This window comes from Silene latifolia, chromosome Y, assembly GCF_048544455.1.
Source record: "Silene latifolia isolate original U9 population chromosome Y, ASM4854445v1, whole genome shotgun sequence".
Classification (NCBI taxonomy): Eukaryota; Viridiplantae; Streptophyta; class Magnoliopsida; order Caryophyllales; family Caryophyllaceae; genus Silene; species Silene latifolia.
The window spans coordinates 444,336,387-444,408,475 of record NC_133538.1 but is presented as its reverse complement, the minus strand read 5'-3'; the positions used below and the strand labels follow the sequence as shown (position 1 = coordinate 444,408,475).

The following is a 72,089-nucleotide window of genomic DNA, read 5'->3' as shown; positions in this document are numbered from 1 at the left end:
TAGCATTGGGTTGAAAACATGTCCCATCGTTATCATTGATTTTGACAGGACAACTAGCTGAGGAGCCACAGGATCACAATCATAGGTGCATCCGAAATTTCGAGGCACAACAGACAACAATGTAGCTCCTCATGTGCAGAGTGCAGCAAATAACTTGTACAGATAGTAGGAGCATTCAACCCAGCAACGCCATTGTCCTCTGGGACAGCCTCACCAACAACAGTACCAGCCTCCGACACAACCTCGGAATCCTGTTTATCAGATTTATCTATCTCGACGCCACGACCTCAAGCAACAAGTCTCGCATGACAAGACATCACCACATCCGCTACCTCCTCTTCTCGATCACGAATGTTTCACTTTGCCAATTTGAGTGGAATGCTGAGTGTCATTACGCAATGGAATGTCAGCACCGGTATCCGTCACCTCCGTCTCAGGCAAACAAGCATCAGGCTTTGGAATTTGAGTTGCTTGAACCTCTACCGGTGTTTACTCAACAGTATTAGGCACGTCCTCTGGCGGATTATCAACAAGATAGTCTTCAACTTGAATGTTAACGTCCTCCACATCATTGTTAACATCCTCCACGTCAATGGTAATATCCCTAACATCAACTACTTTCTCACCGACATCAGCTGGCTCTCCGTAACGAAACTGAATGTCAGCACAGATATCCGTCGTAATAGAATCTAAACCGAGTGGTGACAATTGTGGAGTCCCCACCTTTGCACTTTGTTGAATGACATTACTATGTTCAACACCCTTCTTTTCAGCTACACCCTTCTTTTCAGATATAGTCGGATGCACATCCGACAGCCCGACACACTCCTCATAGAATTGAGAAAACAGGTTAAATGATGGGGGTTCAATGATGACATCTTCATGTCTAGCTTTTTTGGAAGCTGGTTCTTCAGGAACAGTTGATCGCGATTTATTTCTTTGCTTGCATAGCCAATACATGCTTTACCCGTTCGTCACTCACGGATAACTTGATCCGTGAAGAAAGATGGGGTGGCAACCAAATTCTCGGACCCTTCACAACCAACTTTTTCTGATTGTTTGTTTGTGCTTTCTTTATGACTCGTCGGGTTACTTGGTGGCAACTTAGCAAAGCAGTGCTTGACGATAGCCTGCTGGGTCTTCTTCATCATCTTCGACTTTATAAGTTCCACCCGTTCCAAGTATCGGCGGCATAAAATCTGAGAGTCCCTCTCATTAAGCAGTATAAGTTGATGAACATCCTGGCAAATTAAAATCCCAAAATTTTACTTAAAACAGTACAATAATAGTAGAATAACAGAGGAATAATAGTACACTAACAAACAAAATAGATAATGAGTGGATTAATAGTAGAATGACAAAGTGAAGTAATAAAATAACAAAGGAATAATAAAGACACTAACAATGTGAGAATAAATAACGGTGGAGTAATAGTAGAATAATGAGTAGAATAACGGTGGAGTAACACTTGGAATGAAAATTATAATAACGATTGAATGACAAGTAGGAAAACCGAGGAATAACGAGTGGAATAATAGTAAAATAATAGCGAGTATGACAAGTAATGCTTGAAGACAATAACGAGAATAACATTTTAGAATGATTCGTTTTAAAACAATCAAACAGTGCTTACGTCGATCCGCTGCGGATGTACTTGCTCATCCGTAAGAATATCATCGGTAGATCCAAAGACAAGACATCGACGTTGAGTACGTTGGCGAGCCAACGATGTTTGACGAGACAATGGGAAAGGAACGTCGAACGCTCCCGGTGCCGAGCACCACGGTACGCCTCACGCCGCAACCTCTCATTGAAAGACTTTAAAATCCCAATGTTTAATGAGCGGCAGCTCATTATTCACCTGATCACTGCTAAAGAAATAACGGTGGAAATAGGTGATAGCCAACAGCACTACACTACAACGAATATTTTTCTTTCCGAGAAGGGCTTCACGCACAGAAGTCAAAAAGTCTGAGAAGACAAACTGACACCAATTAAATTCCTTGATCCTAGAAACATCTTCCACAACGCTTAGAAGTCTAAGATCAAGCACATAACCCGACACAGGAGCAAGGAAACACGACATGGCAAGCAGAACAAAAGTCTTCTTAAACTCATCATTCGCAACCAGAGACTCTAGCAGGATCTCCTGAACTTTGTTAAGTGGTATCCCACTTTTGTTATTGGCGATACCATACTTCTCACGCCAAGCACGCTTCAAAGCTTCTCCATCAGCATCTGCAGAACCAGGAAACCCAGTAATAACCAAATCCACTTTCGGACCAGAATTTGGTAAACCAAACACATCGTGCACATCATCTGCAGTCAACTCGAACTTCTCCGTTTCAGATATTTCAAAATACTTCCCACTCCTAAAAGCATATACAAACTCCCAGAACATGGTATGGGAGAGGGAAGAAAGCTTCAACTCAAGTAAACCCCCGAATCCCATTTCCCTAACGGCCTCCTTCTGCTCCTCGGTGAGGGCTTCAATAACTTTGAAAAGAAAAGCAGGCCGACAGCAGCTAGTAAATGGATCGGCACTGTGCACACAAAGGGGAAAAAAATATACAATGCATTAAAACATTTAAGATAACATAAGCAAAAGCAGCAGAATAATAGCAAAATAACAGGAGAGCATCAAAAAATAACACGAAAAGTAACATATTAATAGCTAAATAACAGCAAAATAAAAGTAGAATAACAGTAGTACATACAGTGGGATATTTCCTGCAACAACTCCAGCCTGAGGTTGGTTGCTACTTACCACAATTCCCTTCTCATGCTTAACTTTGCCAGCCAACTTACTACTAGTCTTGGGTGGACTAGACGACAACTTCGCAAGTTGGGTCTCGGCCTTTCGTTTGGTTTTTTTTGTGGGTGGTTCGGTTGTACATATTTCTTGACTACGAGTACTCCTTCTTTGAGAAGCAGTGCTCTTTGATAGAGATGTGACACGGGATTTGGATGGAGACGGACCCGGAGAATTTGATGATGACGGTTGAGTAGACTTTGATGAAGCGGTGGATTTGATTCTTAACTTCATTTTCTGCTTTACTATCCAGAAAATAAAGATAAGGATCACTTTCAATGATAAATAGGTATTCAGCTAGACTTTTTTAATATTGACGCCAGAATGAGAGTACCGTAACAGCAGAATAACAGAACACTAACAATTAGTATAACAAATAACAGCAGCGAAAACACAAAAAGAACATGATGGATGTGTAAACAAAAACACGAAAGAGAATCAAAAGAAAAGCCTCTTTGAATAAAGAGTCAAAGACAGTTTTAAAATTATATACGGCCTACATAAGCCTTCATAAAAACAAAATAACGTACTAAATTACAGCCAGGGAAGGTTTCGAATTACATAAAACCCAAAATACATTCTAACCGAGGAAGAACCAAAATGTACTTCCAAAAATACAGGACATAACGTAAAAAGTCAGTCAACGTCAACAACATCGACTGACTTGTAATACAATTCGTGAGCAAGATCATAAGCAGAAGGATAATTCCTGTGTGAGTCAAAGTACTCGTGAATTAGCTTTCGATCCGTTCAGATCTGAGTCCATTAAGGATCTTGTCATAATCGTATATATCTTGGCAAGCATGCAACACCGCCTTTTCTGGCTCACTTGCAAGCATATAGCACTTGCATCGTTTAGAAACTACTGTCGAGCCCCTTGACAAAATCTTAAAACCTTAACTGTGACTTGTTGTTAGAACTTTCATATATTCGGCGTGAACACCGGGCGCACTTTTATGAAATAGGAACATTTGTGACCATTTCTTACAAACAAGAGACATATTGCTCTTGTCCAAATTAATCTCTACAAAATCGAAAACTTTTTCCATTAGGTCCTGGCTATTTAAAACTGCCGACATTGATTGATTACGACGACGAACTCGTACATTAACTTCAAAGCACTTCTCACTCTCATCTTCCAATAACCATCCCAATTTTTTTTCTTTTCAGTAGCGAACTCTCTAGCAAATAACAATGTATCTTCATTCACTATATTTATTGCCCATCCCTCACAAACTAAGTGCATTAGTGATGCTGAAACCTACAAACAAACAAAGACAAACAAACAAAACCACTAGAATAATAGCAGAATAACAGGAAAAGAATAACAGAAAATTAAACACAGGAAAAACACTACAATGACAGCAAGAGTAACGTTGCAATGACACCATAGGACCAAGATAAAAAGCGGAATAAAATAATCTTGAAAAGTGAAGACAACACGAACAAACACAAAAACCCTAGAAAAACACATTAAACAATTAAAACATGACAAATAACTTGACAACAAACTAAGCGATAGAATAACAGCGGAATAACATAAAAACTAAAGTCTGTAGAGAACAATAGTAACGTTCTCAGCACAACGCGTCACATACAACATGCGAATCACTTCAAAACTATAGAAAACTGCAGAAACGACTAAGAACATGCAAATCAGTTCAGAAAAAAATCGAAACTCAAAAATGCAGATAATATTACAATGAAAAAGCGCATAAACGCAATAACGACATTAAAGTACTCGATTAAGTAAACCTAGCGATAATTACACTGAAAAACGAATAAAAAAGCATATAAAAGCATGAAATAAAACAAAATAACAAAATAAAAGAGGAAAATGACATGAAATTACCTTCAATAGGAAGGAAGATGATGAACGGCGAAGAGAAAACGGGAGAAAAAGCGAAGGAGACGAACAGTTGAAGAAGAATAACACAATAATAATAGAAGAGAGAGGAACGCTTGCAGTTGTGATGATTATATAAACGGTTTGCAGTAATGTGGAATATTAATTAGAGAGAGAAACAGTTAGAGAGTAAATGAGGGAAAGAAGAGAGAGAGAAAAAGAAAAAAAAAAAGAGAAAATAAACTAAATAAGAATGCTTTTATATGACAACTAAGATTAATCTTGGCCACTCATCTCTAATTTAAACTAATGGCTGAGATTCACCCAACTCACAACTCACCATAAGAACCAAAAACACCAAATCCAATCTCTCTCTCTCTCTCTCTCTCTCTATATATATATATATATATATATATATATATATATATATATATATATATATATATATATATATATATATATAAATAGAAATAAGATCATATGAGTTTGGTCATTATTGGTGAGTTACCTCTCTGAATCTGGACCATTGATCTCATCTAAGATGGATGGCTAAGATTAAATCTTACCCAACCTATAAAAACCCCCTTTTCTCTCAATCTCCCCATTATTAGAAAAAAATCACTCTCTCTCCACCTTCCACATCTAAAAATTCAGAACAAAAAAAAAAAGAATACGTATAAATTATTAAATTCAATCTTCATGAAATTCTCTCAAGTTGCAGGCTACAAATCGTTCAAATTCATCATCAATTAACGAAATTTTGTCGTCTCTTTCACTTCATCCTTGTATTTCTCTTCAATTTCACTATAGGTAAGTACTAATTTTGTGTTTCTAAATCTGATTTGTGTGTTTTCATTATCGCTCTTATCTAATATCCGTTTCAGTTTCGTTAATTCGTGTATATCCGTTTGTACTTATGTCTTTGTTGTTAAATTACTTGTTCTCTCATTTTTTTTCCAATAATTTATAGAGTTTTGAGTTTGATATGAGAATTCTAAATGATTTTGTACATATTCAGGTTGGTTGTAAGGTGTTAGAGTAGTTTTTTTTAGTTCAATTGTGTTTTTGTATCTTTGATAATTTCTAGGGTTTTGTGGTTAATCTGTTAATAACAATTATTGTATTACTTTAACCGAGTTATTGTATTATTCAAACTCAGTTACTGTATTTTGTAGTTACTTCTTGTTTGCTATGTTAGAATATATTCTGTTAATAATAGTTATTGTATTGCTTTAACCGAGTTATTGTATTATTCAAACTTAGTTATTGTATTATTTTACTTAGTTGTTTCAAATAAGAGTTGTTGTAAGATGGTGTCTTCTTATATAATCTGTTTAAGTTGATTATAATAATATTACATCTCAATTATTATATTGTTTAACTTAGTTATTTCAATTTAGAGTTATTATTGTGGTCTTATATAATATGCTTGTAGTCGGTTATAATAATATGCTTTATTATTTCTGTCTTTTACTGCGTTTGTTCGTGCGTGCTCCTTCTTCGGGCTCCTTCTTCATGCTCAGTAATTCTACTTCATCTTCAATTTCGTTTAATCCTTCATCTTCTTGTTCTTTTTTTTTTCCAGTTTTTTCGTGCTCATTAATCCTCTTTCATCATCATCCTTTTTTCCATTTTTTTCGTTGAATGTCTTTAATTTCGCTGACATCTTCTTGTTCTTTGTTTGAATTTAATGATTTGTGTGTGCGTAATCTTCAATTTAGTCCGTTATGTTCATTATGTTGTTCAATTTTCTCGTGTTTGTGTTGTTAAATGACATTTTCTATCATTTTCTCATAATTTTAGGATTTTGTAATTGTTTTTTGCGCTTTTGCACCTGATTTTTGATTTTGATATTGTTCTTTTTTGGTTTCTTGGGTGATGTCGTTGTGGTTCACTAGTGAAGATGATGTGTTTTTTGTGTTTGTGGTATCTATGTTGCTAACAATGTTGTGTCTTAATGTAGTAGCGTTTTTTTGGTACATTATTATTTCTCTGAAATAACCAGTTATTGTATTGTGTTGTTTCAGTTATTTCAATGAATTAGTTGGATTATTGTATTTTATTTTTCTTAGTTGCTTCATTCTGACAAAAAATGCTTTTATTTCTCTAAACTATCCAATTATTTTATAGTGCTTTTATGGTTATTTTAATACTTATAAGTGGTTATTGTATTAAGTCGAATAGTTATTTTCAACTTATGCCTTTCTTTGTTTTCATTTCTTTCAGGGAGCTTTCAGTTTTTGCTGGTTCAACCCTCATCAATAGGTTAGACATGGTTCTCATTGGGAAGAATAGTGAAAACACCAGCAAGACAAACTTCTTGTTAATGTTTAACCTCAAAAATAAAGTATTAGACAAAGTACACAATAGTTCAATCCTGGTTATTGTAAAGTTCAATCACGGTTATTGTAAAGTTCAATCACGATTATTGTAATAATTATTATAGCTATACAATAGTTCACTCTGTTTATTGTTCAATCACGATTATTGTAATAATTTATGGCAATTATTATACGACTCTGATGTAATTACTCTATTTTTATGTTGTAAATAAGTGTTGCTTCTGTCAAATTCAGATTCCAATTCATCTTCATCCTCTCTTTTATCATCCCTCATCAATAGGCAAGACATGGTTCTCACGGAAGAAATCTTGGTGGAAGAAACGAAAAACAACAACAAGAGTTTCTACATTACAATAACTACAAATATCAAAATTTTACATTACAATAACTGAGTTTCTACATTACAATAACTGAGTTTCTACATTGTAATAACTACACATACCAGAGTTTCTACATTAAAATAACTGAGTTTTCTACATTACAATAAATGAGTTATTCAATTAAACAGGATAAAAACTAACAACAAATGACCAAGTATATACATCAATTTTTCCATTAAACGTCAATTATCCGCGTCTATCGCGATTCAACCTACAAATCACCAAAAACTAGAACATGACTTAGCAGAACACCCAAGAAGCTAAGTAAATGGATTGCAAAATTAATGGACTGTAAAATAATTAAACTGACTTTAAACAACTAACGAGTGAATAACTGAATAACATATAGAATAACTGACTTTATTCATTACAATAACCGAGTTTTTACATTACAATAACAACAAATACCATAGTTTCTACATTACAATAACTGAATTTATACATTACCATAATTGAGTTCCTACATTACAATAACTGGGTTTCCAAATTACAATAACTTAGTTTTTGCATTTGAATAACTATTAAATAACCACGTTTTTTCATTACAATAACTGAGTTTCTACAATACATCAACTACAAATACCAGAGTTTTTACATTACAATAACTGAGTTCCTACATTACAATAACCGAGTTTTTACATTAAAATAACTATACATACCAGAGAACATTATTCCCAATAAAAAAGTTATTTTATTATAGTACCGTAATTATTCTATCATACAACATCAATTATTCTATTACACGACGTCAATTATTCCATGGAGCATCAATTATCCCTGTTCAACGTCATCATTCAACCTGCAAATTACCAAAAATAATGAAAACTTATCAGAATTTGTTGTAATCAACAAATTTTCTGTTGAATTTGTTCTTTACTAATATTATTAATCATGAAATCGCAAAAAGATAGAAATCTGATGAGTGTTTGTTATTCTCATCTTGCTTTTACTGCAATTCACGAAAAATTAAACACAAAAATCAGATTTGATTTTATATATTAAGGTTTTTTCGAAATTTCATTATTAATTGGAGGAAAAATTGATCGTATCAATTTAAATAATTAGATTTGTGAATGAATTTGGTGTAGACGATTGAAATTACAAAAAAATTTGGGAAGAATTGATGAATCTGGAAGATTTTGATTGAATTTTTTGATGTTTTTTGTTTGTAAAGAGAGAGAAAGGAGAAAAAAGTAGAGATGAAGTGCGACAGATTGTTTTGTGTGAGCATGTATATTTGTTACATCAATTGTTTATATATGCGGGGGTAACTCACGAAAAGTGGCAAACTCACCGGATCTTGCCTATAGGTGGGATTCGGTGAGTCCACCTAAATATTTGAATCCATGAGTCCATAAAACAATATCACGCACTATAAAAAACAATATCACGAATTTTTTTTTTTTCGAAATAAAAAAAATTTTTTGAATTTTTTTTTTCGAATTTTGTTTTTTCAAAATTTTTTTTTCAAATTTTTTTTTTTCGAATTTTTTTTTTAACAAATTTTTTTTTCGTGTAAGTTGTGATATTGTTTAGTATAACGTGTGATATTATTTAGCATAACTTGTGATATTGTATTGCAAAACAATATCACAAATTTTTTTTTTCAAAATCTCGAATTTTTTTTAAAGATATCTTGCGTTGTTATATTTGTTAGATTTGGTCAACCATGATCAGCATTATGTTTTTTTTTTTAAGATATCTTGCGTTGTTATATTTGTTTCTTGATTTCTCTATTCAATGATAGAAAGTGCATGCCTCTGCCACACTGCTAGTCCCTTAAGCCACATGAACTCTTAAGTTCAGACTCTGAATATGAATCTGTGTTGTGCAACAAGTGAATTTTCTCTTTCTGAATATGAACCTGTGTTGATTATTTTCTCGTTCTGAATATGAATCTGTGTTGTGCAACAAGTGAATTTTTGCTGTGGATGAATGGCGCTTTATAAAATCCTGTTTTCAAAACAGTTTGTTCTTTGGCCTGAGTTAAATTCCCATGAACTCTTAAGGGGCCGTTTGGTTCAAAAGGTTGGAATGGAATGAGATACCATGAGGGGATGGAGTTAGAACCCAATACCTATTATTTATTGTTTGGTTCACTCTAAAATTGTATGGAGGGGGAATGGAGTTAGAAACCTGAGTAGGAAGGTGGCTATGGGATTCCAAGGGGTTGGGGTGGAATTAGAATCCATCAGGATTCTAACTCCATTCCAAAATGCCCCAACAAAACACTAGAATCACTCAAATTCATTCCATTCCATTCCAACACCCCCAACCAAACACCCCCTAAAGTTCAGACTGCAACTCATAGCTCCCATCAACTACTTTTATTTATTTATTCTTAAATAAAATTTATCTCTACTCTTTTTTTTTTATCCTTTCTACTTGATATAAAAGTATTTTGATTTTGGGTCTCGGATAAGCAATACACACATTTTTCCCTGATGCATGTTAGTGGACATATATAATTATTTATTCTTTTTATTTTTCAAGGGAGAAATGGCTATGACTCTTTGGTTTTGGTGTATTTATTCCCTTCGTCAGACTGAGATACAAAGCTTTGTTAAATGAGCAACGTTGTCTTCATGACACATAAATTGATCTCATTTCTTATACTTGGATAAATATTAAGGCGAGTATGCTGATTAATCTGCTTTCCATGCTGCAGGTTGACCCGGCCGTACTGCTGTAGGCACAGAAAATTTATTAATGTGCTAAATAAATAAAATAAATTAATTATTTTGAGTTAATACCAAATTTTAACTTAATTTAATTATTTTGTCCCGATTAAATGAAATATGGGTCGATGCGGATTACAGAGGAGTTATTCGGATCATTAAACTCAGAAAGAATCAAATTTGGGCCAAGGTTGCTAATAAACCCACACATGGGCCTCTGACCACCAAAGTCCAACAAGGAGATTTGAAACTCAATAAATAGAGCTCTTCTCATTCATTCAAAGGTTGGAAATTCATAATTGCAAAGGAGCTGGAGAGAACAAGGTACAAATTCCTACAAATCTTCTCTGTCAAAATCATTACAAGCAGTCAACAAGCACATCAAATCGTGCCGCCTGCGTTGAAGATTCAATCACAAGTTCAAACCTTCAAGAGAGATTCAAGTCATCGCGACCCTCTCAAGAAATCAAATTTACATCGCGCGTAGAGCAATTAAATTTGTCTACACGCGCACCCCTCACGTGTACCCCGTACACGTACCCCTTATAGCATATTAGAATCATAGGATACATTAGAGATTGTACACATACATTTGATATTTATTAATAAAATATAATTGTTTCCTTGTTTTGTATTTCAGTTATCGCAATACAAAATTTGCTGTTACAAATTTTGGTGAACCCGACGTGAAAATCTCTACCTCTCATCTCTACTGCTGTTTTATTCAAGTCTACCAAAATAAGAAGATGTCTACTAAGCAAAGCATCTCTTCCAGTCCATCCAAGAAGACCTACGCAGATATCCTGCAGGGTACCCCCATTGCTGCTACCTCCCCTGCTACGCAGTCAGTTGGCATTTCACAAGAGCAATGGCGAAGAAGGTCTTGTCAATCGCTTTTGCGATCACGCCCGCACACGTCCCAACTAGGCCGCGCAAGTTCTCTGTCGCCTCCATAGCTGCTGCTGCTACAGCGCTCCTGGCCGCCTATTCTCCTTCACGCGAAGAGACTAGAAGTGTTAAGGTTGACAAGAAGGCTTCTCCTTGCAAAACCAAAGCATCGCCAAAGAAGAAAGAAACCTCAACTCCTAACGTTGCTTCAGTCATGGTGATAAGTGGCGATACTCTTGAGGATCGAATGCAAAAAATGAATGATCTCCTTGAAAAGATGATGAAGGAGAGTGAAGAAAAGAACAAGAAAATTGATGAGCTCCAAAAAGAGGTGGTGGCACTCCGTGACAGGAAGGCCGAGAGCGAGCATGGTGACACCGATAGGGATGTTGATAGCGATAGAGAAGTTGGCGAGGATAGGGAAAAGCCAAATAATGAGATCAGCAACTTCACTGAAGAGAAGCTGCAGGAGTTAATAGCCAAGACGATCAAGTGTTAGTTGGATGATAGCTCGACAAGTAGTGGACGCTACATCAAGCCTTACACTAAGAGGATTGACGATCAAGATGCCATCGGCTATCGGCCTCCAAAATTTCAACAGTTCGACGGGAAGGGGAACCCAAAGCAACACATCGCCCATTTCTGCGAGACATGCAACAATGCTGGAACAGAAGGTGATCGTTTGGTGAAGCAGTTCGTTCGTTCGCTCAAAGGGATCGCGTTCGAATGGTACACAGATCTGGACTCGGAGTCAATTGACAGCTGGGGTCACATGGAAGATGAATTCCTCAACAGATTATACAGCACCAGACGTGTCGTCAGCATGAGCGAATTGACAAAGATAACTCAATGGCAAGATGAGCCTGTTGTCGATTACATCAACAGGTGGCGTGCGCTGAGTCTGGAATGCAAGGATCGCTTAAGTGAAGCGTCAGCAGTTGAAATGTGAGTCAACGGGATGAAATGGGACATTCTTTACATCCTGAAAGGGATCATGCCAAAGAGCTTCCAAGACCTGGCTACCCGCGCCCATGACATGGAGATCACAATCAAAGAACATGGTAGTGCTCGACCAAGTTTTTCTAAGGTGCCAAGTGAAAAGAAGGAGTTCAAGAAAACTGATAAGAACTCCAAATCGTCGACAAAGGAAACAATGGTCGTCGAAACCAGCAGTGCACCTGTGAAAATATCGTCAAAGCCTAAGTATGAAAAGAAGAAAGAGTCATTCTCTTACAACTACCAACGAGACAAGCCTACATTGAAAGAGTTGCAGGCTAAGAAATACCCATTCCCAGATTCTGACTTGTCTGGAATGCTTGATGATCTCTTAGAAAAGAAGGTTATACAATTGCCAGAGTCCAAGCGCCCTGAGCAAGCAAACAAGACAAACGATCCCAATTACTGTCGTTATCACAGGCTGGTGAGTCATCCTATTGAAAAGTGTATAACACTCAAGGAGAAGATCATGCAGCTCTCCAAGGAAGGGAAGATCATTCTTGACTTGGATGACACAGTAGCTACAAATCAAACTACTGTAGTCTTGGAGCAACCTGACGAGCCAATTATACGACAAGGACAATGTGTGTATATGTTGCAGTTCAGAAGTTTTGAGCCTGTGGCATTACAGATCCAAGGGTCATTGTCGTCGCTACCTCCAATGTCATTGGAAGAAAAACTACCTCCTCAGAATAAGAATGAGGAAAAGAAGCATGAAGATGACGATGAAGGTTGGACTTTGGTTACGCGCAAGAAGTCAAAGAAACAAACAAGACAGATAGCGCAACCTGTTCACCGTCGAAGAAAACAATCAAAGAAGACTAAACCTCGCAAGACGAAGGGAAAGAAAAAGCCCAAAACAGTGATCAAACCACATGCCTTGCCTATCGATGTACTTGAGCAAGAACCACCGAGTCCCGTCACCTTAAAAGAATTCTTCCCACAAGACTTCTTAAACAAGGTTACCGTGTGCACCGTCTCAGCTACGGAAGGTGGTGATGATAAAAAGAAGATAGAGGAAGGAGGCCCAGATGATGCGGTATTGGCACAACGATTGCATTACGAAAAGGAGAGCGAAATAGTGGTCGCTCTTGACGCCCTTCCTACAAACATGGGATGGAAGCAAATCTTTCATCTACCTAAAGAGAAGCGTCAGCTGATAATTCAAGGATTTGAGAAGCCCGAGTTGTATGCGGGCAAGATGAAAGAAAAAATTGAGCCTCTTGAGCAATCAACTGGATGTGTCTCATGCAATGCAGCCTTGATTTTTTCAGATGAGGATTTACTTCTTGGATCCAAGCCTCACAACAGGCCACTTTATGTGTCTGGGTACATCCGGGGGCAAAAGGTCAAGCGCATTTTAATAGATGGAGGCTCAGGAGTCAATCTCATGCCAAAAGCTACCATGAACTAATTAGGGATCACGATGGATGAACTCTCCGTTAGTCGAACAATGATTCATGGTTTCAACTTGAATGGGGAGCGTGCGGTTGGCATGATCCGTATGAACCTTACCATGGGTGATCTTTCTTCCGACACATTGTTCCATGTCATGGATGGCAAGACATTGTTCAAACTATTGCTGGGACGACCTTGGAAGCACGAGAATGGAGTTGTCGCCTCAACCCTCCATCAATGCTTGAAATATTATCGTGGTGGCGAAAGGAAAATAGACGGAGATGCCAAACCATTCTCTAAGGTCGACTCTTTCTTTCGATGCAAAATTCTTTGAAGAGAATGGTACTTCCAAAGTGAGTTCATGCCAACCACCATCTCTTCAACGGGAAAAGGAGGTAAGCGGGAAAGGAACATCATCAAAGAAGATGAAGCTGCAAGTCCTGCTAAAGAAAATGATGTTAAGAAAGATGTAGACAAGGTCAACAAAAACAGCTACTCTGTTGCGTCACCTAAGAAGCAAGAGACGCCGAGAAAACTACACCACCAAGACTACGCTACATCCCGAAGTCTCGCCGCAAAGATGGGGAGAGTCCTTTTGCAGAGTGTCTAACACCAAAGATAGAGCCTAAGGATAAAAAGTCAAGTATGGTGTTCAAGCAGGAATGGGTAGCCAAAGTCGTTACACCTCTACCAAGTTCATCTCAAACGAAGATTGTGAGACCTCCTCCGAATGGTTTCGTCTGTTCATCCAGTCAATCATCAAATGAAGAAAACAAGGGGATATTTGATTCCAATGCTTACAAGCTACTGGCAAAGGCTGGATATGACTTTACAAATCCGACTCCTCTTGGCAAAGTTATAAAAGTTGAGCCGTACGGTCTTAACAAAGCGCAATATGAAGTATTCAAGCAAGATGGGAGCTTCATGGTGACCAGGGCCGGGCTCGGATATGAGTCTCCTGCGCCTGTGAAGATTGGTGCTCGTAGAAAAGGGGCTCTTTGCATCTTCTCAAAGACATTCTGATAGAGAAGAGGTCAAAGAAAATGAAGAAGGAGAGGAAAAGATGCATCCATTTTCAGTCTTCGATCGAATAAGTCCACCTGCAGAGAAGTGTCGTCCTTCTATATTTACAAGGTTAGGGAGACCAAATGCTTCAACCAAACACATTTCTGTCTTTGCTAGGCTTGGCAATCAAGGAGAAAGTAAGGTCAAAGTGTCAACACCTTCGTTGCGCATAAACAAGGGGGCGCAATACATGAACGCTTGGGTGGTCCATCAAAAACAGTCTTCAGTCGATTAGGGGCTCTCAAGAGGAATAGTGGTGAGGGTCGTCCTCTCTCAACTTTTGCAACACAAAATGAAGAAGAAGTAAGAGTAAGCGATGATTTGAGAAGCGCAATACCATCTCGCATGAAGCGATGCAAGTAGTGGATATCATCCAGCATGAGCCACTCAAAGCAAGGAGGCGCGTACTAGTTCTCATAGGACAGTAAAAAAATGTTGAGCCTATTCCTTCCTCTTCACGTCCCTCTGATGTAAAGAAGCCAAAAGATTTAGAAGTTACAACGTCGTCATATCATATCACAGTAGAAGAGATACCTGACGAGAATGAAGAAGTTGAGGCCGATGAGGCCCCTGAAACACTTGAAGACGGGGGGCAATCGACTGTGGATGAACTCAAGGAACTCAATTTGGGAATTACTGAAGATCCTCGCCCCATTTATGTCAGTGCTTTGCTGACTAAGGAAGAAGAAGAGGAGTACTACAAGTTGTTGGTCGAGTACAAAGATGTCTTCGCTTGGAGCTATAAAGAGATGTCTGGACTAAGCCCAAAAATTGCAGTTCATCGTCTAGCAATCAAGAAAGGCACCAGTCCCAAAAAGTAACCTCAACGTCGTTTCAGGCCGGAGCTTGTACCTGAAATTGAAAGGGAAGTCAATAAACTCATTGAAGCAGGTTTCATTCGAGAAGTCAAATATTCTACCTGGATAGCAAACATAGTCACAGTCAGAAAGAAGAATGGACAACTACGCATATGTGTCGACTTCAGAGACCTTAATGATGCAATGCCGAAGGATGACTTCCCTTTGCCAGTTACAGAGTTGATGATTGACGCAACCACTGGTCATGAAGCCCTCTCATTCATGGATTGTACTGCTGGTTACAATCAAATACATATGGCACCCGAAGACCAAGAAGCAAAGGAGGTTTCGAACCCCAAAAGAGATCTTCTGCTACACAGTCATGCCATTTGGATTGAAGAATGCTGGCGCTACGTACCAACGCGCAATGCAAAAGATCTTTGATGACATGCTGCATAAAACAATAGAGTGTTATGTTGATGACGTGGTTGTCAAATCAAAGAAAAGAGAAGACCATATCAAAGACCTTCGAACCATCTTTGAAAGACTTAAAAAATGTCAACTCAAGATGAATCCACTCAAGTGCGCATTTGGAGTCACATCTGGGAAGTTCTTAGGTTTTGTGGTCAGGCATAGAGGCATTGAAATTGACCAAACAAAAATCAAAGCTATCAACGAGATGCCGGAACCAAAGACATTGAAAGAGGTGCGCGGATTGCAAGGACGTTTGGCATACATCCGAAGGTTCATCTCTAACTTAGCCGGGCGTTGCCAGCCGTTTAGCCATCTCATGAAAAAGGATGCTCCATTTCAATGGGATGAAAAATGCAAAAATGCTTTTGATAGCATCAATAAGTACTTGGCCAGCGCGCCAGTGCTGGGGGCACCAATTCCAGAAAGGCCACTTGTCCTCTACATTGCAGCACAAGAACGCTCACTTGGGGCAATGTGTGCTCAAGAAATTGAAGACCGCAAGGAGAGAGCAATCTACTACTTGAGTCGTACCTTGGTTGGAGCTGAGTTGAATTACGCGCCCATAGAGAAGATATGTCTTGCTTTGGTGTTCGCCATCCAGAAGTTGAGGCACTACATGCAGGCACATACCATACATGTGGTCTCAAAAGCTGATCCAATCAAGTACATACTCTCAAGACCAGTCTTGTGTGGAAGACTTGCGAAATGGGCAATCTTGCTTAAGCAGTATGACTTGGTGTTCGTGCCTCAAAAGGCTGTGAAAGGTCAAGCTATCGCCGACTTCTTTGCTGATCATCCAGTGCCAGCAGAGCGGGAAATTTCAGATGACCTCCCAGGAGAAGAAATTTTCTACGTGGACGTTCTGCCTCCATGGCAGATGTACTTTGATGGTGCTGCAAGGCAAGATGGAGCTGGAGCTGGAGTTGTGTTTGTAACTCCACAAAATCATCTCATGCCATATGCCTTTACACTTACTCAGTTGTGCACGAACAATATGGCAGAATACCAAGCTCTTATACTCGGCCTTCAAATGGCGATTGAAATAGGCGTCAGGGATATGGACATCTACGGAGACTCAGAGTTAGTGGTCAACCAAGTCCTTGGTGAATATGAAGTGAAAAAGGAAGACTTGATTCCCTACCATCAACGGGCATTACAATCTTGAATCAACTTGACGACATCCATGTTGGTCATGTGCCAAGGAGTGCCAATAAGTTGGCTGACGCGCTTGCTAATCTTGCAGCCACTTTGGCACTGGGGGTAGAAGAGTCTATGAAAGTCCCAGTCTGCAATCGTTGGGTAGTATCATCGCTTGAAAGAGAAGAAAATGTAGACACAACCAACATGATATGCGTCTACACAGTTGATGAAGATGACTGGCGTCAACCTATCATGGATTTTTTGGACCACCAAAAACTACCCGATGATCCTAGACACAAGGTAGAAATACGTCGACGTGCTCCAAAGTTCATTCACTATAAAGGGACACTCTACAGACGTTCTTTCTCAGGCCAATGGTTGAGGTGTCTAAGCAAGGACGGCTATCAAGCAATGCATGAAGCTCATTCGGCATTTGTGGTGCTCATCAATCTGGGCCTAAACTTCATGATCGTGTAAAGAGAATGGGGTATTACTGGCCAACCATGGTGCAAGATTGTATGGACTTTGCGAAAAAATGTGAACCCTGTCAGTTCTACGCAAACTTCATACACCAACCGCCGGAGCCGTTGCATCTTACTGTGTCTTCATGGCCCTTTGAAGCTTGGGGACTTGATGTTGTGGGACCTCTTACTCCAAAGGCCTCAAATGGACACGAGTATATCCTCGCTGCCACTGACTACTTCTCAAAATGGGCGGAAGCCATCACGCTACGGGAAGTGAAGAAAGAAAATGTTGTGGACTTCATTAGAACCCAAATCATCTCTGAGATATGGTGTACCTCAACGTATCAACCGACAATGGGAAACAATTTTTCAACCATCCGATGACAAGTCCGGGAGAAAAATTCAAGTTCAAACAATACAAGTCATCCATGTACAATGCCTCTGCAGAAATGGTTTGGTGAAGCCTTTAATAAAACTCTTTGCAACTTGTTGAGAAAAGTAGTAGCAAAGTCAAAGCGAGATTGGCATGAAAGAATTGGTGAGGTGTTGTGGGCATATCGTACCACATACAAAACACCTACTCAGGCAACCCCGTACGCGTTGGTGTATGGAGTGGAGGCCGTGTTGCCTTTGGAGTTGCAGATCCCTTCCTTACGCATTGCTATTCAGGAGGGACTCACAGATGATGAGAATGACAAATTGCGATTAGAAGAGTTGGAAGCTCTCGATGAAAAGAGATTAGAGGCTCAACAAAAGCTCCAGTGCTATCAAGCAAGGTTGTCACGCGCATTCAACAAAAAGGTGCGCCCTCGTTCTTTCCAAGTAGGAGACCTCGTCCTTGCAAAGATCGAAGACCAATCATCACCTCTCACAAGCCAGTTGGCAAGTTCACCTCTAAGTGGGATGGTCCATACGTGGTACAGGAGGTCTATACAAATGGTGCTTACAAAATCGTGGATGAAGACGGCGTTCGAGTAGGCCCAATAAATGGGAAGTTTTTGAAGCGTTACTATTCTTAAATCCCAACAGTGAAGGCTCCTAAGCAAGAGCGTAAACTGCAAGTCCAAGCTCCTAAGCAAGAGGTTAAACTGTTTCAAAAAAAAAATACTATATATATATATATATATATATATATATATATATATATATATATATATATATATATATATATATATATATATATATATATATATATATATATATATATATATATATATATATATATATATATATATATATATATATATATATATATATATATATATATATACTCCTTTCTTCCTTTATGAACTACGTCGGCTTGATCTTGTGAAATACACTTTGTGCTTCACAGGTATGTAGGCAACTTGGGTAAACATGTAGCTCAAGTGCAGCCACACCTCCAAACAAAAAAAATCCGCCTTTTGAACTACGTTGGCTTGATCTTGCAAGTTGTCATCTTGGTAGCTTTGCAAGTACGTAGACAGTTTGAGCAAACACTTTGTTCAAGTGCAGCCACACCAAAAAAAATTACATCAAAATAATTACTCCTGGCCCGCAAGAGTTTAAACTGTGAACGGCTAAATAAACAGTATTGTAAATATTTGTTTGTATAAATAAATATAATGAAATGTAACACGCTGAAAGGGTGTTATTGCGCAGAAAAACGATTAAGACAAACAAACATCTTAGAAGCTTTGGTCCATTAGGCTACAAAAAAAAAATGGATGAAATCTAGATAATCTAAAAAAAAAATCTAAGTGTCTATGGATCAACATCCAGAGAAGCCCGCATCTCTTCCAATTCAACTCTCCGCTCTTGAAGTAAGGCTTCCTCTTCAGGACTCAAAACAGGGATATCGTCAAACTCGGTTAATTCTCTCTCCAACTTCTGAAGATCATCTTGCAATGAGATTAAGGATATATCCTCAGCTTCTAAATTGCTTCGCAATGCCTTTTCCTTCTCTCGTGCTTGCTTGAGTTTAGCTTCAAGATCGTTTATTTGTTCCAGAGTAGCAGAAAGTTCCACATCTTGCTCTTTATGCTTTTCTTGCGCCTTATCATGAAGAGATTTGGTATCCTCAATCTTTTGATGCCACTCCACCCTTTTGTCCTCTAGCAATATAGGATGATGACACTTTGCTGCCTGCTTCTCGAGTGCAAGGTAAGCATGGACCGCACCCACATAAGAATCCACTCGTGCCTGTAGTGAAGAACAGTCACCTTTGAGTTGTCGGATGCTCTCATAACACACGTTAGCCTTCATTGCCACTTCCCCTACATTAGAGAAGCTTGCATTTTTTAATTCTCCCAAGACCTGCAAGCGGATCGCGTCTAGTGCTCTGTCAAAAATCCCCTTAAGTGAAGGAGGTGGACGAAATGAGGCTTTGGAGCACGTAGGGAGCGTGGTAGGTTTAAATGGTATTGTTAGAGGCTTAAACGTCTGCCTTCGATCGTCAGATTTGCAAGGAGGAGACATATGAGTTGAAGCTGGACTATCCACGGCAGTTTGACTACCATTGGCAAACGAACTGTCAGTCTGGCTCCCCTGAGATCTTTGGACGGGAGAAGAGTCTCCTACGGGTATTGATTTATTAAGAATCATAAGCCCTTTCCCTTTTCCAGGCTTCATCTTTGGTGGACGATGCGGAAGACGATATTCCGGAGCAAGGGAGACTGTCTCCAAGGCACATTCACCTTCCTGAAAAAAAAAATGATCAAGTAGGAAAATAAATAAATAAACAACGATAGTCATATAAGAAAAGAAGCTAACCAGTGTTTGCGAAGGCATTCTTGATGCACTCGACACCCCTCAAAAACTGGACATCTAGTCCGACATCATCCGCATCCAAGATAGACACTTTTCTCTTGCCACGACGATCATGTTTAGGGTCAATCTCGGAAGCCGAATCATTTGTGGTGGTTGTCCTCAATATGGCCTTTCGCTTTAGGGACAACAACTTTGGATTTCAGGGGCATTGCTTGCTCTCGAGGCTGATTTCTAGTATCCCCATGATGATCACGCTTCTTAGTCTTGTGGTCACTTCCGGTACTATGCAAAAGAATGTCAACATTCTTTCTTAGATCCTCCGGATAGAGTTCCTTCCACCATTTAGTAAAACCAGGGGTGACATTCTCATCCCATCTAAACGAAGGACTGGGAAGGTAAACGCGAGACATGCTACCTGTAAACAAAAACACTTGCCAATATTTCAGTGCCTCGAAGCATGTGACGTCGGTTTGTCCGAACCACGATTCAATACGGAATGTCTTGACAAAAGCCAAATTGTCTACTAAACCGATGGGGATTATAAGGTTCAAGGTGAAACCCATTACTCAGACGCAAACACAAATAGGAGGAACGAAGGGATGCAAGATAGTCGAGCCCCAGGGCATCAAGGTCACCATTGTCTAACAAGACATCTACTTTGTGTTTATTTAACATAAAACGCTTTACATCAAATTTTCTTCCCTCATGCATGAGTTTTCGAGCTTCTTCGGATTTTCCATTCCTCGCCCCAACGGGACCTGAATACATAGTCATATGGGGACCTGTCGGTGATGGATTTATCGCATGATAAGTGTCAAAGTAATTTGCAATCCACCCGTATAAGTAATGTGCTTGGGAAGAATGACTGGAGTATCCGGGGTTCATAGACGTGGCTAACCCATTCAAACCTTTGTAAATGCTAGCTAATACAGGAATCGCCAGACTAAAAACTCGACCTTCTGCCATCATACTTGCAATCTCGAAGGTAGCTGGTCTAATTAATCTGTCGCTATCTTCCGGCAAAACAAATACGCAAAGCCAGCATGATAAATGCGCGGCTAAATAAATCTTTGCCCGTCAGGAATCATTGCAACCAAGCTTTTCAAATAAGGAGTGTTCTTCCTCTGTCCATTCATCAGATGTTCGGGGCTCAATCTCACCACTTGGACTCTGGGTTGAAGCTGGAGGATTTTTGGTGGTCCTTCGCGCTTTAACAGGAGGCGGATGTACAACCTGTCTTTTGCACCAAAAGTCAATCCATTGCTGAGCAGAAACTTCACCCTTGTCCTTTGATTCCTTCGCACGGTAGTGAAACGCAGTAAACAAGAAAGTGCACGTAGTAGGGACAGTCAAATTATTTTCTTCAGTCGTTGACTTTAGGATGCTAAGTTGAGGCACCATTTCATCATAAATATCTCCCACAACAGGGAGACCTCCAAGTTTCTTTAGATCCCACAGGGAGATAGAAAATTTGCCTTCTACAGTATGAAAAGTATTAGTACCAGGACACCATCCTTCGAAGAAGGCACGCATGATATGTAAGTCCTTATCATAAGAATATAAGGAAGCATAGACCGCTTGACGGATAGAAGCAGTCGAAAGGATGTCACTAAAGCGAGCAAGTACATCTTCAGTCCACTCCCAATATTTTGGCATGTAGATCGATTCCCGTAAATTTTCAGGTTGAAGGATCCCCATCTAACTTTTTCCGAGATGATTCTGCGCCCAAGTAACTCATAAGTATAATTTGTACCAGGCTTCACTTTAAGGTTATTTTTTAAAAGGTAGCGTGAACAAGCGTCTGGTTCTCGAGTGTCAAGCTTCATGGACATTTCATTTAGCAAAGAATCCCTTGTTAGACTGGCTGCTCCACCTTCTAGAATACGAAGCGATTTGCTTGTGAGAAAGTAAGTTCCAGATGCAGCATCTTGATCCTTGCGGTCAACTACAGAAAGATATATGTCGCTCCCCTTGCGAAATTCCTTCAGGTACACCATTGCAACCCTGCAAAAAGGACAAATACAAGTGAATATAAAGAATATGTGGGGATCTTTTACAAGTCAGAGAGGCATCGAGTCAAGAAGTATATTCATCCGGCATATTTCATGGTAATGAAATAATGGTCTTCATAAAGAGGTTCGTTGTACAAGTCTTCGAAACTGTGTCGCGATGACCCGAATGGGTTCACCCTAACACAACTTGTCGCGATGACCCAAATATGGGTTCACCCTGACAAGCAATAAGTCTTCAAAATTGTGTCGCGATGACCCGAATGGGTTCACCCTGACACAACTTGTCGCGATGACCCAAAATGGGTTCACCCTAACAAGCAATAAGTCTTCAAAAGTGTGTCGCGATGACCCAAAATGGGTTCACCCTGATAGCTCGACTGGAGGCTGAAATATTGTCTGAGTAATAAATCTTCCGCGGTGGATAAATAAAATTGCAGTGCATGGAAATACTGATAAATTGAAGCTGCTTGGCCAAAAGAAAGACAGAACGTAATCCCTGCGCGTCATCAAGAAAACATACAAACAAGAGAAGAGGGGCAAAATATGTGCATTCATTCGGTTATGGATACAAACTTCCCAAAAAAAAATAAAAAATAAAAAAAATGAATGTATTACCGTGATATGGAATACAAAGCTTGAAAAAGAAAGTTATATTCGTACTTCGCCCAAACTTGGACCTGCGATATATATTGATAAAACAAGATATCAGTCCAGTATATTGGTACGTAGCAAGAAGACGAAAAACACAAAAAAAAAATGTAATAAAAAAAAACGTAACAACAAAAAAACAGTAACCAGCAAATCAAAGAATGGTAGTCTACTTTGCACGAATACCCGCTCTCATCAACTATCTCTTCTAAATCCCAATTAGCTACAGCTTTCAAGCATCTCTAAGGCCACCATCTTATATTGAGGTTCGTTTTTATTTACACCAGCAACGCAGAGTCGCTAGACTCGATATTCCGCGGTTTCTCGGTAAATTTAAGCCAAACACAGATGAGTTGGAGTATTGGTCTATGCTAAACTCGGGAATGGAATTTGGGTTTGAAACATTCGTGTAAATGTCTATTTAGTTAAAGCTTGACCATCAATTTGATTCAAATAAAGGGTGATTGTTTCAGACGGTCTTTGCTGAGGTCGTTGGGGGATCAAACGATAACGAAAATCCGAGCTATTCGATATTTCGGAATCGTGGGACTGCAAATTTTGTGAATATGGGAAGCTTTAGGATCAAAGATCATTCTCCATGATGTAAAATCGGTCGACAACAGGGGCTGTCCACGCACTCTTTTTTTTCACGAAAACAGGGGACGAAGTGTGAATCGCTCTTGTTCAAACTCGAACTTTACGGGTCAGTTATCTAAAGCAAGGTGTGTGTTTAATTGATCATTATGGCGATCTTCATCCCATCAAAAAGTAACATACAGAAATTCAAGCCTGAAGTTGAATTCTACTGCTAAAACTGCTAAACAAGTTTAGGGTTTCGGCCTTTCGGGTAAACAAGAAAGATGGCTTACTTGGAGTTTGTTATGCCGAAAACAACAAATCAATTTCGAAATTTTCCGACAAAGGTTGGGTAATTTGGCTAGAAATTGATTACGGGTTCCATGCTAAAACTCTTGGTCTCAGTTGATAGCGAGAAGCGAATTATGATTGATGAAATAGAGTATAAACCGAAAGGGAAAAGCAGAGTTTCATGGCAAATAAGTCGGGAAGCGAGTCAAATTTACACAGGAAGCTTGGGCGAAATTGGGGTTTATGTGAGTCGAAACTCAACCAGCAGTACAATTCAAATTTTGAACGAGTAATTTGACAAGGAAGTAGAAAAACAATTAAAACTTACCCGAATTAGTCGGACCCGTCGCACAATGAAGACGAACGCGAGAAATCGAAGTGAAGCGATGTTCGGTAACGATGACTCTCTGTTATTCGTCAATATGAACGTCTGTTGGTACACGTTAAAAAAAAAAAAAGGGTCAATATGTTGTGTGCTTGAAAGACACAGACAAAAAAAAGAGGCAAGCAAGAATTTGCAGGGATAAAAGAATACCGTCAAGAAGAATTGTGATGGTGATGAATGCATGGCTTCATGGACAGATGTGGGTAGTATTTATATATAGATTGTAAGTGTCCTTAAACCCTACGGAAGTATACGGAATTTGTAAAGGCAACACTTTCCTAAAGTTTAACATGTTGTACTTTTGGGAAATTTAGACAATATGGAAACCGTACAAAAAAAATTAATTAAGAATTTTGGTCAAAGGGGCATTATCCATCATCCTTACGATAAGTTGGTGCACTGATGACTTTCAAGTCGACAAGTAAAAAAAAAAAATGCGTTATCCGCCAAGTCTAAAAAAAAATGACAGGATGACGTCAAGAAAGAATCCAGAAGCTACTACCCTTATGACGAGTTTAGGTATGCTACGACTTCCAAGTCAAATACAAATTCACCCGCCAAGTTAGATAATGACAGGGTGACATTACAAAAAAGTCGCTCGTCATCGACTTCCAAGTCAAAGCAAAATGTATCGAGACCTCGCCACGTCAAGACACCAAAAAAGGCGCACGTGACAAGATCCCGAGGGGGCAATTTGTAGGCACAGAAAATTTATTAATGTGCTAAATAAATAAAATAAATTAATTATTTTGAGTTAATACCAAATTTTAACTTAATTTAATTATTTTGTCCCGATTAAATGAAATATGGGTCGATGCGGATTACAGAGGAGTTATTCGGATCATTAAACTCAGAAAGAATCAAATTTGGGCCAAGGTTGCTAATAAACCCACAAATGGGCCTGTGACCACCAAAGTCCAACAAGGAGATTTGAAACTCTATAAATAGAGCTCTTCTCATTCATTCAAAGGGTTGAAAATTCATAATTGCAAAGGAGCTGGAGAGAACAAGGTACAAATTCCTACAAATCTTCTCTGTCAAAATCATTGCAAGCAGTCAACAAGCACATCAAATCGTGCCGCCTGCGTTAAAGATTCAATCACAAGTTCAAACCTTCAAGAGAGATTCAAGTCATCGCGACCCTCTCAAGAAATCAAATTTACATCGCGCGTAGAGCAATTAAATTTGTCTACACGCAAGCACCCTCACGTGTACCCCGTACACGTACCCTTACAAAGATATTAGAATCAAGGGATACATTAGAGATTGTACACATACTTTTGATATTTATTAATAAAATATAATTGTTTCCTTATTTTGTATTTCAGTTATCGCAATACAAAATTTGCTGTTACAACTGCAATTTCAAAAACAGAAGCTTATCTCAGAAGCTAAAAGCCAGAAATTGGAATATGCCCTCGAAAATAAGTTGTCTCTAAGGAAAAAGAAGCAGCATATGACAGATTCCTGACCAAAGCTAGTGAATCCTGTTAAAAGGTTTGATTATACTTTTTTTTATTGACATTTTATTTATATATGTTTTAGAGCATACTTGTGGTTTCATTTATTTATTTTTGTTACAATGTAGAAGCATTAATGATTTCAATTTTTTTTTTCTCTCTTTCATTCCATTTTTTTTTATATATACATATAGCATGTTCATGACTTGGAAGCTCGATATGCCCACGTCAAAGATCTGGTAAAGAGTGTCAAAAAGTTTGATCCAATTTTTTTTGAGTTCATGAGTCCATAAAACAATATCACGCACTATGAAAAATAATATAACGATTTTTTTTTTCAAAAAAATTTGATTTTTTCCAAAAAAAAAATTTTCGAAATTTTTTTAAACATTTTTTTTCTTGTAGGCTGTGATATTGTTTAGTATAACTTGTGATATTGTTTAGCATAACTTGTGATATTGTATTGCAAAACAATATCACGAATTTTTTTTTTTTTCAAAATCTCGAAAATATTTTTAACAGATTTTTTTTTTCGTGAAACCTGTGATATTGTTTTGTATAACGTGTGATATTGTTTAGCATAACATGTGATATTGTATTACAAAACAATATCACGATTTTTTTTTTCAATTTTTTTTTTGAAAAAGTTTTTTTTTTCGAGCTGTGATATTGTTTAGTATAACGTGTGATACTGTAAGCTGTGATATTATTTAATATAACGTGTGTTATTATATCATGGACTCACGGACTCAAAAAGATATGGTGCACTCATGTGATCCTAATTATATACTTCCTCCATTCTCCTTTGATGTTCCCATTTTCCTTTTTGGTCCATTTCATTATGATGTTCCCATTTGCTTTATTTCCTTTTTTGGGCCTAAAAAATTACCAAATGGTCCTTATGCCCATTACATATTTACACTAAATACCCTAGATTAGCCCATCTAATATTTACTTACACACTAACCTATTTATCTTAATGACTCCCTCCATTTTTTTTTTCCCACCAAAATTTCTGACCAATACCCTCATAACTCCTCCACTTCTCTCCATTAACTACTCCATCTCCCCTTTTCTAGATTATTCCACTAAAAACCCTAAGCATTGTTTCTCTCTTCCGCCGTTTGCTTTCTCCTCCTTCTCTCTACACTCTCTAGATCTCACCTTTCATCTCCTTCATTAACTGCCTCTCATCCTATAATCTTCATTTTTCATCATAAAATCCATCATAAAAATCAATATTTCTTCGATCATTGTTGCGATTATGTCAAATAATCCATCAAAACACCAACCACTTTCTCCCTCTTACCATGAATCTCTTGATCATCTTTTATTTATACCCGGTGTTGGGCATGTTGCACCTGATACCTACTCCGGTTATGGTTCACTTCTTGACTACGATGTTGACGATAATACCGAGGCTATACGCGTTTTGTCTTTGAGTCAAACACCATCGTTCGATTCTCGTTATTGTGATGTTGATGAAGGTATTCATGTTGATGAAGGTAGATCCGGGTCTTTGTCACCGCGTACTAAAAGGTTCAACGCTTTTTGTTCGAGATCCATAGAACGGGAGGAGAAAAAAAAAAGAGGTGAAAATAAAGGTAACATCTCAAACTCGTCTTTTAAATTTGTGTTGTTGTTTGTGCTTGTAAAATTCAGGATTTAATTTGTAAAATAAAGGTACTTGTAAAATCGATATCTGATGATTTTGTGATTTTATTTTGAAGGTAAAGTTGATTTTGTCCCAAAGGAAGCCGTCGATGATGTTGATTTGTCACCAACATCAAAAAAATTCAAGAAATTTTGTGATAAATACTTGGGGAAAAACAAATCGTGCTTAAAGAGGTTTATCTCTTAAACTCTTTTTTTTAACTGATGTCCATTTACGGTTTTTGTTGGGAATTCGGTTCTGGCTGTGTTATGGAGTTTGTTGGGTTTTTGGTTATCTGTTGGTGATGCTGGATTTTCTGATGCAGGATATTCTGTCTATTTTGGTTATTGTTACTTCTAAATTTCTATGAAGCATCCCATTTTCCTACTGTGTGCCCTCGTTACTGCAGTATATGTGGGATGTGTCCTGGATGTGTTCTGGCTGTGTTATGGAGTTTGTTGGGTTTTTGGTTATCTGTTGGTGATGCTGGATTTTCTTATGCAGGATATTCTGTCTGTTTTGGTTATTGTTACTCCTAATTCTCTATGATGTTCCCATTTTCCTACTTTGTGCCCAGCTTTTCTGCATTTGGCTTTAAACATGACATTTGTGTATGTGTTGTTTAACTTTTAAGGTTACTGTCCTATATTTGCTGCCACCAAGGGGAATTTCATGTTGAGATACTCTCTAATTTAGTTGAGTTTCCATGTTTTATTTCCTCCTGATGAGGCACTTATATGTAGTCATGTTACTCCATGAGGCACAATTGCTTGCTGAGGGTAACCTTCTTTGTCATCACTAAACTACAAATGTCATGCTTTACTTGCCTTTGCTGCTGTCATATTTAACCTCAGTGAAGGTCTTTACTTGACTGAGAGGTTAAATATTGTTGTTGCCTTACTTGTAAGGACAATACACATATACTCCTAAACAGAGTGCTCCATGTATCCCATGTTGAAGTGCCCTTGTTCATAGGTGTATATGGTTATTGATCCATATTTGATGCCACCAAGAGTCTTATCATGTTGAGACACTCTTTTTGCATTTTCTGAGTTTCCATGTATTCTCTTGATGAGGCACCTATATGTGATCAAGTTACTCAATGAGGAAAATGTGTTTGCTGAGAGTAACCTTCTTGCATTCATTTACATTCTGATGTTTGATTTATAAGCATTTAGTTTTGCATTTGCTGCTGTGATGCTGAGAGTAAAGTCCAATGAAATTTTTTTCCATTTCCATTTTCCATTGCATACATTGCATACATACTTCACAACACAAAATGGAGTCTTACAAAATGGAGTCTTACAAATTTCTTGAACTAAATAAAATAAAACAACCTTCACTTTGTGATGTTTGATTTTGGCAAACTATCATGTCAAAATCAGCCTTGATGATAGTTTGTCAAACAAACAACCTTCTTAGTTGTTCAAAAGGGGACTTGGATACCTAGGTCTAACATGAGTTGTTCCAATTCACCAATCATACCACATGTAATTAGGAATTGAATGCATTCCTTCACTAAATCTTCATTTACTTGCAAATCTCTTGGAAGTGTCCCTTGCCTCCTTTGTGCAGCTTTTGCCAAGTGTGGTAGTGGGTAGTTATTGTGCCCCCTTTTTTGCATTATTTCAACCATACAAGCTTGCAAGCTTAGCCAAACATTATCTAAAGTTTCAAAAGTTTCATCTTCATATGCTTGAGTCACATTCTTCACTAATTCTTCAACTGTCTTGTTTGGATTTTCATCTTGTAAAGATTGAATGGATCTAAAGAAACCTAAATCCAATATGTTTAAATCGGAGAGTTTTGGTTGTTGTTCTAAAATGATGTTGAAACCATCCAAGTGGTCGCTTCTTTGAATTCTTTATCTTTCCCACTTATATGAGGCTTGGCATTATCTTGTTGTATGCTTATATCCTTTGATGCATTCTTGGCCATTTTTGTTTAATGGTGGTATCACTAAGTTGATTAAAGCTTCTTTTGTCACCTTCTTTGTGATAGATTCAATTGGTTTTGTTACTATTGTTCCTGCTGCCCTATTCTTGCTCTTTCTTTTTCTTTGGTTCTTGGTAAGTAAAGGGCCATATACCTGACTTCCCATCAAACAAAACTTCTCCATTCTCTTTGTATGTTGGCCTTGAAACAATGACTAAGAACATTATCTTTGTTATGTACCTCTTGCTTTTACAACTACTGTAAGGAAGAGCTTCATTCTTTGCCAATATAGTATCGACACTTTGGATTGGTCATATAAAACCACTTTTCATCAATATGAATGATATGGCTCATATCCTTGAACATGACACACCTCAATATCCTATCAAACACTAATTTACCAATGACAAAATGCAACCTGATGATTTTATGGTCATTACTCAATGCTGGATGTATTGAATTGGTATGAGACTTTATAAGACCTTCTTTTACCCATCTATGACATGTTGATGGGGCATGTCCTATTGCCTTGCCTAGTCTCTTCAGTGTTGTTCTCTTTTCGACATCAAGTGCCATGATAGCCTGAATTGGACAAGGTATTCTTTCTTTTCCCTTCTTTCCTTTTATTTTACTCCTCACATTAATAGGCACATGCCCCCCCTCTCGGTTTTTAGTCTTTGTCAGATTTTGTGAATACATCTTCTTGACACATTGAACATGGCAGAAACTTCATTCATCTTACCATGTTCTGGTTTATTGTTTTTGCAGCTCTCAAACAGAAGACACACGATTCTATGCCTCTCATCGTCTGTCAAATTTGGTTTTTTCATTGTAAAAGTAGTTTTGAAGTGTGTAATTTCAGTAGTTGGTTTACTGTTTTTGAGACTTGTAAATTATTTGGGGTGTAATTTGGTTTGTGTTTGATGATTTGTAATGGCAATCAGACTAGTGTAAGATGATTGCCTATTTGTAACCTAATTTTAATGATGGGATGTAATTTGGTGGGAACTTTAAAATTTCATGTGAAATTTTCCCCCCTTTTTTGTAAAAAACCGGGAAGAGTACTTGTCTACTTCATTTCCAGATTTTTTTATCAATTTCCAACTTCCAATGCAAATTAGTGATTTTGTTTAATTCTTACCCCACTTGTTTACAAATCTGCTTTTTGCCTAATTATTCATGCTAATCACCTCTCCTTGGTTGTTGTGCCATTTACAAATGGGAACATCAAATAAAAATGGAGGAAGTATATATATATATATAGAGAGAGAGAGAGAGAGAGAAAGAGTGGTTCTTCTAAGGTCCTTACATCCATTGAGTCCCTAAGTCCTTATAAGAGCCCTTGGATGGAAGGGATGGAGGGATGAGATTACATCTCATTGAAGGGTCACAATTCTCCCTCCCTAATCTCCTTCCCTAATTGTGTATAACTCTACCTAATTTTGTACAACTCTTCCAACATTCTAATCTCCCAACTCACTTCCTCATTCAGTCATCCTCTCTCATTTCTCACATTCACTCTTTCTCTCTCATTTTCTCCCACCCTCTCTAAACAAAAAAAAAAAACCAAACTGATAAAAAAAAAACCCAAACTAAAATAAAACCAAAAAAAACCAAAAAACCTCCACCGCCCACCTCCACCTCACCGACCCACAACCCGACTCCACCCCACCGCACCACACCATCCGTCCCTCCACCACGCCTTCCTCAGTCATCACTGCGCTCTTCCCGTCGCTGACCACCAAAGTCGTCCTTCCTCCCTCATTCAAAAAACCTAGATCTACAATAAAATGAAAAAATCAAAACAAAATCAAAATCAGAAAAAAAAAATGAAAAAGACGGGATTGTTGTTGGTTGTTGCGGCTGGTTGGTGTTGTTTCACCACCACTCACCACTCACCACCACCCACACTCCTCTATTCGTCCAAATCTGGACTCACAACCGTCCTCCTTTGGTTTTTTTTTTTTTTTTTTTTTTTTTTTCCGATTTCGATTTTTTTTTTGTTTTCTTTGTGTTTTTTTTGTTATTTAATTGAATACATTTTGATTTGTATTTGTGTTAACATACGACGAATGTTGAATTGGAAGAATAATAAGAAGAAAACAAGAAGGTTCGTAGTTGCTAAAAAACGACGTTTTGTCAGCTATGTTTCCTTTGAATATTCTGCATTCCTGCTATCAACTCCTACTTACATTTATTCTTTCTTTTTTTGTGACTCAACCTACTGCAACAAAGGGAAGTGGGTTGGTTTTGTGCCTGGGAAACAAAGGGAAGTGGGTTGGTTTTGTGTCTGATGGTTTTCGATTTGTTTTTATGTTTTTTTTTTTTTTTTTTTTGTTATTTGTTTTTTTGTTATTGTTATTGTTATTTGGTTTTTTTTATTATTGTTATTTGGTTTTTGTCATTGTTATTTGGTTTTTTATTGTAGATCTAGTTTTGGTTAGTTTTACGATTTTTCTTCTTTTTAATTTTCAGATCTATATAGGAAATTAATTTTTTTTTTAAGTTTCATATTTTGGGCTAAAGTTATACAATAATCAAAATAGAGTTATACTATTAATGTCTAAAGTTATACATTGTATAAATTGAAGTTACACAAATTTTGGACTAAAGTTATACATCTTGTCTATTAAAGTTATACACTGCGTGCATTAGAGTTATACACACGATATTTAAATTTGGTTTTTTTTTAATTGTTATTTGGTTTATTTCAGATTTCGGGTTTGGTTGGGTTGTTGGTTTTTTGGTTTTATTATTGTTATTTGGTTTTTTGTTTTTGTTATTATGAGTTTTTTTGGTTTTTGTTATTATTTTTTTTTTTCATATTTTTCATATTTATTGTTTGATTTTTTTACTATTTACGACTAAAGTTATACATTTTATGACTAAAGTTATACATTTTATGACTAAAGTTATACATTTTATGACCAAAGTTATACAAAAAAAGACTAAAGTTATACAAAAATTGGACTAAAGTTATACAAAAAATTGGACTAAAATTATACAAAAATGAACCAAAGTTATACAAAAATGAACCAAAGTTATACAAAAAAAATTGACGAGTTATACAAAAATGCACGAGTTATACAAAAAAATTGGACTAAAGTTATACAAAAATCGAATCAGAAGTTATACAAAAATGCACCAAAGTTATACAAAAATGAACCAAAGTTATACAAAAATGAACCAAAGTTATTCAAAAATCGATCAGAGTTATACAAAAATGCACCAAAGTTATACAAAAATTGGACTAAAGTCATACAACAATGGACTAAAGTTATACAAAAATTGGACTAAAGTTATACAAAAATGAACCAAAGTTATACAAAAATGAACCAAAGTTATACAAAAATTGACTAGAGTTATACAAAAATGCAGGAGTTATACAAAAAATTGGACTAAAGTTATACAAAAAATGAACCAAAGTTATACAAAAATGAACCAAAGTTATACAAAAATGGACCAGAGTTATACAAAAATGCACCAGAGTTATACAAAAATGCACCAGAGTTATACAAAAGTTAGTCCATTTTTGTATAATTTTAGTCCATTTTTGTATAACTTTGGTTCATTTTTGTATAACTTTGGTTCATTTTTGTATAACTCTGGTTCATTTTTGTATAACTTTGGTTCATTTTTGTATAACTTTAGTCCATTTTTTGTATAACTTTGGTGCATTTTTGTATAACTCTGGTCGATTTTTGTATAACTTTAGTCCATTTTTTGTATAACTTTAGTACATTTTTTGTATAACTTTGGTGCATTTTTTTATAACTCTGGTCGATTTTTGTATAACTTTGGTTCATTTTTGTATAACTTTGGTTCATTCTTGTATAACTTTAGTCCAATTTTTTGTATAACTTTAGTCCATTTTTGTATAACTTTGGTTCATTTTTGTATAACTTTGGTTCATTTTTGTATAACTTTAGTCCATTGTTGTATCACTTTAGTCCAATTTTTGTATAACTTTAGTCTTTTTTTGTATAACTTTGGTCTATTTTTGTATAACTTCAGTCTTTTTTTGTATAACTTTAGTCCATATTTGTATAACTTTAGTCCATTTTTGTATAACTTTGGTCCATTCTTGTATAACTTTGGTTCATTTTTGTATAACTTTGGTTCATTTTTGTATAACTCTGGTTCATTTTTGTATAACTTTAGTCCAATTTTTTTGTATAACTTTAGTCCAATTTTTGTATAACTTTAGTCTTTTTTTGTATAACTTTGGTCATAAAATGTATAACTTTAGTCGTAAATAGTAAAAAAATCAAACAATAAATATGAAAAATATGAAAAAAAAAAATAATAACAAAAACCAAAAAAACTCATAATAACAAAAACAAAAAACCAAATAACAATAATAAAACCAAAAAACCAACAACCCAACCAAACCCGAAATCTAAAATAAACCAAATAACAAGATTTAAAACCGAAATCTTAAAAAAAGTATAACAAGAAGAGATTTGAGAAAATGAATAAAAAAGGAGAAGTAACAAAATAAAAGAAAATAAAAGACAACAACAAAAAATGAATGGAAAAAACAACTCAAAACATGAAAATAAAGACCAAACGAAAAAAAAAAAAACCGAGCAAAAAAAAAAAAAAAAAAAAAAAAAAAAGTTGGCGGCGGTGGTGGGCGGTGAGTTGGTGTCGGGTGGGATAGTGGTGGGTGGTGGTGAATGAGGAAGAGAAGAATGAATGATTTATTTGGGTTTTTTGATTTAATTGAATTTTTTGGGTTTTTTGATTTAATTGGATTTTTTGGGTTTTATTTATTTATTTGGGTTTTGGGTTTTTTATTTATTTGGATTTTTGGGTTTTTTTTTTTAGGGTTTTAGAGAAGATGAGTTGTGTGATATATGAGAGAAGTGGATGAGAGGAAAAGAAGTTATAGTGAATTAGTGATTAATTAGAAGGATTAGTGAAGGAGGAGAGAATGAGTGATATTAGTACATAAACACACTTTTGGAGGTTGATCTTGGCCATCCATCTCCCTCCATCCAATGGCTCACAATAGGATTATGGACCAAATATATAGATGGCCTTAGTTGATCTTTCCTCTATATATATATATATATATATATATATATATATATATATATATATATATATATATATATATATAGAGAGAGAGAGAGAGAGAGAGAGAGAGAGAGAGAGAGAGAGAGAGAGAGAGAGAGAGAGAGAGAGAGAGATTTAGGATCCGGTGAGAACGATCACTCGGTGAGAACGCACTATATTCATGAAAATATATACACATATACAAGGTACACTTTTTTTTTAACAAATCTCAGATACACTTTTGACTATCGTAGGTGCACTTTTTACCACAATTCTATATACACTTTTTAATGATGTAGATACACTTTTTTTTTTTTTTTTTTAAATCTCATATACACTTTTGACTATCGTAGGTACACTTTTTACCAGAATTCTATATACACTTTTTAATAATGTAGATGCACTTTTTTTTTTTTTATAAAATCTCAGATACACTTTTGACTATCATAGGTACACTTTTTACGAGAATTCTATATACACTTTTTAATGATGTAGATACATTTCTTTCTTCACCAAATCTCAGATACACTTTTGATTATTGTAGGTACACTTTTTACCAGAATTTTATATACACATTGAAATGTATCGTAGATATTTTTTTTTTACCAAATTTCAAATACACTTTAAATTATAATAGACACGTTTTTTTTTTGCATAAATTTTAGATACACTTTATAATAATACATATACACTTTTTTCCATTGTATGTACAATTTTTCCCACATATAATAATATATCTAATATTGCAAAAATCATGGATCAATTAAATTGCACAGTTGCTTGACCTTACTTTCAAGATAGTGTATACATGTATACAAGACGATATTATAATAAGACCGGTTTTTCTAACCTATGCCCACTAGGCATAGGTTAAGAAAACAAAAAAGGAAAGAAATAAATGTATTTATTGTAAAGAAAAGTAAAAGTAATAGGATATTCCAATTTCCCATAAAAACATCAATTAATTCTTTCCATTTTTATTTTCTTATCCTATGCCTAGTGGACATAGGTTAGAAAAATCGTAATAAGACACAATAAATATTATGCACTGGAATCACAATAAACATTGTAATGTTGCAACTCACAACGAATCTCACTCATTTTCTAGCTTTTCTTGAACTTTTCAATAAAGTTATCAAGCACTAAAAAACAAAGTATTTAATTAAAAATGACGTAACCATTTATGATACCAAGCATTTAGCAAGCTAATCAACTTATTACAGGATCACAGCTAAAATTCCATTTATGATACCAAGCATTTAGCAAGCTAAGTCGAATAGAGAAATCGAGTATTCAAAAGCAATTATGTGAACGAAACATTAATTCGATGCATAAATAATGAAGAACAAAATTTACCACAAGAATAGCTTTCACATTATCTCTTCCAAGGGATGGATTAATCCTCTGAATCCTCTGAAAATCGAGTAAAATGTCTACCAAGTCCTCATCTCCAATCCGACATTGCGAATTTAGTCGATCAATATGCTCCTGAACTATCTTATCAAGAAACTAAAAAAATTCTACGGATCAATACCGATCGTCCTACCACAACCATCGTTCGACACTTTTGACGATTACCTATCACCGAATGAAATACTCTAAAATTTCACTACCGAATCATCACCCTCGTCCATCTGACTTCGAAGCCAAAGAAGGTTGAATGTAGCTGCCGACATTTATCGGATGTCTCTGGTAGTGGAGGTGGCGAATGTGCGAGATTTATCGGATGTCGACGGTTTCTGTTTCTTATCATTTCCTCGAACCATTTCTCTCTCCGCCGCCGTCACAACCACCACAAAAACCGGCAAGTTGTGCTGCTCTTGGTCGTGCCGGTATGGTGCCGTCCTCTGGGGTGCCTCCGGTGGTGGTCAGAGTGGCTGGGGTGAAGCAGTTGAATGTTAGATAAAGAAGGTAATGATGATGGTGGGGATGCCGAGGTAGGGGGAGACGATCGTTGAGCTGTGCCGCTGTGAATGGCGCCGGCGGAGTGCTAACTTGTGGGTGGCGACGGTGGTACGTCAGGTAGCCGGCGGTGAAGTAGATGATGGATGTGTCAGGTGTGCCGAGAGGGGTGAATGTGATGGACGAGGGATGAGTGGACTTGGGGTTTTAATAACAAGGGATAAAAGGAATATACATTCGTTCTCACCGTTCTCATCGAGTGTTCGTTCTCACCGGATCCCACCTCTTTATATATATATATATATATATATATATATATATATATATATATATAAGTCGGGATCGGTGAGTAACTCCTAAATATTTGAGGATTGAGTAACGAATAAAGTATCACACCATATACAAAACAATATCGCGAGGAAAATTGACAAACAAAACCACCTAAAACTCAAAAAATCAATCGTCATTTCTCTCTCTAAAAATTTTACCAAAATCAATTAAACATCTCAAACGAAAACTTCACAAAATCCTCTCTAAAATCTACTTGAAAATCCGCAAAAACTTAAAATTCAAAGACGATTTCAACTTCATTTCAACATTATAGATGTATTCGTTCATTAGATTGAATAATCTTACCATAATTCTCTCCAAAATCGTTGAGGTACATTTGTTTATCATCTTTATCCATTTCTGCGATTTTTTTCAACTTTTGTAGCAATAAATTGATTATACATTTTGATTTTGTTCGAAATTATTATATGTATGTTGAATTAGACGAATTTAATAGGATTAAATCAACAAAATCGAACTAATTATCGAGTTATTTAGGGTTCTTTCGTGTTCTTCTTTGTAAATTTCTAAATATCTTACTTATAAATGATTTTACACGTTTTTCGTTCATAATATCGACACATTGAATCAATTACTATCATCAATTGAAGTTTTAGTTGTTTGTAAGATGTCTTTTTTGTTTTAATCGCTAAAATTAGGGTTTAATATTGATCGATTGTGAAAATTAGGGTTTAACTTTGTTTAATTGTGAAAATTAGGGTTTCATATTGTTTTAATCGCGAAAGTTAGGGTTTAACATTGTTTAATTGTGCAAAATTACGGTTTCATATGATAGAATTGAAGTAATCGTTTGTGTTGATAAAATGAGTAATGCCGAATTACATGTTGGCTATGATAACGGAATATGTGTGATCTTTGTTGTTTGTATGATGTGATCTTGAATGTTAATATTCGTGATACTTTATTTTCATACATTTTGGCAGGTTGACTACTACATAATTAAGTTGTAAAATGTCATCAAGGCACTAAAATGCTATAGTATGGTGTTTTCGATGTAAAATGTCACTTTGGTTTGATGGTAAAATAATGTAAAATGTTGTTGTAAATCTTTGTAATATGGTGTGTTTTTTATATTTGTTGTATTTTCTTTTGTGTGAAAGATGATGTTTTGTACATTTTTTTTTCCTTTTTTTTGCAGATTTCTTCGCTTTTGGAGGTTACTTAAGAGTATGTGTGCATGTTGGCGAAGTCTATAGTACATGATCAACTAACAAATCATGTTTTTTTATTCATTTCTCTTATAAAGACAAATTCTGTATTCTTAGATATTGTTTCAAGCGATTATAAATTTGTATTTTTTTTTTTTTTTTTTTTGCATTTTGGAGTTGGAATGTAATGTAATGGTAACAATATTATAGTTGTATCAGGATTTGCCTCTTTTTTTATGTTATTAAATAGAGAATATATGGTTCTTAAAGTATTTAATTTTTTTTGGTAAACAATATCACACGTTTATTTTAACAATATCACAAGTTTTAGTAAACAATATCACATTTAATTATTAAAAATATCACCTTTCATGACACAATATCAAATGACTTTGAGAATAATATCACACTATTAGTTTAACAATATCACAAGATGTGGTAAACAATATCACACTACCGGCTTAACAATATCACAAGATGTGGTAAAGAGTATCATAAAACAATATCACCATTATTGTGTTAATAATATCAAATGATTTAGTTCTTTCAAAAAAAATATCAAATGATATGGTAAACAATATCAAGTTATTGTGCTAATAATATCACACTATGCTATTAAACAATATCATATATTTATCTTTATTTGCTAGTTTACAAACAGTTATAAGAAACAATATATATCTTCATAAGTATCACGTCATATTGTTCTAGAAGCATTACCGAACAATATCAAACTTCACACATCCCGGTATCACACTTTATCCAAAACAATATCACATTCACAAGAAATCTTGAAACACTCAAACTTTTTGTTATTGAGAAATAATATCACAGATATAAGATAAAATATCATTCTTTGATTCTAAATGATATCACAAAATTACAACGACAATAATATTAATTTATAACGACTACAACAGATTACTATCCTTCCAAAATTACATAATCAGTGCATATTCAATTAAAGTTCTATCAACACAATGAGTACAGATTAGTTCCTTTCCCTTCTTCTACCTTTACCAATTTCTTTTTATTATCCTTTTTGGCATCTTTTTCCAGCACAATCTTCAACTTCTTGCTTGACGTTTGTTCAACCTCATCTTGTTTTAAACACCAGTACAACCGTTTTATATAACCATTTCATGACCATGACTCAACTTAATGCAACCACCTGACTATCTATTCAACTTTCAGGAACTCAATTATATCAAACCATTAGTATGACACCAATGAAGAATATCATGAAACTTCATATCCCCTTGGAAAGTAACACTGATCCTTAGCTTCATTTCTGACTTGGTTTTATCAATTAGCTTCTTTGGACGCATCATGAGACTTCATATCCCCTTCAAAGTGGATCTGCCATTCCCAGTAAGCAAACTTGTGAGAGAGATATACAAGGATGCAAAATAAAGCTCGTCGAGAGGAATGAACCATATGTTGTGGCGTCTACTTCCACTTCATCGATGATCCATCTCAAAGAAAGAAAAGGTGGCCAACACATTTACTCCACATGATTCTTCACCTTTAAGCCGCTTAAACAACCTGGTTTACGCAACCAACAATCTAGTGGGACAAAGTCCAACCTATTGTGTGACACCCTCATATATTGCGGAAAAGTAAACACGTAATTCTAGAATAAAATTGCATGGATATGTTTGTAATAGGTTCATTTGGGTAAAAACCTGTAATTTTTAAAACCTGAACCTGTTATAAAGATATTCAAATTGGAAGGTGTCAAACATACAAGGTCTAACTAGAAGTTTCATAACCTAACCATCGCTAAAGTCGCGAATAGCAAATTATACAACCAAATGTAAAGAGGGAGACATATGTCCCTAAAATGTATGTGACATAAAAAGGGTTTAAGGGTCACCATAAAATAAAGCCAATCTAGGTCCCAAGGTTACTTTGCTCGCTAGCTCGTCCATGTATCCCATATATGCATCATCACCTACTGTCATTCGCATTTTATACAAATACGAAAGCCACAGTCAGTGGGGAGTAACTCCGAGTTCTCCCAGCCACGAAATGTCATAATTAATATAACATGTAAACATAAGAATATGAATACGAATCACACACTGCCTTAGCATATAGATGCTAAGGCAATCGTGCTTATCATGTGAACAACAATATAACGCCACATAGTCCTAGCATGTGAATACTAGACCGACTCATACTACACTATCATGTGAATCACATAACATCCAGGAATCCAAACTCTATCAACCATAGCCGGCTTGCATCTCACCTTTTATGATTCATAGAATCATCAAACAAGAAAGGGCAATATATCAAAGACAGGCATAAGTTCTTAGCACCGTCAATAGTCACTTTGTAACTCGAGTCTATACCACGAGGTAGGGAAGGTAATCGAACCGGTATCTTGGCTCAGCGGTTACTATTAAGAAAACATGGCCAAGAGACAACACAACCCTAGCCTAAAATCTGCGCAGACCTAGACATGCGGATACACACCACCGCACCCAAGACTCACAACTTTTTTTTTAAAACAAAGTGAAGTGAGTACCCTAAGGACACCACCGAAGGGTTGGCTAGTACTTAAAAGTTTCGACCCCATACTATCAAAATAAGTACCGAGGTCATGCCCCAACTTGGATAAACATCCACTAGTCAGAACACAAAGGCTATCAAGCGGTGAACATATACTCGTCGGAGACTATAAAGACCTATCTATGATGAAGGCCGAAATACTCACCTAGGACCTAGTCCCAGCTAGTCCCAGCTTGAATATTTTAGCCCACACCACACATGACTCACCACACAAGTCAAGTAAGACACCCACTTAACCTTAAGAGGGCAAAAAGTCCTACTTATCAATATAAATTCTAGCATTCTATCATGTGAAAGGCTTATAATGTCTATTTACAGCATACAATCCCAACAGAATCCTCAATAAGTATTCAATACTAATTTCTAATTCTAACAATAGTAACCATATTAAAGGCTTCAGGGGAAACTAGGACCATTTCTACAATACAAGTCACTATTAAATTCAATAAGCTATACATGTGAACAAAAGCTTGATAAATGGCCTAAAACAAGAAAAAGGCCGATTATCTAAATCATTCAACCGAATTTTTACCCGCAACCTGACCTCGTGATGTGCGGGTCAAATTGCGGGTGACCAATCACTCAATTAATCGACATCGCATCATCAAAGGGACTAAGGCTCGGTTTTCGGCACAATCAACAAAACATTACAATTATCGCTATAAAATTCATTTGAGCCTATTAATTACAATTTCATTTTGTAAACTATCCTAACATGTGATAACTATTAATATGAGCACAATTTTACCATCCTTATTATCTTTACTACTAACATTATTCATTCACCTAAACACTTATCAAACAACAGGCACACATTAACTACTAATGTGACATTAATTCGTCGAGTAACTCGGAATAGTTACCTTAAGCTAGCAAAGAGACAAGCAATAAACTTGAGAAAGCTTCTAAAACCCAAAATTACTCTTCATCTTCAACCACATATGAGCCACCTAAAAATTATGTGATAGGACGATATTAACGAATTACCTTTATATAAAATATGAGACGGAAATTAAATATTTCAAATGAACCAACGGTGTGCCAAGGACACGATAACCACGACCCAAAGTCCCCTTTTGGACAGCACCCAAACACAACTAAAGGGTGTCATTTGGACAGCCCTAAACACGACTCACAACTAGCCGTGACCAAGGCTGCATCCAAGCAAGCCTTGGCCCGCCGCTGCCACAACCGTGCCCCCTGCACTCCCCTCAACGGATCTTACTCTTGTCCAAAATGACCACCAAAACCATGTTTAATCACCCAAATCAACCACCATATCCCCTACTTGACATTCCCAAATAGCCCATACAAGACCGTGTAACCCATAACTAACCCATAAGCGGCCTGCTCAAAGTGGATCAAAGACAGTCCAGTACAGCTACTTAAGACCGCGCCAAGACAGCCACTAAAACCGTACTCGACTGTCCTCAAAACAGTCCTAAAACAGACCTAGAAACGTATACAACTGAACCTGCAAACCTACTAATAATTAATGACCAAGCTGCATATTAACGATTCTATTGCACATGTACTAGAAAGGTCAACCCTTAGTCCATCCACATGCTTCTATATACGAAAATATCATATGAACTGAGCAGGTTGCTAGGCTGCTTCCAATTACCAAGCTATTACCCAAATCTGAAACAATTCTACTATGAATAGCAAAGTCCAAATCATCAAACTTCCTTATCTTTCTGAATATACCTCATACAACCACGACGTTTACAAATATAGTACACTATAGCCAACCTTCAATCAATGTGCATGCTTAATTCATACGTAAATACCACTTTCCTTAAGCAAGCTACTAGGCTCCTTCAAATTAATTACTACCCTATTAACCAAACTTGCAGCAAGACAATTCTTGTAAAGAAGTTACCTTAAACGCCCCTTATTCTTCGAATAAATGGTCCACAAGGCACGAGCCTCACCCCGGGTCTTCGAATCCTTCATAAAAGGGCAAGAAAACGGAATAAAGAAGCTAAAAGACGACACTTTTATAAGACGGCGAAAGACGAAACCACTACAAAAAGGAGACTTTCTTACCTTAAAAGGAGGAGGAAGGAAAGGGGAAGCGAATGGTACAAAAATTACGGAATTTGGTCGAGAAATGGGCCGGGATCTGGGGTCTAAGCCCGCACAGAAATGGCGATTAGGTTCACTGTTTGATTTTTGTTGTTTGTGTCTGATTGTTGTTTGTGTCTGGTGATTCCACGAAAGGAAAAGGGGAAGGAAGGGTTGGTGGGGTTTAGTATATTAATAATAATAATAATAATAATAATAATAATAATAATGAAACACCAGCTAGCTTGCTAGCTACTAAATATACGTACGTTTCTTCATCGTTAAGTAATTTCGCTCGTTTTTAAAACCGCCTCGAGTTAATAAAATCGGTTTTTAGTAAAAGTTTCAGTAATAAAACGGAATTAGTAATAAATAAATTTAATGAGTGAAAATAAAATAAACTCAGCTAGTTAACGGAAATAATACGATATCAGCTTGAATCGGAATTATTAGCGATTTTTACAAAACTAACGGATATTAATAAAAATTGCTATTTTAGTGAAATAAGCTCAAAATAGCTAATTGGACGGTTTTGTTCCCAAAATCCATCTCGGGTTCACTTAAAACAACTTTCATAAGGACTCGTAAAGAAACGGAAATTATTAAATAAATAAACCCGAACTAACTTCAATAAATTCGAACTAACTTTAAATAAACTTATTAATGATTATTAAATTTAACGTAACGAATTATAATGAAATTAATTAATTAGCTGAGAAAATAAATATATAAATCGTTAACCAACGAAATTAAATATAAAGTAGCAATTAAAAGAATTTTATCCAACTTATTAAAATACGGGGTGTTACAATCACCCCACCTTTTAAAAAGTTTCGTCCTCGAAACTTGAAAGTAGAAATGAAAGGTTATATAAAACAAAACTGGAACTTTGGAATCGGTAACCAAAACATTTTAAAGGTTATTTATCGTAAGAATCAAAATTCTTTCAAAAGTTTCAAATAAAAGTTTCCGACAGAACCATATTCTCATCAAGGGAACGGAAGTGTTCTCGTTACGTATTCAAGAACATCACATTCCAAATCAAAGATAAGGTAAAAAGGCAAATCATTTATATAAATCAAAATCAAAATACCTTCAAAAACATTAATGAAGAGTTTTCAAAAATATAAGTCTCATTCATGGAACGGAAATGCTCTTGTCGTGCACACAAGAACGCTAACTTTCCAAGTCAGAGACAAATTTAAAACAAAAACTATTCGCCGACAAGCGTAGAACAAGTTATCAAACGTTTCCAATAACTAGTTCTAACATCCGATCAACGTTAAAATCAAAATAAGAGAAAGGTAATCTACTCAAATTTTCTTTTGCAAAAAGCCAAAATAGAAATAAAGGTTTCACCTTTAAACTAAAAGGGGAGTTAAATTCCGGAAATATAATATTAGACTTTGACAAAGAAGTCATAAATAGATCAAGGTTAACAGAAATAGGATAAAATTTAAAGAAATCTCGGGTTTAGCGATTAAAATCATGATAAAGAAGTCTATACTCAAGGAACAAATATGGAATTAAATCAATTTTTCATTTTCAAATCTTTAAAAATAGGTTAGGTTTGCAGAAGTGACATAAACTTTTAAGAATGAATCGAAACTGGTAACTTGAAAGTTTAGAAGTTGTACAAAAAGGAAAGTAACTTAGATAGCATAAAAAACAAAGTATGTTAAGAGAGCTCAAACTTAACCACAAGAGAGCTATAAAAACTTTCATAGGGTAAAAATTGAAGTCAAAATTACAAGGATGTTAAAGATAGAGTTTCACAAGATACGAGTGTCAAACTTAAAGGAGGAGCAAGATGAAGCGAGGAAAGGAGGTATGAACGGTAACGCTCATGATCAGGGAGAAAGGGAAATTAGACGACAAGGAAATGTCAGATACTCAAATCTCAAACAACAATGTCATAAGGTAACATCAATTTATGTATGGCTATCAACATCCTAAAGGTATCTCTTTCCAAAATCACATCATAAACCTTACTCCGTGTTTACTCCTAAGGTATCAACACTCAACCTAAGTCCTTCCAATATCACAACCTCTCAAAACCGGGGTTATAGGTCAACCAGAAACAACTCCACAAGCCAAATTATCCAACCAAGGTTAACACCCCACAAAAGAAAGAGAACTATCTAAAAGGCGTTAAGGGAGAATTAGCAAGGGTGAAAGGACAAGTTGGGAGGATACAAATGTAACTTCCTAGGAAGAAGAATAGAGAGTTTAAAAGAAGGATAGGCACCAAGAGATTAAGAATAAGGCGAGATACAAAAAGAACGAGAAACATCTTCAAGGAAGTAGAAGCATTCTTCAAAGGTTGAACAAATCTTCAATCCTCAGCAATAGGCACTAAATCTTGATCTTCTTAAAATATAAGTGTCCTTTCAATGGAACGGAGATACTCTTGGCGATCACTCAAGAACATCAATATTCCAATTCAAAGACATAAAAATACATTTTTACACCAACAAATGATAAAACTAATTATCAGACGTCTCCAATAACAAGCTTTAACACTAATTGACGTTAAAACCAGTGAAAAACATTAAAATATTTTCAAAACCTTTAGTTCAAATTTTTTTTAATAAGGGCAATAACTCCATTAACTATAAATAAGTTCACGGTCATTGATCTAAGAACGCAACAATTATTAAATGACAATCAACAAACATGTTAGTACCTAACAAAGAGCAAACACAAAGAGACTACAACATAAGATCCTAAATCTACCCATCTTACCCGTCTCTCAAGTTTATTATTTTAAGGTCAAGTTATTTATAGTGGGGTGCACAAACGTGCGTCGGGAGCAAATATGCTCTGATACCAACTGTGACACCCTCATATATTGCGGAAAAGTAAACACGTAATTCTAGAATAAAATTGCATGGATATGTTTGTAATAGGTTCATTTGGGTAAAAACCTGTAATTTTTAAAACCTGAACCTGTTATAAAGATATTCAAATTGGAAGGTGTCAAACATACAAGGTCTAACTAGAAGTTTCATAACCTAACCATCGCTAAAGTCGCGAATAGCAAATTATACAACCAAATGTAAAGAGGGAGACATATGTCCCTAAAATGTATGTGACATAAAAAGGGTTTAAGGGTCACCATAAAATAAAGCCAATCTAGGTCCCAAGGTTACTTTGCTCGCTAGCTCGTCCATGTATCCCATATATGCATCACCTACCTGTCATTCGCATTTTATACAAATACGAAAGCCACAGTCAGTGGGGAGTAACTCCGAGTTCTCCCAGCCACGAAATGTCATAATTAATATAACATGTAAACATAAGAATATGAATACGAATCACACACTGCCTTAGCATATAGATGCTAAGGCAATCGTGCTTATCATGTGAACAACAATATAACGCCACATAGTCCTAGCATGTGAATACTAGACCGACTCATACTACACTATCATGTGAATCACATAACATCCAGGAATCCAAACTCTATCAACCATAGCCGGCTTGCATCTCACCTTTTATGATTCATAGAATCATCAAACAAGAAAGGGCAATATATCAAAGACAGGCATAAGTTCTTAGCACCGTCAATAGTCACTTTGTAACTCGAGTCTATACCACGAGGTAGGGAAGGTAATCGAACCGGTATCTTGGCTCAGCGGTTACTATTAAGAAAACATGGCCAAGAGACAACACAACCCTAGCCTAAAATCTGCAGAGACCTAGACATGCGGATACACACCACCGCACCCAAGACTCACAACTTTTTTTAAAACAAAGTGAAGTGAGTACCCTAAGGACACCACCGAAGGGTTGGCTAGTACTTAAGCTGACCCCATACTATCAAAATAAGTACCTGAGGTCATGCCCCAACTTGGATAAACATCCACTAGTCAGGAACACAAAGGCTATCAAGCAGTGAACATATACTCGTCAGAGACTATAAAGACCTATCTATGATGAAGGCCGAAATACTCACCTAGGACCTAGTCCCGCCTAGTCTCGGACTTGAATATTTTAGCCCACACCACACATGACTCACCACACAAGTCAAGTAAGACACCCACTTAACCTTAAGAGGGCAAAAAGTCCTACTTATCAATATAAATTCTAGCATTCTATCATGTGAAAGGCTTATAATGTCTATTTACTGAGATACAATCCCAAAAGAATCCTCAATAAGTATTCAATACTAATTTCTAATTCTAACAATAGTAACCATATTAAAGGCTTCAGGGGAAACTAGGACCATTTCTACAATACAAGTCACTATTAAATTCAATAAGCTATACATGTGAACAAAAGCTTGATAAATGGCCTAAAACAAGAAAAAGGCCGATTATCTAAATCATTCAACCGAATTTTTACCCGCAACCCCACTCGTGATGTGCGGGTCAAGGTGCGGTGACCAATCACTCAATTAACTGACATCGCATCAGTCAAAGGGACTAAGGCTCAGTTTTCGGCACAATCAACAAAACATTACAATTATCGCTATAAAATTCATTTGAGCCTATTAATTACAATTTCATTTTGTAAACTATCCTAACATGTGATAACTATTAATATGAGCACAATTTTACCATCCTTATTATCTTTACTACTAACATTATTCATTCACCTAAACACTTATCAAACAACAGGCACACATTAACTACTAATGTGACATTAATTCGTCGAGTAACTCGGAATAGTTACCTTAAGCTAGCAAAGAGACAAGCAATAAACTTGAGAAAGCTTCTAAAACCCAAAATTACTCTTCATCTTCAACCACATATGAGCCACCTAAAAATTATGTGATAGGACGATATTAACGAATTACCTTTATATAAATTATGAGACGGAAATTAAATATTTCAAATGAACCAACGTTGTGCCAAGGACACGATAACCACGACCCAAAGTCCCCTTTTGGACAGCACCCAAACACAACTAAAGGGTGTCATTTGGACAGCCCTAAACACGACTCACAACTAGCCGTGACCAAGGCTGCATCCAGCAAGCCTTGGCCCCGCTGTCAGGCCACAACCGTGCCCCTGCACTCCCCTCAACGGATCTTACTCTTGTCCAAAAATGACCACCAAAACCATGTTTAATCACCCAAATCAACCACCATATCCCCTACTTGACATTCCCAAACAGCCCATACAAGACCGTGTAACCCATAACTAACCCATAAGCGGCACCGCTCAAAGTGGATCAAAGACAGTCCCAAAGATGACTACTTAAGACCGCGCCAAGACTGACCACCAAAACCGTACTCGATTGTCCTCAAAACAGTCCTAAAATGAACCTAGAAACGTATACAACTCGAACCGCAAACCTACTAATAATTAATGACCAAGTCGCATATTAACGATTCTATTGCACATGTACTAGAAAGGTCAACCCTTAGTCCATCCACATGCTTCTATATACGAAAATATCATATGAACTGAGCAGGTTGCTAGGCTGCTTCCAATTACCAAGCTATTACCCAAATCTGAAACAATTCTACTATGAATAGCAAAGTCCAAATCATCAAACTTCCTTATCTTTCTGAATATACCTCATACAACCACGACGTTTACAAATATAGTACACTATAGCCAACCTTCAATCAATGTGCATGCTTAATTCATACGTAAATACCACTTTCCTTAAGCAAGCTACTAGGCTCCTTCAAATTAATTACTACCCTATTAACCAAACTTGCAGCAAGACAATTCTTGTAAAGAAGTTACCTTAAACGCCCCTTATTCTTCGAATAAATGGTCCACAAGGCACGAGCCTCACCCCGGGTCTTCGAATCCTTCATAAAAGGGCAAGAAAACGGAATAAAGAAGCTAAAAGACGACACTTTTATAAGACGGCGAAAGACGAAACCACTACAAAAAGGAGACTTTCTTACCTTAAAAGGAGGAGGAAGGAAAGGGGAAGCGAATGGTACAAAAATTACGGAATTTGGTCGAGAAATGGGCCGGGATCTGGGGTCTAAGCCCGCACAGAAATGGCGATTAGGTTCACTGTTTGATTTTTGTTGTTTGTGTCTGATTGTTGTTTGTGTCTGGTGATTCCACGAAAGGAAAAGGGGAAGGAAGGGTTGGTGGGGTTTAGTATATTAATAATAATAATAATAATAATAATAATAATAATAATAATAATGAAACACCAGCTAGCTTGCTAGCTACTAAATATACGTACGTTTCTTCATCGTTAAGTAATTTCGCTCGTTTTTAAAACCGCCTCGAGTTAATAAAATCGGTTTTTAGTAAAAGTTTCAGTAATAAAACGGAATTAGTAATAAATAAATTTAATGAGTGAAAATAAAATAAACTCAGCTAGTTAACGGAAATAATACGATATCAGCTTGAATCGGAATTATTAGCGATTTTTACAAAACTAACGGATATTAATAAAAATTGCTATTTTAGTGAAATAAGCTCAAAATAGCTAATTGGACGGTTTTGTTCCCAAAATCCATCTCGGGTTCACTTAAAACAACTTTCATAAGGACTCGTAAAGAAACGGAAATTATTAAATAAATAAACCCGAACTAACTTCAATAAATTCGAACTAACTTTAAATAAACTTATTAATGATTATTAAATTTAACGTAACGAATTATAATGAAATTAATTAATTAGCTGAGAAAATAAATATATAAATCGTTAACCAACGAAATTAAATATAAAGTAGCAATTAAAAGAATTTTATCCAACTTATTAAAATACGGGGTGTTACATATTGTACCAATAGAAGAAAGTGGATTAATCAAAACTCGAATCCACCAATGAATTAAGAGCACTCAGAGAAAATATGAGCAAGGCCACAACTGAAATTAGACAAATCTGATCTAATTAAATTCAATACCTAATGAAAACAATGGAATAAGAAGAACCAACAGCAATATCTTAAAATTTATGTTGTGCTTGCTGCTCAACAAGATGAAATGGTGATAGTCAAACAAAATACCGCAACTCAATAAACAAGCAGAATGTAAATCAGAAACATATGATGACAACTCAACAATCTAGTGGGACAAAGTCCAACCTATTGTACCAATAGAAGAAAGTGGGTTAATCAAAAATCGAATCCACCAATGAATTAAGAGCACTCACAGAAAATATGAGCAAGGCCAAAACTGAAATTAGACAAATCCGATCTAATTTTTTTTCAATACCTGATGAAAACAATGGAATCAGAAGAACCAACAACAATATCTTAAAATTTATGTTGTGCTTTAACGCTCAACAAGATGAAATGGTGATGGTCAAACAAAATACCAAAACTCAATAAACATGCAAAATGTAAATTAGTTACATATAATGACAACTCAACATCAACTCTATACCAAAACCAAACATACACCAAACTTGGAGACTCATTTGGCAGGTAAATTAAGCCTTAAGCCCAAAGCTTCTTAGGCCAATTTGGACCAAGTCATATCTCTGTCCAATAGGCCGCTCAAAGCTATACAACTTTCACGATCTGACAAAAAATAGCACAAAAAAATACAATGTAAACAAACAAGTAGTAATTGATTTCTGACAATCAAAGTAAAAAGGATGTAATAAAACAATATCACACAGTCTGCTAAATAATAACACATAGTCTTCTAAAGAATATCACACTGGATACTTTAGTAGCAAATACGTGATATTTATAAGATGTCAAACAATTTAGAACCTAAGTCGACGAAATGTATACTACTACTAGCTAACAGTAAAGAGTAACAATGTAAAACAGATGTAAATCAATCTGACACAAATTTAAAAATATTTGAAACAAGATACTACACATGTAATTAGGTTTACATGACAACAAAACTCGAACAAAGTGAAATAATTTAAAATCGCAATCAAATAACAAGACTATGAATCAATCTCATCAAAATTATAAATCGAGAACAAAAAAATCATAACAACATGTGAGTTGAACATAGATCAGAAAAAAGTACTAAATATATAACAAATTAAGTAACTTGTTGAATTAAATTAACCTAGATATATGAGAAAGAAGACCAATAAATCATATGAAATCCTCACAAATTAAACCTAATTTAGGAAAAAGAGATACAAAGCATTGAAATAACGATGAGTAGCTACAAAATCATAACAAACGCAATAAGATGAGTAGTAATTGCAAATATATGTAGCGAAACAACAATCACATGAAATTAAAGCGAAATTAAAAACTAAAGATAAAGTAGATGTACCGACATCGTGATTTCGATTGAAAGAGTATGACCGTTGATAAGAAATAGAAGAATGACAAATGATTGATTTGAGATTGAATTCAAAAAAATCACGAAAATAGGAAAATTAGGGGTTGCGTAGAAGAAGCTAGAAGGTAGAGAGAAAGGCTTTGGGTGAGAATGAATGAATTATGTTTGTTTCGATGGAATAAGGAGTATATATGTGCGCCCGCGAAATTACCATATTACCCTTACTTATCGGCACTAAATCATGGACATTGGATCTCTTAGATCCGATAACGGTAGTATTAATCCTCAATCCTCAAATATATGAATATACTCACATGATCCCATTCCTATATATATATATATATATATATATATATATATATATATATATATATATATATATATATATATATATATAAGCGGGATCTCGTGAGTTTGGTTCTTACGGTGAGTTGTGAGTTTGTGTGCTCACAAATCTCAGCCATTGAATAAAGGGAACTAGATGGCTAAGATTGAATCTAATAAAAATAAAAAACAAAAGAAGGCTGTAAACAAACTTACGACTGCAAGTCCCAAGACTTTTTACTCTTCTTCGTCTCCAATTTCTTTGATTCAACATTCAAAATTGCAGATCTCAAAACCTAATCCTCTCTTTCTCTTCCTCTAATCTTGAATTCGTGACATTCGCCAACGAGAAATAGATGAACGATGCGATCGAATAACACGTGGAAAATAGTTCTTGTTAATCCTAATCCCCAGGATCCGACTCAGGTTAGATGTTGCAAGTTGATTTTTTCTTTTTCTCCATGGCATTAGTATGTAATGACCGTTTATGCATATGTGCAACCCTTTAATATTTCAATTTACTCCAACTTTAGGTTTTCAGTGAGAACTGGGTTGTCTACCACTATTTTAATCTGAGAGCTCATCGATATGAGATGTCAGTGATTGAGATATATGATGAATCTCGAGCGGTAAGTTATTAACATCTTCTCTCTTTATTTGGATTGATTTGACAATCTTCATTTCTTGATTGTGTTTGTATTATGTTCTTTATATCTGCAGGATAACAAGGATGTTTTGAAGCTCATTGATGGAAAGCATAATCTTACATCTCCAGTTTCTTCCTATTCCCGACCTGAAATAATGATAAAATCTCAATCTTATTTTTTTGCTCATTCTGTGAAGACAATATCTGCAACATTCACTGCGAAAGAAATAACAGCAAGCAGCTTCATATAGGAACTATTGGTGATAGGTAACTTTCAGTTGATGCTTATGAATAAGACACCACTTGATGTTGTTTCGCAACTGATTAGGCTGATTCCATTGTTTGTAAACTTTTCATAGTGGCCTAATCAGTTGACATTAACGAATTCCTATGAGTGAGCTTAATCAGTTGACATTTTATGAATTCCACAGTTGTAAACTTTTCATATTGGCCTAATTAGTTGACATTTTACATATTAGCCTAATTAGTTGACAATGTAATATCTTTCAACCTAATCAGCCTAATAGTGGTAGACAATTGTGGAATTCCTATGAAAATGTCAACCCAGTTGTAAACTTTTCATATTGGCCAAAATATCTTAATGCATTAACGAATTCCTATGAGTGAGCTTTGAAATAGTCCATTTTCATGGAGCTGTAAAATGTTAAGTTGACAATGTAATATCTTTCAACTGTGGGAGAAGGGCAACTGGGAATGTACATCCGATTGTCGAAGATTATTAATTTACTTAATTATATAATCAAGATAAAGTTGCAATATTGGGCATTGATGTGCTACCTCTTTTTTTTTTTTTTCATTTTTAAGTTGTAAACTTTTCATATTGGCCAACTTCTCCTCAAATTAAACATTCTGTATGCGAATATATATCTTCTTTTGAATAGCAGCAATGAGGCTATGGCAATCAGTAGTATTGCTCGTACTTCTATTCTTGGGTTCGGTAACTTGGAAATTCAAGTTACCTTGTGTTTTAGCAACTGGAATAGGAAATAAACTTTTGTAACTACAATAACTTGTGGTAAAAAAAAAGAGACACCGAAAAAACATCACAATAACAGCAGAATAACAGTAGAATAATAGCACAATAACACGTGGTTAAAAAAAAAAATCAAAGTCGTAAAAAAATTCACAGTAACAGCAGAATAACATCACAATAACAGCGGAATAACAATAACAGCACAATAACATGTGGTAAAAAAAAAAGAGAGAAAAAAAATCAAAGTCGTAAAAAAAATCTAGGTAAAAAAAAGCACAATAATAGCATAATAACACGAGGCAAAAAAAATAAGAGAAAAAAAATTTCAAGTAAAAAAAATTCCGGTACAAAAAGAAAAAGAAAAAAAGGTAACATAATGAGTAAATTAAAGAAAAACATAAGAGAAAACAAAAATCAAAGTGGTAAAAAAAAAAGCATAATAATACGAGGTAAAAAAAAGAGAAAAAAAATTAAAGTAAAAAAACAAGTAACATTAGAAAAAAGAGAAAATAAGTAAATGACAATGGTTTTATATGACATGTAAGATTTGATCTTGACCACTCATCTCTAATATAATCTAGTGGCTGAGATTCCCCCAACTCACAACTCACCATAAGAATCAAAATCACCAAATCCAATCTCTTTCTCTCTCTCTCTCTCTCTCTATATATATATATATATATATATATATATATATATATATATATATATATATATATATATATATATATAGAGAGAGAGAGAGAGAGAGAGAGAGAGAGGTTGTAAGTCCTCATTTTGGTTGAGTCCTAAGTCCTATTCTTAGCCACATATTTTACGGGAGTGTAACTCTCTTTGTATTATGAGTGTAACTTTATTCATTTAATGACTTTTTAGTGTAACTTTAACTTTTAGAGTGTAACTTTAACCTTTTCAAAACATTTTATTCACAAAAATTTAAAGTTATGTTATAAAAATGAAATTTTAAATAAATAAATTTGAATTTATATAATTTTAGGAGTGTAACTATATTGTTCTACAAGTGTAACTTTAGTCATTTTGAGTGTAACTTTAGTCGTTTTAAGTGTAATTTTAGTCGTATGATGATTTCTATGCATAAATTTGAGTTTGTAAACTTTGACGAGTGTAACTTTACCCCTTTTAAGTGTAACTTTAGTCGTTAAAGTCGTAACTTTAGTTATATGGTGGTTTGTAGGTAGAAACTTGATTTAATATACATAATTATTGTAACTTTAGTCCTTTTAAGTGTAACTTTTGTCCTTCAAAAATGTAACTTTAGCCTGGGGTGAAAGTTTAGTCAATATAGATGTAATTTTATCGTGTTACGAGTGTAACTCCAGTCCATATACGCGTTACTTTAGCCATTTAGCGTTGTAACTTTAATGAATAACGACCACTAGCACCCAATCCGTCATTAAACCACTTGTGACCGCCACCACCAACCGTAAATTAAAAAAAAAATCCACAAACTCCACCACTACGCCAACACTAAGAACAAACCCACCACCCACCACCCATCCCCCTCCGACACAAACGACACAAAAAAAAAAAAAAAAAAAAACCCACCTGCAACAAACCCGACACCACCATCCCAAAAAATCAAAAAATGAAAAAACAACCACAAACCACCCTTTATTTTGTTGAGATCTGAAAAAAAAAAAGAGAGAAAGGAGAAGGGGAGTGAGCGGCGGCAGTGGCGAAGGGGAGAACGGCGGCAGTGATGAAGGGGAGAACGGCGGCAGTGGCGAAGAGGAGAACGGCGGCACATGCGTGTGGGAGTCGGCGTGGTGGTGTGTGGTGGGTGGAGGGGAGAACGGCGGAGAAGGAGAAAGACAGAGGAGAAAAAAAATCATGGTGGTGTGTGGTTGGTGAGGCGGCGGCAGTGGCGAGTGTAGGGCGGAGAGCAGGCGGCGGTAGTTGGGGAGAGGAGATATTTAGGGTTTGAAGGGTGAGGGTTTAGAGAGGGAGAGAGAGGATGAGAGAGAAGGAGGGAGGCAGAAAAGTGAGGAAAATAGTTAGGGTTTTTCTTTTTATAGGTTAAATCTAGTCCACAAATTTTGTTATAATCTGAGCCATTCATTCTCTTTTTTAGATCTAATCCCGACCCTTCATCTTTTTCATCCAAAGGCTTAGATTAGACTTATGGACTCAACCAAAAAGGTGGACTTACATGATGATCTCTCTCTCTCTCTCTCTCTCTCTCTCTCTCTCTCTCTCTCTCTCTCTCTCTATATATATATATATATATATATATATATATATATATATATATATATATATATATATATATATATATAGTCAAGATCAAAGTGAGAACGAACATTCGGTGATAACGGTGAGAACGCATATCTACCTTTAGATTAGACTAAAAAGCAAGGCTGGGATTAAATCTAAAATAATCCAATCAATTCATAATTTACTACCTGCATTTACCACATAGCGACACAGTCGCCGGAGCTCCGACAAGATCCTCACCGGAGAATCTCGCCATCCCCAACTTATCGTCGCTGGAGCTCCGACCAAGCCCAATGCTGTCGTTCCTCTTTGTATGACCCTTTTTTATCATCGCACCACAACAACTAACAATCATGCTACCGATGCCGTCACATCGACATATAATAGTTTCGACAGGCGATCGCACTTCTTGGCGTACAACCCCACCGAAGCTCTGGCAATTCACCACCGGCTGTAAAACATTTACAATGTTTCTCTTTCACTTCTCATCTCCTCTCACCTTGATGCCCTTCAACCACCTTTATCAGTCCTCGTCGGAGGTATAGCCTTGCTCGCCGGAGTTTTTGTTCCTACCTCACTCCACCTTTCACTGGTAAAAATCTTCACTCACTGGTTCTTAAACCAACTTTGACACAAGTGGCAGATGGCAACTCACCTTTCTAGGTTCCTCATCTATTTCAATGTATCTACACAAAAATTTGATGTATCTAGCCACTATATTAATGTATCTTAATATAGATACACGAAATTAGTTATTAGGTACATTAAAATTGGAGTGGGATACATTAATATAAAAATCAGATACACTAACTTTAGTTGAATAACAACACAATCAGAGCCGTCGGAATATTTTGAACGGTTTAATAGAAATGAGTATGTTATCAATCTAGTTTCTAATCACCTGTTTCAAACCCAATTGGAGGCCATTTTGACTTTCTCAGCCTTAGTCCCAACATCTCGCATGTTCACTTCTCCAATCTAGCATGGCTTTTTTTTATCCAATTCTATTTGTTACTGGACAGATCTACAAATATGCCAAGAAATTTAGAGAAAGTATGACCCAATTAGCACTTGTCTTGTGATTTCGAATAGTGTCATTATCGGTCAAAATAATGTCTCCGGCAAACGAGAATCGACGATCGACGGTACATCAAAGATGAGTGTGCATACATCAAATATTAGTGTACATACATCATTTAATGGGAAGGAGAAGTTGGCAGGGGAAAGTGCGCTGGAGAAAGGCAACCCATGGTCGTCGTCGGAGTGAATTTTCGTCATTGATGTTGTCGATGCTTGCAATATGCGTCATTTAATGGCGAGGAGAAGTTTGCTGGAGAAGTAGTGTATGAAGTGGGAGAAGAATGGAGTCGGTTTCGGTGGATGTTGCCGGAGTGGGAGTCGGTGGATCTTTGTCGGAGTTGATGTTGGTGGTAGTTGACTGGAGTGGGGACAGGGACGGTGGTGGATGTCATGTGGGGTGTTGAAGAGAGAGTATGAGTATTAATGTGTGAGTTTATTTTTGTACTTCTGTATACGAGTATTAGTTATTTAGTTAGCATCCCTTAGGTTAGGTTAGCTTGTTCTCACCGTTCTCACCGAGTGTTCGTTCTCACCGGATCCTAATATATATATATATATAAAACAAGGTTAAAAAAAAATCACTTACTTTCATTATATAACTATTTTGTTTCCAACAAATTACATTTAAACATCTCCAACAAATTATATCTAAGCATCATCTTAATTACATCTATGCATTTCAAATAATACATCTAACAATAGTAACATCACAAATATTACATATATTTATCTACAATACAACGTCTAAAATATTTCTTCCAACGAGAATCGTGTCTTGTTGTTGTTTCCAAGTTTCTTCCACCAGTATTTCTTCCCAACGAGAACCATGTCTTGCCGATTGATGAGGGTTGAACCAGCAGACAACAAAAGCTCACTGAAAGAAATAAAAACAAAAAGGGGGTAAGTTATAAATAACTTTGCAACTGATATACAATAACCACCTATAAGTATTGAAATAACCGTAAAACAACTATAAAATAACTGGATATTTTAGAGAAGTAAAGTATATTATTATAACCGACTATAAGCATATTATATGAGACCACAATAATAACTCCAAATTGAAATAACTAAATTAAAACAATACAATAATTGAGGTGTAGTATTATTATAACCAATTTAAACAGATTATATAAGAATACGTCATCTTACAACAACTTTAATTTGAAACAACTAAGTTAAAACAATACAATAACTAAGTTTGAATAATACAATTACTCGGTTAAATCAATACAATAACTATTATTAACAGAATATATTCAAACCTAGCAAACAAGAAGTAAATACAAAATACAATAACTGAGTTTGATAATACAATAACTCGGTTAAAGTAATACAATAACTGCTATTAACAGATTAACCACAGAATCCGAGATATTATCAAAGATACAAAAACACAATTGAATAACAAAAAACCTACTCAAACACCTTATAAACAACATGAAAATGCACAAATCATTAAGAATTCTCATCTCAAACTCAAAACCTTATAAATTATTGGCAAAAACAATGAGAGAACAAGTAATTTAACAACAAAGACATAAGAACAAGCAGATATACAACGAATCAACGAAAATTAAACGAACATTAGATAAGAACGATAATGAAAACGCACAAATCAGATCTAGAAAAACAAAATTAGTATTTACCTATTGTGAAATTGAAGAGGAATACGAAGATGAAGCGAAAGTGACGACGAAATCTCCTTAATTGATGACGAATTTGAACGAGTATGATGAAGACTGAGTTTGTTGCTGCAACTTGAACGAAATTGATGAAGATTAAATTTCATAATTTTTATCGATTTTTTTTTGTTTTGGTTTTTTAGAGGTTGAAGGAGGAGAGAGAGTGATTTTTTCTAATAATGGGGGAGATTGAGGAAAAAGTGGGTATTTGTAGGTTGAGTAAGATCTAATCTCAGCTATCCATCTTAGATTAGATTAGTGCTTCAGATTTAGAGGGGTAACTCACCAAAAAAACCCAACTCATATGATCCTATTTCTATATATATATATATATATATATTATTTCATTTTTCAGATTTTGCTATTGCATTAACGAATCTCAATTATTGATTGAAAGAAATGACTAGTTATGCAATTAAACAAGATAAACAAACACATGATAGAAATTTGAGTATATTTGAATTTCATCTCAATACAATAACGCGATTTACTCATTACAGTAACTGACTTTCTATATTACAATAACTACAAATACCAAAGTTTTACATTATAATAATTGAGTTTCTACATTACAATAAATGAGTTTCTACATTGGAATAACTACAAATACTAGAGTTTCTACATTATAATAATTGAGTTTCTACATTACAATAAATACAAATAACAGAGTTTATACATTACAATAAACTCAGTTTTCTACATTACAATAACTATAAATGCCAGAAAAGATTATTCTCAGTAAACAACTAAGTTAACTATAAAATAACTACATTTCTTCATTAAAATGACCAAGTACAGATATCAATTTTTCCATTAAATGTCAATTATCCGCATCTATCGTGATTCCACCTGCAAATCACCAAAAAAAGACTATAACTTACCATAACACTCATGAAGCAACTACAAAATACAATACATGAGTTTTGATAATACAATAACTGAGTTAAAGTAATTTTACGACAACTAATGAATGAACATGAAATTTGAACATATTTGAGTTTCATCTCAATACAATAACACAATTTATTCATTACAATAACCGAGTTTCTACATTACAATAACTACAAATACCAGAATTTTACATGACAATAAATGAGTTTCTACATTAGAAAAACTGGGTTATTCAATTAAACAAGATGGAAACTAACAAAAAATGACCAAGTAAATGCATCAATTTTTCCATTGAACGTCAATTATCCACGTCTATCTTGATTCAACATGCAAATCACCAAAAGGCTAACTATAATATAACAGATATAATAATTGAGTTTTAATAATACAATAACTGAGTTTATACATTAGAATAACTATCAATACCAGTGAACATTATTCTCAGTAAACAACTGAGTTAACTATAAAATAACTACGTTTCTTCATTACAATAACCGAGTTTCTACATTAAAATAACTATACATACCAGAGAACCTTATTCTCAGTAAACAAGATATTTTATTAGAGTAACGTAATTATTCTATCATACAACATCAGTTATTCTATTACACGACTTCAATTATTCCATTAAGCATCAATTGTTCGTGTTCAACGTCATTCCACCTGCAAATCACCCAAAATATATACAATTTAATCGAAATACTAATGTTATTAATCACAAAAAAAAACACATAAATCATAAGAATTTGTTATTTAATTCAAATATTGCAGTTATTCGAGTATTAAATATGAAATCGTAAGAAATATTCATACCTTCGTCTTGATTTGAAGAGTTAGGGTTTTCCAAAATTTGAGTATTAAGAAAAAACTGAGAGTTTCAATTTAATTAATCGAACTTGTTAATGAATTTTTTGTAAACCTCTGGAATTTACAAAAAAAAAACGTGATGAATCGATGAATTTGTTGATCGATTTTGAAGAATTTTTGTGCGGTTTTTTTGATCATAATAGCGTAGGAACAATTTTGGTAGTAAAGGAAAGAGAGAGAGGAGTTTAGTTTATTTTGTGACGTATGATTGTGATTTGTGAGCTATTGGTTTTGTTAGGTCACTTGTATATATACGTAGGGGAAACTCACGAAAAGTGGCAAACTCATCGGATCTTGCCTATATATATACAGGCGGGATCTCGTGGGTTTGGTTCTTATGGTGAGTTTGTACTCACAAATCTTGACCATTGAATAATAAGATCTTACGGCTCAGATTAACCAAGCAACTAATGTTAAATCAATGACATGATAACACGCAAGAGAGTAATCAAAAGTAAAGTATTTGTGATTGATCAAAAGTGAGAAAAACAAGTCCTGGGTTTTCTAGGGCTCCGTCTTAAGTTCCTAGGGTTCCGTCTTATCTTCTTCGATTCTCTCCTCCTCTCGAGGCTTTTCTCACGAGTGATCGTGGGGATTGTTTCTTGCTTTGCGCGTTTCTTTGTTGGTTTTTGTTTCTCTTTTGCAGGTGCCGAAGAATTTCTTTATGGCGGGCCAACACCGGGCAATTAATGTGAAGGCTGCCATTGCTATGATGATTAATCTTTGGAACCCTACTAAATCGATCTTGGGGAATGTGGTGGATACGAACGATAAGACTTTCATTTTTCGGTTTAAAACGGAGAGAGACAAGGCTGGGGTTTTGGAGGGACAACCCTGGCACTTCGATAAATTTCTCTGGTTCTTCAACGAACCAAATAATAATGGTAAGCTCACTGATGTCCCGCTTTTCCATTTTCCTATATGGGCACGGGTATATAACCTCCCTCTAATGGGTCGAAGTAGTATGTCGAATGCAAAGCGCCTTGGTGATATGCTGGGTTCGTTCATTGATGTTGAAGTCGGTCCGAATGTGGAATTGGATAGGGCTACTCGTATACGTATTTTGCATGATGTGCGTAAACCATTGAAAGCGGCTGTCCCTATTCAAATGAAGGGGGGTAAGACTATAAATTTTGATGTCAAATATGAACGACTACCCATTTTTTGCTACGGCTGTGGTATCATAGGCCATGGGGAGAAGGATTGCGATGACGGTCCTTATGATGATGAGGAGTTGAAATTTGGGGAGTGGTTGCGTGCGTCATCATGGAAAGTCGTGAAAACGGCCAAGGAGGGTCCAGGAAAAGCAGCCAGGGACCTAAGGGCGAGTTTCGATGTTGTGAAGGCGCAGGAAACCGAGGATGCTGTCAGCTCTATGATCACTAAACTTCAGTCTATTGCTTTAGATTTGCGTGCTAAAAAAACAAGAAAGGAAGGGCTGGACAGTTCAGGGAGTGGTGAAGAACAAATGGTGCTTGATGTGGGTCTGCAGGCCATGACTGTGCAGGGGAGAGTTGAAAGGGAGAAGGGCAGGGAGGAGGTAGAGGAAGTTGGTTACGCAACTGAGGTGAGAAGGGAAGTTGGGAGCAGGGGGAAGGGGAGCTAACAGATTCGGGGGATGTTGTTTTTGCGGGCTTTACAAGAGATTTGGGTTTGGGTATGGAGGAAGGAGGTGGGGGAGATGCTTTGATTTCGGGGGAGGCAGGGATTTATGGAGGTGTGGCTGGGAAGGGGGGGTACGGCCAGGGCAGGAAGTGGAAGAAACAGGCACGGGGGGAGGGTTATGGGACTGTGGCTACTGCTGTAATACCCCGTATTTTATATAATCAATTAAACGGATATCATTATATATTAATTATTATACATTTTATATTACTAATTATATCGGGTTAATTGTTGAGTCGATAATTACGTTAAGCTATCGCAAGTTAATTGAGACGGGTTTATAAGAATTCGAAATGTGAGCTAACCCATTTGCCCTCGACCCATTTAAGTTGGCCCAATAACATGTTCAGCCCAATTAACCCTAAACCCTCACCCTAATTATAACCTAAACACTACCAAACCCTCCCTCAACCCGCCTCCCTCACGCATCCCTCTTCAAAGAAATTGACCCAAAACTTCAACCCTCACGCTTAGAGAGAGAGAGAGAGTGGCCGTGGGTGTTGGCGGCGCGGCGAGGATGAGCTAGGGACTATTGTCGACGACCGTGGGTGGCCCTAGTGGCTGTTGTGGTGGCGGAAAAAGGTAAGAGTCAACCTCTTTCCTCTGTTTTCGAATTTCTAGCGATTTTGTTGGTGGTTGCGTGTCCGATAGGCGTTTCGGTGGTTGTTGACAGGGTATATGGGTAGGATGGTTAGTGACGAGTGTAGTGGTGGTGGTTATGGTGGTTTTGGGTGGTGATAGTGACGGTAAAAGGTGGCAGCGACAGGGGGTAGCAAACGGGTCAAGATATGGGTTTTCAGGCGAGTTTAGATGGGTAGGTTTGGGGTGGCGCCACCGTGGACTTGGGGGAGGTCGAAACGGTGGTGCCACTGTGTCGGGTTATTCGAATTGTTTTAGTTTTGAAACGGGTTTTCATAGTTTAATCGTTATAATTCGTTAATTGGTCGTATTCTTAATTAATTAATTTAATTCCTAAAAGTCGGTTAAATAATTCAAGTCGGGTTTTGGAGTCGGGATGGTTAAATGGAAAACTGCTATATCGGAGAAGTTTCCATTTAAGGAAACTTTCCATTTAGGGAGTTCTATTTTTATTAACTTTCTATTTTGGGAACGGGAATAGTTAAGTGATTGTTTATCATTTAATTATCTTTCAGAGGGCGAATTGTTGTGGAATATTACTGGACACCCGACCATTTGATTGCAGTACTGAGGTAGGGAAATACATTTGACTTATTATCGTTGTTGTTGAATTGTGTTGACTTGATTCATGGTTGTTGATTTACGTTATGATTCATATACGGGAAGGTGATTGTCTGAATTGATCGTATTGAGTATGATATCATAACATCAGTAACAAACATGATTTTATGATTTCTCGGTTCAATGATATATATATATATATATTGTGTTGCATTAATTTCTTTTGAGCATTCATATGCATTGGAGATGGAGGATGTTGTGGTGATGTGGTGTGGTGATGATGATGTTGTGATAAGGCCCGGGCGGGTTCTGCGGGACTTGCCCCCGATGTCCTCGGTTGAAAGTGGCGGATCGGCTACGGTCGATATATATAGTCTCTAGGGGATCGGTATGGTCAGGCGTTCGGGTTATGAGTTATGAGACTAGTTATGAGATATGAGTTGAGATGGAGATGGAGGTGACGGAGGAGCATGCATATCATATTTCTTTGTTGTTTCATTGTTTTCCCTACTCAACCTCGTGGTTGACCCTGTGTATTCGTGAACACTTGTGATGACCCAAATATTGGCGGCGGACTTGACGGGTTTAAGAGATAGAACGGGAGCTTGGTGGGCGTGAGACACTGGATCAGAAGACTTAGTAGCTAGATCATCATCTAGAAGACTTTCACTTTTATTTATGTTAGTTCTTTGTAATTTGACGTAAAAGAGGTGTTGTAATAATTAAGTTAAAGTAATTATATAATTTTGCCTTGGAGTTTAATTTGTTATTCACTACCTCGGGAAACCGAGATGGTAATGATCCGGTTTATTAGGGAATGTCTTGCTAAAGGCTCCTTCATAAACCGGGGTGTTACAAAGTGGTATCGGAGCGAACGATCCTCAGGCCTAAACCAATGAATCCAATGAACATAGGAAGAGTCGAAATAAAATGAACCCCGGGATAGAACTGTTAGGAGCCCACTAAGGTAAGGGATGAGTTAGGGGCCCCCTCACACCGAACCAGTGGCCCTCTCAGTTGACCCGGAAACCCTGAGGGTATATGAGAGAAAGGGTAGAAAAGTTGCATGAGGATGCGCATGAAATCCAAATATCGTTGCCTAAGTATTAACTGATTGATACATTGATTATTGCATAAAAGAGTTGATGTATACCTTGAGACCCATATATTCTAACCATTCTGCAGGACAACGCTACGGTAAGTATTTTGTATGAATGATGACGTGATCATATGATGTTATGGAGATGAGAAATAAAATTCTCGTGTTCAGGTCGATAATCAATGAAGTATTGGATTGTGGTAGTCGTGAGCGTGAAAATAATTGCGAGTCGATGATATTTATCTAGGTGGATGTTGAATGATGTGCTGATAGTACTATTATGTCTAGTAATATGCGGTTATGTGATCCCAAAGCCATGCTAGTATAGTCTTGTGATAGTAATAAGAAACACTATTGAATTGCATGTTTTAGTCATAGCAATCGTGATTTAGATGTAAGGAGTAGATCGAGATGCGAAGGGATTCTATGGGATAGATGCTTACGTAGGTACAGTGTGAGATTTAAGTTAGGACGGGTTAGTATCGATAGTGTGGTTGTAAGAGTTTGGAACATAGAAAATGAAAGACTTAGTGTTGAAACTCGTTTTGTTTGATTTTACTCTTTAATTGACCTTCTTGCCATTTCTTTTTCATTTTATTGCCTATGGATGAGAATTTTATGAGAGATAGCCTCGTGAGTTAGTGTTCATTTGGTGTTGGTTTCATGCTTATATGATATACGGATTAGGAGTAATAAATATTTTAGTGAGCTGTGGTTAGGAAGTTCCTATACAGTGATGTTTTGACCAACAATTTTGTAAAAAATACTCATGTAAATTATACTAATAATCTTTGCATAATTCCAACTCCATCGATCCGAATATTCGCATATGTTTTCAAATTGATAAACCACGAAAATTCTGGATGTTTCTATATTAAATGGTAAGTTTTGCAAACTGACCCAAGTTCGTACCAATTGTTGTTACATGCTGTTTGGACCAACGGAGTTTTAAAAATGCTTTAAAAATTGAATTCTTGAGCTTTTGACCACATTCTTTTTCTCACGTATTATTAACTCTCTGTATGTTATAAAAAGTAATCTAACTCAAGTATTCGTTGAACGGTTATTTATTCGTGATTTTTGGAAGTTACAACGTGAATCAAAACATTTAAAATGTGTGTTCTATGTTGAATTTTCATACAATTGTTGGGTTAATTCATGAGCCTTAGTAATGTGAATTTATAATGTTTTTTTTCTTATATGACGATAGTAGCACGCATGTTCAGTAGTTAGGTATCTTAACAAGTGATAAAATTAAAGTTTAGTTGATAACATTGTTGCCATGATAGTATGAGTGAAATTGAATAGCTTAATTCGATTCTCAAATCGAGAGTGAAATATTTTATACGAGTCCCGTTGTTTGCATATTTTATATACGTTGGCATATTGTAATATCTCTGGTGTGTTCATCATATTTGTATAGTGGTCGAATATATATAAATATAAAACTATATTGTCATATCTTGGTAAAGTTGGTGGCGTTAAATGTTAACTTGATTGTTCAAATATACTCGCGAGAATAGTTATAATAATTATGTCTAAATGTTCACACATGTAGGATGTCATCTGAGTTCTAATATCTTTTATGTGAGTCTGTGTGCCTATAGTTATACTTATTACTTTCATTGCATTAAATTATTTCAGTTGAACCTAAACCTAGGACATGATAATAAACAGTGTTGTTACTTCTTATTGGATATGTTCGTCATTATATCGTCATAAAATGCTAAAGTGATTCTTGCAATTGTATGGGCATGATATAAAGGAAACTGTTTGATGTAGCACGACATTTGACATATCTATATTCTCGAGTCGTTGCTATCAATTATATTCTAATGAATATTGTTTATGATAAATATGTTGACAATTATAATGGGATAACCCTTTGATGACTCCCATGATATGCATTGGTTCCAATGATAGTCGTTCATTAGTAAAGATAGGACTGAAATGAATAAGATGAACCTGTAAATTACAATATATGAGTCGACACCTAAGCTCGTTTTGTTTGAAGGAATTGAATTAAGTTTATCTGATTTCGAGTTTCGTAGTAAGCAGTAAATGGATTATATGGACGGCTCTGTTATAAGATTTATGTTAGGAAGGTTAATCACCGCCCGGTATGAAAGTAAAAGTTTTGGAAATGAAGTTAAATTTTGTCGTGTGAGTATAAATTCGGAATGAGATTTCCAGCCAATGTCTGGTGGTATGGTTCCATGATATTTGCTAGTCTGGAGGAATGAAACTAGAACGGAGTCACAAGTAGTGGGTTAAATTAGTCATGTTGTTCGTTCATGTAGCGAATTGGTGGGTTGTGGTTAGTTACGAATGTCAAAACGGGAAATGTAATGTGGTGATTTAAGTGAGTTATGTGTTAACACGGTATGTTGATATTAGCATGATATGTAAGGGATATTTGAAAAATTGGTGTAGTTGAATACATTTAATCTTTTATGTCATGGTGTTGGTGCAGTTTAAATATATTTAATACCAAGAATGAAATTTTATGTATGATAGTCTTGTATGTTAACTTTCCAATATCGCTGTTTACTCGCTTGATTGACTCGACCAATAAGTTGTAAAAAATTGCCAATCAATGTGCATTCGTCATTCGTGAATAAATCCCAAACCCTTTGTTATGAGGATTAAAAATATTTCTAGGATGATAAGTATTGCGAAACTGGTTGTCTTCATTTTTTTTTTTTTTGGTGATTCTGTGTCTTGACCTAAATCTGTACAATTATGTAAAGGAAAGTCGATTTGGACCTATTAGGTTATAAATTTTCATAAATCGATTTATTAAGTTTTGACCCTAATTCTTTTCTTATGTTGATTAATCCCCTATGTTTCTAAGGTATGAGATTACAATGATTGGTGAAATGAATAATTACTAATGATTTTTTTGTAAAATGTAGCTTCCTTGAGAGAGCTTGTATATTGATTGTCTTTGGTAAGGATTAGTTAACTTGAGCGTGAGTTGTGAATCTTTTATCCTCTTTCAGTTGTTAGCAATAGTTTGAGAACTTTTGTTATAATAATGAAGGTTACGAGGACGTAACCATGTTTTTAGTTGGGTAGGATTGTAAAATCTTAATGTTTAATTTGCACTTGTTTGTAGATTGTAGTTTTGATCAAGTTGATGTTTCGTTGTGGGGTACCTATGCAAATGAGTTCTATATGTTTTGTTCCTACTTCTTTAGTTGGTTGATGTGTAAAAGGAGAGTGTAGTTAAACTACTGGTATTGAGTTATTTGAGTTTGAGATCGGAATTTAGATGGAAGATGACGGTGTTCTCAGATGAATATTTAGTTGTTATACATTTGTGTTCTCAGGTAGTTATTAGTTGTAGTTAGTTGGGTTAAGTAAAGACGAGTTAAACTTCGGGACGAAGTTTATTTTTAGGAGGGCAGAATAGAACATTTCGTGTCTGTTATGTTTAATTGATGTGTCAAAAGTGTGTGTTAACTGTGTTAGAAATGCGTGACGTCCGTATGTACGATATACAATACCCTTGTGATGTTTGAGTACGGGAACGAACTTCGGGACGAAGTTCATTTTAAGGGGGGAAGACTGTAATACCCCGTATTTTATATAATCAATTAAACGGATATCATTATATATTAATTATTATACATTTTATATTACTAATTATATCGGGTTAATTGTTGAGTCGATAATTACGTTAAGCTATCGCAAGTTAATTGAGACGGGTTTATAAGAATTCGAAATGTGAGCTAACCCATTTGCCCTCGACCCATTTAAGTTGGCCCAATAACATGTTCAGCCCAATTAACCCTAAACCCTAACCCTAATTATAACCTAAACACTACCAAACCCTCCCTCAACCCGCCTCCCTCACGTCTCCCTCTTTCAGCAGCCCAAAACTTCAACCCTCACGCTTAGAGAGAGAGAGAGAGAGTGGTGTGGTGTGTTGGCGCGAAACGAGGGATGAGCTAGGGACTATTGTCGACGACCGTGGGTGGCCCTGGTGGCTGTTGTGGTGGCGGAAAAAGGTAAGAGTCAACCTCTTTCCTCTATTTTCGAATTTCTAGCAGTTTTGTTGGTGGTTGCGTGTCTGATAGAGGCGTTTCTTGTAACACTACGGATTTTCTTTGGAGCCTACTCGACCGAGTAGAGCCTACTCGGCCGAGTAGTGCTCTGAGTGCGTGTTATTTTGGTTTTACGAGGAATACTCGGCCGAGTATAGTGAATACTCGACCGAGTATTGGACACTCGGCGGAGTATGCACTTACTCGACCGAGTGTCCGGTTTGGCGAAGTTATATTTCGACGGTTTGATTAAGGAGTGATTAGGGTATTTTATATTTCCGCGTCAGTTTCTAATATCATTTTTCACAGCATTATCATTTCTACGTTACCCTAATCATACCCAAATCATTCCCTAATCCTTCCATTGAGCATTTCGTAGCATCTTTGTGTGGATAATTGCGGTGATTCTTGCGTATAAGTTCTTGTTGCAATTGTTGGTAAGTTCTATCTTTGTAATTATTGCATCTGTTTGGGTTCTTTGTACATTTATATGGGAAGGGGATGTTGGGAATTATACAAAGTGTAATTGTGTTGTATGATCATTGTATAGGAGAAGACTTCGTAGAGGAGCCTTTTTGATTGTCCGTGTTGCATCGATGTGATTGCTAAGGTAGGGTTTCCTACTCGGTTTCTTGTGCTTTACATGACATGTTGTTGTAATTATCGTTGTCTGTTGATCATCGTAGTATGGAGATTGTTGTGACAGTGTTGGTGTGAGGGGATTGAGATGACAGTAATGTCATGTGATTGTGATTGTGGTGGAGTCACTTGCAGGAGTGGCTTCACACCCTAGTTCGCCCTCCGTGGAACCCGCCACGGGAGGGGATGTGCACATTAAGGGACGGGGATCGTTGTCGCTCGTTGAGGAGCTGGACTAGGTGGGATCGGCCTGCGGTCACCCATCGTCGGCGAGGATTACTGTTGCGATGGGTAATCTGGCGGGGCTACACACTTTAGTGTGTAGTCGGTTACTATGTGAGCTTGGGTGATTGGGAGTTGATGATGATCAGACGAGTATTGCATTTGTTTGTCTTGTTTGTTGCATAACACCGACCCGTTGTTGTTTGTGGAATCTGCGGTGATCCATTCGGGGATGGTGAGCGGGCTTGACAGGTATTGCTAGTGAGAGCTTGAGGATTATCTTGGGAGATTTGCCACCACGAGTCATAGCATCACCGTCTGAGTCTTAGCGAGTTTTCTTTTATTGTTAAGACTTTGAGGTTGTATTTCATTAGACAATATTCGGTTTTGGATATTGTAAACTTTGCATTTTACATTACTTTAATAATGATGCTCAATTCAGACGCTTTGGTATATACTAACCTCGGGAAACCGAGATGGTAACGCACTTTCATGGTAGGGTGGTCTTGGTAAGGCACCTTGGTATGAGGGGGTGTTACAAAGTGGTATCGAGAGAAGATTCCGGCACCTAAACAAATGAATTAATGAACCTAGGGAGTCTAAATAAAATGAACCCGGGGAGAGTTGTTTGGAGCTACCGCAAAGACTCAGGAGACGTCCCGGAGTCGCACATTGGCCCTTACTAACTCGAGCCGGTAACATGGGGGAAAGTGTGATGAGGACTAGGCTTTGTATGTGCACGTATGTGAAGATACATGTTGGTAAAAGTCGATAGTTGCATATATGTGTGATGAAGTTCTTAATTGTTGTGATGGGAGGAGTAGTAGATGAAACGGGTTGTGATTTCAACGTTGGATTTAGCATATGTGCAAATCGGATGTTGATATGGTTACAATATGGTGTTAAAGTTTTAATATATGCATTACATTTGAAGTGATTATAACATGGTTTTAAATCCTTAAGTATTTCTTTGCGGGAATAGTGAGCATGATTGGGGAATCGTAATCAGTAAATCTTTTTATAGCGTAACTCGGCCGAAGCGGGTAGGCACTCGACCGAGTATGGAGTACTCGTACGAGTAGCCAAAACTCGACCGAGTGTTGTCGATAAGAAGTAGCAATTGCTCTACTCTGTTTGTGATAACTCGGACCGAGTATGAGTGTATACTCGACCGAGTAGCGTCCACTCGGCCGAGTGTTTTTGCACTCGACCGAGTGTTCTTTTGGTGTTTTGGCGTTTGTCTCTGGAGTCGATACTCGACCGAGTATCTGGGAAGGTACTCGACCGAGTTATCTTTACTCGACCGAGTATGATGTATACTCGGCCGAGTGTTCTTATGGCGGAAGGGTGTTAAATTTTGAGCATGTGTTTACGTTTCTTTCTTTCTTATCAGCTCAAAATGCCGCCCAAAAGAACTCCCGCGCAGATCCAAGCTTCGAGAGATGTCTCTTGATGAGGTTGCTCGCATGATTGAGCAACAAGAGGCTCTCCTTGAAGCTCTCAAAAATGTGGGAAAAGGAAACGAGAAGACGATGGATGCAACCCACCTTAGCATCAACATTGCTCGTTTCCACCCTCCCACATATGACGGGGTAGGTGAACCAAAGTCGCCGAGAAGTGGCACCGTGAGATTGAAGCTCTCATGGAAATGGTTAAGTGCCCCGAGGACATGATTGTTGAGCAGGTAGTGTACTACCTAAGAGGAGAAGCTGCAGATTTGGTGGCGAACGTCAAGGATGATGCTAGAGCTTACTACCGGGCGGAAGGGGCTATTCCGTGGTCCTGGTCAGGTTGAAGAGTGCTATGAGAGAGCGGTTTGTCGGAGCATATCCGACACAAGATGAGATCCGACTTTGAATCTTTCACTATGTCCGAGGAGATGACATCACGATTACTATCATCGGTTTATGGAGCTATCTCGTTATGTGGAAGATTTGCAGCTCGGACAAAGAGGTTTGGCTCTCCGATTTGAGAGGGGTTTGTCTACTAAGATCGTGAGTCGTATGCCGGTGGGGTTGCTACGACCTCAAAGAAGTGTATCCGAGAGCGGGTCAAGCCGAGAGAATGGTGGATCTCTCAAGGGAGATCGAGGAGAGGATCCTACGAGAAAAGAGGAAGGTGATAAGCGGGAACAACAATCAACCAACCAACAAGAAAGGGAATTTCAATCATGCCAAGGCTTTCTCTAGTGGAGCTGGTTTCTCTGGAGGTTCTCGTGGTTGGGGAAAGAATGGAGGTCGGGCAGTAAGTGACAACACCAACCTTACGTGCTTCAACTGTGGTGGGATAGGTCACAAAAGGCGAGGCGCACGAGCTACAAGCCCGTGATGGTTCAGAGCTAGATCGAAAATTTCTCTCGGGGCCGACTCGAGTTTTGCTAGTAACCGACCGGGAGGTTCATGGGGCAACGAGAGGTGGACGGGGGTAACCGGGCGGTTACAACCGCGGTGGTGGTGGATCTTAAGACACGGAATAACGGTGTCACCCGAGATTCTAGCGGCTAAGCCTAGTACCTCCAATGCTTGATTCGGGGTGGAGGACGGATGAATAGTGGAAAGCTCTTCATGATGGATAAGCGGGAAGCACAAGATGATGCTCATGTAGTTACCGGTACCTTTCTTGTTAATAATGTACCGTCCTTTGTTTTGTTTGATTGGGGCTACACATTCTTTTGTGTCTAAAAGTCATCTTTGTGTCTATGGGTTTGGGGAGTTTGAGGTTGTAAAAGATGATGTGTTCATACCTTCTGGGGAGTCTGTGTCGTGTCTCAAGTTGTATAAGGGTATATCTATGGTGATTGGAGGGGTAGATTTACCGAAGAAACCCGTTAGAGTTTCCTAAGGATGGGTTTGAGGTGATTGTCGGGATGGATTGGCTAGGTAGGTATGACGCCTTGGATAGATTGTAGACAAAAGAGAGTGTCTTTAAAGGGTCCCAAGGGTGTTAAGGTGTCCTATAGAGGGTTTTTGGTAAAGCCTAAGTGTAGGTTTATAGCGGTTATGACTTTAAAGTCATGTTTAAGGAAGAAGTGTCCCTTAATTCTTTGTCATGTGAGAGATCACCGAGTAGAGCCGCCGACAACTTCCGAGATTTCCGTGGTGAAAGAATTTGAAGAAGTCTTTCCGAGGAAATACCGAGTTTGCCTCCCAAGAGGGATGTCGATTTTAGCGTGGAGCTTAAGCCGGGAACGGGTCCTATATCTAAAGCACCTTATCGTATGGCACCTAAAGAGTTGGCCGAGTTGAAGAAGCAGATACATGAGTTGTTAGACAAGGGTTATGTCAGGCCTAGCGTGTCACCGTGGGGAGCTCCGATTATTTTTGTAAAGAAGAAAGATGGGAGTATGAGATTGTGCATTGATTACAGAGAGCTCAATCGGGTTACAGTGAAGAATAAGTATCCGTTGCCAAGGATTGACGATTTATTCGATCAGCTAAGTGGAGCTGGTGTGTTCTCTAAGATTGATCTGAGGTCGGGGTATCATCAAGCGAGGATAGCGGATGAGGACATTCCTAAAACAAATGCGTTCCGATCTCGTTATGGTCACTACGAGTATGTAGTGATGCCTTTTGGGTTGACCAATGCGCCAGCAGCTTTTATGGATTTGATGAATCGGATCTTCACACCGTTTTTGGATAGGTTTGTGGTTGTTTTCATCGACGATATCCTAGTTTATTCCAAGACTAAGGAAGAGCACGAAGAGCACTTGAGGATAGTTTTGCAGACTTTGAGAGAAAATCAGCTCTATGCCAAGTTATCCAAGTGTGAGTTCTGGTTAGAGGAAGTGGCTTTTCTAGGCCATGTAATATCCAAGAAGGGAGTATCTGTGGATCCTAGTAAGATTGAGGCCGTTACCAAGTGGGAATCGCCGAAGAATGTTCCTGAGATTCGGAGTTTCTTAGGCCTTCTCCGGCTACTACACGGAGGTTTGTGAAAGATTTCTCTACCATAGCACGGCCTATGACATCCTTGATGAGGAAGGAAGTCAGATTTGTTTGGGATGAGAGTTGTGAAACGACGTTTCAGACCTTAAAAGAACGCTTGACCACAGCTCCTATCCTAGCCTTGCCAGAGGGTTGTGAGAACTTTGAGGTCTATACCGACGCTTCAAAGAACGGTCTAGGTTGTGTTTTGATGCAGGGAGGGAAAGTGATAGCTTATGCTTCGAGGCAGCTGAAGCAATATGAGGAGAACTACCCTACTCATGATTTGG

General features: G+C 36.7%; 1 protein-coding gene and 2 long non-coding RNA genes across 3 annotated transcripts; 1 reads left to right on the top strand and 2 right to left on the bottom strand.

The window, feature by feature from the left end:
• Positions 1-40,897: 40,897 nt before the first annotated feature.
• On the bottom strand, positions 40,898-42,191 carry LOC141626923 (uncharacterized). Its single transcript, XR_012536494.1, has 3 exons — positions 42,078-42,191; positions 41,911-41,978; positions 40,898-40,978 (listed from the first exon to the last, which is right to left on the bottom strand). It is a non-coding gene; the product is annotated as an uncharacterized LOC141626923 (long non-coding RNA).
• A 2,855-nt stretch (positions 42,192-45,046) lies between these two features.
• LOC141626921 (uncharacterized) lies at positions 45,047-48,146 on the bottom strand. Its single transcript, XR_012536488.1, has 4 exons — positions 47,965-48,146; positions 47,798-47,865; positions 46,773-46,859; positions 45,047-45,292 (listed from the first exon to the last, which is right to left on the bottom strand). It is a non-coding gene; the product is annotated as an uncharacterized LOC141626921 (long non-coding RNA).
• Positions 48,147-50,818: 2,672 nt separating this feature from the next.
• LOC141626920 (uncharacterized) lies at positions 50,819-51,844 on the top strand. Its single transcript, XM_074440496.1, has 3 exons — positions 50,819-51,030; positions 51,138-51,233; positions 51,325-51,844. The coding sequence occupies exons 1-3, from the start codon at positions 50,968-50,970 to the stop codon at positions 51,499-51,501; spliced, it is 336 nt and encodes a 111-aa protein (XP_074296597.1). The 5' UTR covers positions 50,819-50,967; the 3' UTR covers positions 51,502-51,844.
• The last annotated feature ends 20,245 nt before the right edge of the window (positions 51,845-72,089 follow it).

Excerpts from the sequence above, each read along its gene's own strand:
- LOC141626920 (XM_074440496.1), top strand. The coding sequence starts at position 50,968 with ATGCGATCGAATAACACGTGGAAAATAGTTCTTGTTAATCCTAATCCC. Across the intron at positions 51,031-51,137 it reads ATCCCCAGGATCCGACTCAG|GTTTTCAGTGAGAACTGGGT; the intron begins GTTAGATGTTGC and ends CTCCAACTTTAG. Across the intron at positions 51,234-51,324 it reads TATATGATGAATCTCGAGCG|GATAACAAGGATGTTTTGAA; the intron begins GTAAGTTATTAA and ends TTATATCTGCAG.